Source organism: Musa acuminata, chromosome BXJ1-10 (assembly GCF_036884655.1).
Source record: "Musa acuminata AAA Group cultivar baxijiao chromosome BXJ1-10, Cavendish_Baxijiao_AAA, whole genome shotgun sequence".
Classification (NCBI taxonomy): Eukaryota; Viridiplantae; Streptophyta; class Magnoliopsida; order Zingiberales; family Musaceae; genus Musa; species Musa acuminata.
This window is the reverse complement of record NC_088336.1, coordinates 15,550,409-15,611,356: the sequence shown is the minus strand read 5'-3', so window position 1 is coordinate 15,611,356 and position 60,948 is coordinate 15,550,409. Positions and strand designations below refer to the sequence as shown.

General features: G+C 43.5%; 3 protein-coding genes and 2 non-coding genes across 12 annotated transcripts; 2 read left to right on the top strand and 3 right to left on the bottom strand.

Moving 5' to 3' along the window:
• The first annotated feature begins 7,029 nt into the window (after nt 1-7,029).
• LOC103999658 (uncharacterized) lies at nt 7,030-15,040 on the top strand. Of its 2 annotated transcripts, none has more exons than XM_009421467.3 (12): nt 7,030-7,181; nt 7,314-7,403; nt 7,617-7,739; nt 7,829-7,993; nt 8,077-8,163; nt 8,309-8,433; nt 9,951-10,523; nt 10,631-10,756; nt 10,873-11,118; nt 11,209-11,280; nt 11,369-11,569; nt 14,074-15,040. In XM_009421467.3, exons 1-12 carry the CDS (start codon nt 7,161-7,163, stop codon nt 14,786-14,788), a joined length of 2,544 nt encoding a protein of 847 aa, XP_009419742.2. In that variant the 5' UTR covers nt 7,030-7,160; the 3' UTR covers nt 14,789-15,040. The 2 variants fall into 2 exon arrangements, with proteins under 2 accessions (XP_009419742.2, XP_064941938.1); XM_065085866.1 differs by having other exon boundaries at nt 14,105-14,305.
• A 436-nt stretch (nt 15,041-15,476) lies between these two features.
• On the bottom strand, nt 15,477-15,636 carry LOC135596318 (U1 spliceosomal RNA). Its single transcript, XR_010480937.1, has one exon. It is a non-coding gene; the product is annotated as a U1 spliceosomal RNA (small nuclear RNA).
• A 521-nt stretch (nt 15,637-16,157) lies between these two features.
• LOC135596329 (U1 spliceosomal RNA) lies at nt 16,158-16,317 on the bottom strand. Its single transcript, XR_010480948.1, has one exon. It is a non-coding gene; the product is annotated as a U1 spliceosomal RNA (small nuclear RNA).
• A 29,263-nt stretch (nt 16,318-45,580) lies between these two features.
• On the top strand, nt 45,581-47,129 carry LOC135595227 (L-type lectin-domain containing receptor kinase S.4-like). The gene has a single exon (XM_065085861.1). It carries the CDS (start codon nt 45,851-45,853, stop codon nt 46,901-46,903), a length of 1,053 nt encoding a protein of 350 aa, XP_064941933.1. The 5' UTR covers nt 45,581-45,850; the 3' UTR covers nt 46,904-47,129.
• Nucleotides 47,130-47,243: 114 nt separating this feature from the next.
• On the bottom strand, nt 47,244-52,698 carry LOC135595228 (reticulon-like protein B12). 7 transcript variants are annotated; one of them, XM_065085863.1, is made up of 4 exons: nt 49,857-51,984; nt 49,229-49,436; nt 47,965-48,176; nt 47,244-47,502 (listed from the first exon to the last, which is right to left on the bottom strand). In XM_065085863.1, the coding sequence occupies exons 1-4, from the start codon at nt 49,939-49,941 to the stop codon at nt 47,315-47,317; spliced, it is 693 nt and encodes a 230-aa protein (XP_064941935.1). In that variant the 5' UTR covers nt 49,942-51,984; the 3' UTR covers nt 47,244-47,314. The 7 variants fall into 7 exon arrangements, 4 of the variants coding, with proteins under 4 accessions (XP_064941935.1, XP_064941936.1, XP_064941937.1 ...); XM_065085864.1 differs by having other exon boundaries at nt 49,229-49,409; nt 49,857-51,983; XM_065085865.1 differs by lacking the exon at nt 49,857-51,984 and adding an exon at nt 49,615-49,837 and having other exon boundaries at nt 49,229-49,425.
• Between the last annotated feature and the right edge of the window lie 8,250 nt (nt 52,699-60,948).

Here is a 60,948-nt window from a genome sequence, read left to right as displayed (position 1 = left end):
TAAATTTTGTCAACTTTGCTAGATGGGCAAGTTAGCATGTTTTGCTTCTTGAGATAGGCAAGATAGCACTTTTGTAATTTTTGTTTTTATCTTGAATTGTGCAAGCTAGCTAGTTTGCCTCTTTTCATGATGTCCATGCTAGAAATTCTTGCTCCCCCTTTGTCATTGTCAAAAAGAAGGGAAGTCCCTTATATCAATTTTCAGATTATGACAAAGGTAAGTATCAATCTTATTTATGCATCATTATATATTCAAATTAAAACATACATAATTTCAAAAACCTTATTTTTCATGCACAATACCGAAAAATAAATCAATCATCATTAATGGGCATATCATACATGATACTCAAATATTAAAATTTTTAAACATTTATCAACATGTTGATCATGATACCAAACATTCATCATTTAAAGCATTCATGATACATATCATATGCAATACATCATGTACATCATTGTCATAAGTATTGCATGCATCATTTCAAATTCATGAATATTTAATCATTGCATGCATCATACCAAATCATAAAATATAAAATCATCATTTATTTTACATCATGATGGTACCAAATTTGTCAAATTACATCCTACCATGCATGATCGAAACTTCTTATTTGTATACATCAAAACAAATTAATGAATATTTCATATATTCATATCATCACATAAGGAATATCAAGAAGAATTTTAGGTGATGAGATGTATTTCATACATTCAAAGAATTTCACATAACAAAATTCAAGTCATAAGCCTTAAAAGATGTCATGAGAGAACATATAAACAATCTTGATTTATAAAATGAATACTCAAGTTATAATTTTGAAAAATCAAAAGAAACCTTGATTCATTTTTAACAAATCTCCTCTTAAATAAATAACATAAAGAGTTCTTAGGAGATCATGAAAAAGATAGAATTCATTCAATCTTGTAAGAGAACAAGATATTAATTTATGCATATAAAATCTTGATTTAAGCATAAGAAATCTCAATTTACAAATTTCAAAAAATCAAGATAAAGCTCATTTAAATCATCAAATCAAGATCAATTTAAAGAGATTCACAAAAGTAATACAGATAGATTCATTAATTTCCCTTTTTAAAAAATCAATAAAGTCAAAAAAATAAATTTTTCAAGAAGAAACCTTTCCACTTTTTAGTTGTTTTAATTCAAGTGGTTTATTTCATACATACATGTTCTTTTCTTTTATGCTAAATAAAAATATGCATCAACGTTTAGGATCGAAAAATGAATTTCGTCATAAAACCATCAAGATCAATATATTCTCAAAAATGAATTGTTAGGATCAAGAAAATTCGAAAATGAAATTTAACACTTTCATGTATTCGGATATGGTTTTGCAATAGATTTTCAAATTCAATCATGAAGATAAAACATGCTCATGATCATGGAAATTTTTGTATCTAAAACACATAATTTTCAACATGTTATTAAGGCATGTAATAGTGTAAAATCATTATGGCAATTAAGTGATTTGATCATTTAATCAAGAAAGTCCGAAAAATAATCTTAACAAGTTCATGCATTCGGGCACATTTTTACCATATGTTTTTCAAATACACTTATGAAAATAACATATGCTTATGATCATGTATAACTTAAAATCTCATGCATAAAATTGTCAATCATGGTATCAAAATATTTAATATTACATCATTATGCATTTCTTCAAATCAAACATGATTTTATTTAATCAAAATCGAGAAATAACAATGGAAATCAATGTGATACACATTATTACTTCTTAACCACATATAGTATGATTTCATATTTTCAATCAAAATCATTTTATTTGTTTATCATAAAATATGTATTTTTCATGATTATTTTCAAAACTACTGGTCATAATTTTTGCATTTTCATTTTTTTTAAACATGTAATTTTCAAGAAAATTAATTCTATACCAAAAAAAGAAAATGCATTATGGAAAACATCAAGTAATTTCAAAATAAATTAAGGGGGTTGAGTTACTTACCTTGTAGTCGAAGCTCGTCAAAGCCCAATTTGTCGTTTCACCTTTGGAAGTTTTTGATTCATCCTTGGTTGCCTTCCTCTTCTTTGGCCTCTTCCTCCATTCAAGTTCATTGTTTATTTTAGATTTTTGTTTAATAAACTTATTAAGATTTAATGTTCGAAGTTCAAGTTCATCATTGTCCTCATCACTTGAGTCATCGCTCAAGTGGTATTCATTTGTCCGGAGTTCCAAATCCTTCCTGTTCTTTGGAAGGTGATTTTGTTCATTATGTTCATCATGTGCATTGTGCACCATTTCATCTATCATCAACGAACCAATTAGTTCTTCAAGTGAAAAAATATTTAAATATTTTGTTTCTTGTATTGTGGTTATTTTAGGATCCCAATAAGTGTAGTACAATTAGTTCAATATTTAAACAACCATTTCATATATCATTCGAGTTTTCCAATAAGTGTAGTCCAATCCGTTAAACAACGGTGGACAAACAACCGATAAACCCTCTTGAAAGTCATGAAGAGCCATTTCTCTTGGGTGTAAATCCGAAATGAGAAATACCAGGCTCTAATACCAATTGTTAGGATCAAGAGCACTAAGAGGGGGGGGGGATGAATTAGTGCAGCGGAAAACTTTTGACGATTAAAACTGCGTTCGTACGTTAAAATCCGATTCCGACGTAAAAGTCGTTTCGTGCAGATAATAACTTTGAAAGCTTACAGAAACGTATTAGAAGTAAAGCAAGGAAGGCAGTTTGCAGTTAAGATAGAAATCAAAATGTAAGCGTAAACTGAAATATGATGTTCGTACGATAAAACCGATTTCCATCTTAATGCCGATTTAGAAAATACTTAACTATGAAACATGTTCGTAAATGAGCATAAGACAGTAAGCTAGTGAGGAGGTTTGTAGTAAAGATAAGATGCTCAAAGTAAATGCAAACCAAGATTTAGAGTGGTTTGGTCAATCTTGACCTACATCCACTTTTGGCTTCCTCCACCAACGAGGTCACCGACGTCCACTAGAGGCCTTCCTTCAATAGGCGAAGGCCAACCACCCTTTTACAGTTTCACTCCTTTTAACGGGCTTAGAAGACAACACTTACAAACTTTTCTCTCCTCTCTTGAAAGATCAAAACTTGGAAGAAAAGAGGGAGGAGAACTTCTAGACTTTACAACACTTTTGAGCTCTAAAATCACAGAGTAAGATCAAGCTTTCGGTGCCCTTTCATACAGGAAAGGGTGGGGTATATATAGGCCCCAAACTAGTTTGAAATTGGAGCTCAAAAATATCTTTTCTCGGATTTTCGGGGTCCTGGCGGTACCACCTCTTGACTGGGGTGGTACAACCGCCTAGCAGCTTGGAGACTGAGCCTCTAGGCGGTGCCACCGCTTGACAAGGGCGGTTGCACTGCCTAGTCTCGCTTGGAGACTAAGCCCAAGCGGTGCCACCGCCTGCCTGGGGAGGTTGCACCACCCAGCATTCCTAGGAGACCTTCTCCTGAGCGGTGCCACCGCCGACCCTGGCGGTGCCACCGCCTGGTAGAAATTCTGGTCTGAATGGGTTGATCCATTCAGCCCAATTTGGGTCTGTCAAGGGCCCAATTGCCCCCAGATTAAGTTAATAGGATCACCTCCCATTCCTAACTTAATCTACATGCTAACTACGACATTTCTTAAGACATTTACTACAACTTGCTCCGGTGCGTCAATAGCTTCTTTCGGCGAGCTTCCGACGAACTTCCGGCGAACATCCGACGAACCTTCAGCGATGCTCTGGCGGACTTCTGGCAAACTCCTGGACTTGCGATGATCCACTTAGCGAGTTCCGACGAGCTTCTTTGGCAAGCTCCTAGACTTCTCGGATTTGTTCCCGCAGAACCTCCGACGACCGTCTGGACTTCCGTCGAACTCTCGAACTCCCAATGTGATCATAGTCTTGACTCCAGCACAACTTCTGCTACATGTCTTACTTCCATCCTAGTTAATCCTGCACTTGTAAAACAAAACTTCTATCGAGACAATTAATCCTAAGCAATTAAGCAAGTTGTCCGACATGTCATTGGTCCCTCGATGCTTCGTCCGATTATTTGGCGCATCGTCCTCTCCTGCGGCCTATTGCCCAATCGACCAGTTGACTCCGCAACTCCAATATCCTTGGCACAATACCCGCTCTTCTTGGCCCGATGCCCAAGTCCACGGCCCGAAGCCTTCTGTCGATACGTCGACCGATCCAGCGGCCCGACGTCCAATCTTCTAACATGTTCCTCCGGCACAACATGATTTTTTCTGTTTTAATTGTCTCATTATGATCGAAGCATCTTGTGTCACTCAAAACACAGATTAAATCATAAACATATATCAAGTGGTTTTATCATCAAAATACGAGATTCAACACATCTCTTTGAATTAATTGAGACCCCAAAAGCTTTTATTCTCCCACCTCATCTCAATACACAAGTGATCTATATCTTATCCTATAAAGAGCTTCAAATGATGCCATCTATATACTAGAGTGATGATTATTTAGAGTAGCTCTCAATTAACTTGAAACCCTAGTTCAATCATTCCAATTGAACTTGATTTAACTAGAAACTAATTGAATCAATCTCTAATCCTTATTTAATTAGTTTGGAACCACCCTATATTATTATAATTTAGATTAGATTACGTTCAATTTAAGTTAAATAGACTTGAGTAAGTCAATCAATTTGGAATCATGAATTGATATAAATTAATCAAATATGGTTTAATTCAATCAATGTTTGGGTTCAAATCTAACTAGATAATAGTAGGCTAGGTTGGGTCAATCCATGTACTAGTCATCTGCACTGTACATGACTATGTATGCACCATACTATGCTAGGCTAACCTATGGCCCATGGACTAGTCATGTGCATCGCACGTGACTATCCGTATTGGGTTGGGCTAAGCTAGCTTGTAGGCTAGGGTTTGACTTGGGGGTTGAGCCTGACCTATTGATTAGGCCTAGCTTGTGGGCTATGATTTGACCTATAAGTTAGGCTTAACCTGTTGTATGGGTTTAGTTTGGCTTAGCCTATGAGCTATTTCAATCTAAATCCTAATCAATTTCTTCAATTTCAAATTGTAACATAATAAAATTATTATCAAGCATAGATATTTATTGACCAAGTCATTAAAAATTAATAACATACTAAAATGTAAGACTAAAAGATAAACTACAATACGAGAAAATAGTATTCTTAATTCAAATATAAAAATAAGATATCATGTATTCAATACATATAACATGAATAATAAAAAATAAAAACCCTAAAATGGATCAAAAAATATTTTAAAAATTTTAGATAACTTATTTTAATCTAACAATATAATTTTAACACTTAAAGGATTAAAAAATATTTTTGAACTACTTATAACATATTTTAATCCAGATAAGTTTAAAAGATAAACTATAATATGATGAAATAGCATTCTTAATTTAAATATAAAAAAATCAGGTATCATGTATTCAACATATATGACATGAATATTTTTAATATTTTCTAATCCAAAAATAAAAACTTTAAAAAGGGATCAAAGAATATCTTAAAAATTTTAGATAACTTATTTTAATTTAACAATAAAATTTTGACATATAAAGGATTAAGAAATATTTTTGAATTATTTATAATATATTTTAATCTTAAAAATAAAATTTAAAAATAGATTTTTCAAGAAAGATAGAAAATCTACCTCTACTCAATAGGATATAAGTCTTCGTCCTTTTATTTCTAGGTTTGATGAAGATCAATAGGATATAAGTCTTCGTCCTTCCATTTCTAAGTTTAATGAGGAATGAATGATAGGAATCCCTCCCTTTAAATAAGAGGAGGTTAGCCCTTTATTTAAGAAATTTTTTAATTTATATATTTATTTAATATTAATTTTCGTTTAATATACTAATAAATATAATAATATTATATTTAGAAATATTTTATAATTATTTCTTAGATTACAGAAATAAAAAGTAAAATTTAAATGAAAATTTTATAATAACTAATTTTAATTAGAAATGGATAAAACTGTGTAGTCTAACAATTTAGACGAATGAGAAATTGATAGGTCTACCAAACGAAATAGTAGGACACAGAGCTAGCGCAAGGAAAGCACGACGATGCCGCCGAGGTCCTTCTCATGCCGGTGCCCGTGCTTCGTAAAGGAGCATCGAGCTAGGTTCTACATCATGCGCGCTGCTGCATCACCATGCTCGTCTGCTGGCGAGACAACCCTTGACATGTAGGAGAAGAAGACGCAAAACCATATGCATACGCCTTGATAGTTCTCTCAACATCGAAAGGATGAAAGGGAAGAATAAGTCAAAACTGGGTATACTGTTTTTTCTCTTATACTAAGAGGGATGTATGAGCTGTGAGCTCAACATAGGGGAGGAGCATAGAAAGACTTTGTTCTTCACAGGCTACTGTTTCCTCTGTTTTGGTTGAATTGACTGGTAGATTCTATCTACCGATGGAGGAGACAAAGAATGAGAAAGCAAGAAATGGCCGTTTGTATATTGAGTTACTGCATTTCATTAATATTGTTCATTCATTTCATGCATTCAATGGACACATTACTTGAACGTATAAAAGGGAGTTATTCTTATCTTAGGTGGGAATATTTACCGAGGAACCAAACAACGTGAAGAGCGTCCTCTGTGACAGGAAAAGATGCGTCCACGATCCCGATAGAACTGTTCGTACTTGTCTCTTCCGTTGGTTACGAGTGTGTGGACATGGAGGCTCACTTTCTCTGATTGTGGTCTATCATCTGAAACGCAAGGAGCCAGTAGATGATGGATTGACGGCCATGATCTGGTGGGACCAGCGGTTTGTTACACCCGTGATATCTCTACGCCTCTCTATAACGGGGCCGTTATATGGAACTCGCAGTCAACAGTTATAATAACTAGGCTTCATGGGCCTCACCCGTTTCAGGAACGCTGGCCCGTTCATATCCTTCGCTCCAACGCCGCGGTCTCCTATTAAGTGCGACTCGCGTGCGGCTCGGTTCGATGCGTCGGGTCTTTGGGGCGAAACCAAAACCAATCCTCGCGTCATAGCAGCGTTTCGAGTTCGGGGGGGTTTCGGTGCTCCTCATTTCTCACTCACCCTCTTCCTCCGCGTTTGAAACCCTAGAGGAAGAGGAAGATGTCGGGCGGCTTCTTTCGGGTAAGCGAAACCCTCTTTTCATCCGATATCTCCCTTTCGATTTCGAATCTTCTGTCGAACTCTTCCTGCTGCGGTTTGTCGTGGCCGAGGGGATCGGTTAGGGTTCTAATGGCTCCCCGATGCTGACTTCAGGGCACCTCAGCGGAGCAGGATACCCGCTTCTCCAACAAGCAGGCGAAGCTGCTCAAGACTCAAAAGTTCGCTCCCGTGCTCGATCACCCGGTGAGTTGCTCATCAGATCGACCTGTAATTCGAATTGTGTTTGGAGTTTCATTTCTCTTCAAGTCTGGGGTGTAGATCGGAAGATTTCTAGACAAACTCTGTCCGTTAGTTTAATGCATTATTGAATAGAATCTGGAGTGTCTTAGATTCTGTAACTTGAGAAGTTTCTTTCTCTAGTTCACCGCTTACAAGATTGAATCTTATTCTGATCAGGTGGATGTTACAAAGGTAAAGATGGACGTGATCAGGCCATGGATTGCAACTAGGGCTACTGAGCTACTTGGTTTCGAGGATGAAGTTCTCATCAACTTTGTTTATGGACTCCTCGATGGCAAGGCATGCTGTTTCGACTGTCTATGCTTTTGGTAGACCGTGGTTACATAGACCACTCAGTACTGAATGTACTATTCCAAGTTTTTATGCAGGTGGACGGGAAACAGATTCAGATCCAGCTTACAGGATTCCTGGAAAAAAATACAGGGAAGTTCATGAAGGAGCTTTGGGGACTTCTCCTCAGTGCACAAAATAATGCCAGCGGTGTTCCGCAGCAGTTCTTGGATGCCAAAGAAGAGGAATTGAAAAAGAGAATGGTTCCTTTGAATTTTATTACTTCTGTGGTACTGTTGCATTGTTCTTGTTAACTCTGTGTTCTAATGCATTGTTTGTGTTGCAGGCGGAGAGTGAAAGAATCACTCAGGAAATACAGAAGAGAAAGGAGAAAGAGGGAAGAGAGTTCGAGCAAGAGAAGCAGAAGAGGATGGTATTTAACTTTTCTGATCCAGAGTTTTTTCTTTGATACATTTAAGATTTTTTTTAAAAAGTTAACTCATGGTTGTCTCTCTATGCCATTCAGAGCTTGTGCGATTATTTGGGTTCATATACTTCTTTACCTCAAACTACTGTAGGACGCTGAGGCCGGCATTACTGCTGTATCTGGCTCGAGTTTAAAACATTCACTGCCAAAGGATTCCAGAGTTCAGTCTGAGGAGAGAGATATGGAGACAAAGCAGAGTCCAAGATTAAAAAGACGGTTAGTATCAACATGCTCACCACATTTATTACTACCAGACCTGTCCTTTGCAGTTTGTAAATTTTCATACATGCCAAATGTTATTTGTATTAGGGCTTAATTTCTTACTCTGTTGATATTGCAACTTGACGAAGGGAATCAAGACCGACTTTACTTGACTTTCATTTCTTGAAATGTGTAAGCTAGTTGACTCATTCTGTATACCATAGGATTTTTTCTTTTACTCTGAGAAAACTACATAATCCACTGTTAGGATAACATTTTGAAGTGAGACAGAAGGAAAACCAAGTATAAACTGGATGTGGAATTCACTGTCTCGGTTGACATGGGTCTCCTTTTAGAAAGTGTGTTGTTTGTTTTTATATGCAAGACTTGATGATGTTTCCTTGAGGACAGGAATGTTCCAAATAATCTTACTATAGCATGTAGGGGTTGCAACCATTGATTGTGGCACATGCTTGTTTTTCACTGGTGTCGTGAGGTAAAGATCGGTCTACTGTTTGTTATTCCCCAGAGATAGGAATGGACTTATCTCTTGTTATATATTTCAAATATTTTAGTAATATTGGAGGAGTAATATTTACTTGCAATCTTTTGATGTTGTGAGCTTGATTGTGTTATAAGCTAAGTTTTTTCTTCTTGTTCCCTTTAGGCTTTACATTTCTCTACACTTGAATCATAATTCTCGTATTTGGTTGCTATTTTTTATTTGTTCAATTTGTGATCATTTAACTTAGGTATTATCACCTATTTTAATAGGATAAATATGATCTTTCTTCAGAAGGATTTCTTCACCAAACAGGTCGTTCAGCAAATCAGCTTCTGTGTCTTCTCTTTTGTGATTTTCTACAGAAATTTTATTCTATTTGAGATCCGATAGTATACTGGTTCACTTTATCACTAACTTCAAGTACTATTAAATAATGATATATTTAATTCCATAATGTTGTTGGGTAACTTGGATTTATGTTTAGCTTATTGGAGGTGAGCATAGTTTCTGAGTAATTCAATCCTAATTAGCTTAAATTTGGAAATCATCTTAGTTCCTGTTTGTCATACATTTCCTGAAATTATTTCTTAATCAATGAAACAATATTTGAGTATCATTATTCAAGTATTTGAAATTATTTCTTAATCAATGCAACAGTTACTTTATTTACTATCCCCGGTTTGGCAGCTACAGTCCTTGATGCTATGACAATGACTCTGCTACTAATATAGAAGCTTAGGTTCTTTATCATGCTCTCTGTTATGAATATCATTAAAACCATCAATAATATATGTTTGTCTTTTTTTGTGGACAACCAATGCTATTTGTTGAACCAGATATTTGGCACTGCCTTTGTCAAATTCATATATCAATTATACAACAGCCTTCTGCTGCATGGTTACTTCCATTATCTGGACATATTTGTTTCCTATATCTTCGAGTTCACTCTTATTTCCATGATCAACTTTTTTTTATGCTGTTGCTTGGGTAATGAAAACAGAGCTCTTTTACATGTTTCATTTACCAGAGAAGGACGATCAAGAAGTCGATCTCTTTCATCTCATTCCCAAGGGCATTCACTTTCTCCTAGTAGAAGGTATCATTCTCCACATAGGCGTGCCATGTCATCTGAAAGGCAGTATAAGTCTCCAGCTAGAAGGTCGATTTCTCCCCGTCATACATATTCCCCACGGAGCAACTGGTCACCTTCAAGGCGCAGATCACCGAGACGAAGATCACCGTCACCCATCCGACGAAAATCTCCTTATGGACGAAGATCTCCATTGTTGCGCTGTAGGTCTCCTCCCTCACGCCATAGGTCCCCAGTTCAAAACCGCAGGAGATCGCCTTCCCCTTCACGCCATCGGAGATTGCCTTCCCCATCACGCCATCGGAGATCGCCTTCCCCATCACGCCAACGGAGACCACCTGCTGCACGCCGTGTGTCTCCTATCAGGCGTAGGTCTTTATCTCCTGCAAGAGATAAGGCCGTGTCTCCTTGGAGATCACCTCGAAACCGGTTTCAACAGCAAAAGAGGTCTCTGCATTCACCTGGAAATTATGGTGGAGATTCTCAAGTGTCTCTGCGGGCAAGAAAGAGGTGTTGACACAGAAAATTGTACCTGTTTTAAATTAACTGATTATTGCAAATGTTATTGCTAACATTGCACTTTGTATATCTTGTCTCATGTGCTGATACATGTGCAGGAGTAGCAGTCCTCACAGGAGTATTAGCCCATCTTATCCAGCTCATAGAGGTTCAAGTAGGGAAACAGATACCAGAAGTAATGGTTATGACTCCAAAAGGCGTCGGGATAAATATTCACCCAAGAGGTGGTTCTTAAGGCTGTATCCTGTTTCCCAGTTGTCTATAGATTGACATCTTAATGGAAAGTGTGCCATACAAATATTGCAGTACAGACATTCTTATCATAACTTCTTTTACTCAGGGCTCGTGAGAAGAGATCACCAGTTCATCACACCTTGCATAGAGAGGTGGTTGATCATTCGGACTTCAAGGGCAACATCTTGGATCCCCTTCCACACATTTTAACAGTTTCTTCTAGGTCTTCCAGTCCAGATTCCAGGGATCAGAATGACATCCACAGCAAAGATTATGATGTACCATCAGAGAACTCTTCAGAGCAGTCAGATTCCCCTAGCCATTTGAGAAAAAGTCCAACAAGAAGAAATAGGTACATGCCTATGTAGTATTTTTTGTCATTGCTCCTACCTTTGAGGTTTATCAGTTTATCATAGAGATTGGTCACCAAATGATCTTGCAGGCTGTCTGAAAAACGATTGCCTAACAACATCCAAGAAATAAATGACAACAATGAAGAGTCTTATGTTGTCAGGTTAAGTTTATTCTTTTGGCTTCTTTGGTTTTGAATTATACTTGAATCTCATGTCAGTCCTGTTATCTATCCACATTCTAATTTTCAGGGAGGATGCATACTGTAGAACTGATTCCTCATCCAAGAAAGGTAGAGATTCAGCAGCTGATATGAAGAAGAAAAGGTTTCATGCCAAAAAATTCAGCCAAGAAGAGTTTTCTAATAACGGGTTAGAAGTTGATCACTCTCCAAGCAACCAAGATCGTCATTCTAACATGGGCATAAAAAATAAGGAAACTGAATGTAAAAGGTGAATAACATTCTCCTTTTGCTTTTCTCTTCTCTTGTTTCATTCTTTCCTGTTCTCAAGCACACGTCCCCATGTCCCCTTATGGTTCCTCCCAGATACTCAGCAATTTTTTTTTTAATTTCAATAGGGAATTAATAGGTCAGCAAGCATTTATGATTATCAAGTTTTTAAAAGCATACCTAAATATGTTAGTACAGTCTAACAAAAATCATTATTGGTGTTAAAACTGAGACAGAATAGAACTAATAACACAATTTGCATTAGTCCCTAAAATCAGTAATCTATAATTAGTAACAGACTGGTGAACAAAAACAAATTGAAGATGATCTTGACCATCAAATTGAGACTACTGAATGAAGTCAGAAAACTAGGTATAAGGATAGTTTATGCAAAAATTTTGGGGTAAGAAAATAAGATTTTGGGGCTTCTGGGACTTACAGCTTTGTTGTTATTGTTGTTGTTGTAGTAGTATAAAATAAGATGATTAAGCTGATAGATGAATAAAGTGGGGTGGCAAGTGAAAAAGAAAAGCAAGAGACATTTAAGTTAAACTGATGGGTTATAGAGTAGATCTAGAGCAAGACGGCAATCTGACCTTCAAGAGGAAAAAGAAGAGATGAGAGTTAAAGCAGTCCTCTACCAAGTTCAATTTCAGTCTCTCTGAGCATTGGCTCACTGTTTCTGATTTGAATTCAATGTCCCTAATTAACATTCATCATACGAACTCTGAATATATTAGTATCTTTTAATAGACTGTTTAATGTAGCTGACAACAATGGTTGAAGTTTTTTATTCCATCCAAATCAATCTATTCACTTAAAAGGCCGAGCTTGGCTGAGGCAGATCAATTATTGAATGGATCACCTTGTATTAACTAGGACTGTTATTCTCAATCAAAAATCATCCTGCTTGGTTGATTAATACCATCCAAATTGATCACAGTGCAGGAGGGAAAAAAAAAAGCCAAGTAGCATCACCTCTTTTGGGGAAACTTACCTCTTTGATTTTCATTTTGGTGACCAAGTACTCTTTTGAGTATAAGCCATGCATCTCAACCTAATTATTTATCCATGTCATACTTTGACATTTATATGTTTGACTATATTGCTCATAATAATTAGTATTTGTGCTTTGACGTTAATATTTATTCATGTCATGTCCACAGATTATGTTTTATTCACAGCATGTGCATGCACATGTTACCATTAATATACTTTGTAGTGGCCTTTCATTATTTTTTTATTTTCGAATTAGCTTTCAATTGAAATGCCATCCAGCCTATCTATTCCAGTACTAATTATATATCAATGACCAACCAGAAATATATTTCAATCTTGTGAGCCTTTGTAACTTCCTATCCTTGTTGGCTTATACAAGTTTCATTCTAATGCTCATACTCTTCTGAAAATTTTTGGTACCTATAGGAGTCGTCTCATGTGAGAATCTCTTAACTAAAAATTGGCTAATTTTGTTCTGTATAGGCTTTGACTGTGTACCGATTCCCTTAAAGATACACTATTCTTGTTCCAGAATATAGTGTTGGCAGGCACCCACAACTACCACATAAACAAACAATAGATTGACTGTTGGCCAAAATGAAAGAAGGGTGGGTGACAGAATAACTTTTTGTGGACAATGAAGAATGATGAAATTTATGTTATTTTATTAATTTTGACTTAGATCTTAATTCATTGTTTGCTTTATGAACTAGAATGTTGGGTGGTTTTCAAGAAATTACTGTCATCGAAATGAGGATATAAGGTGGATGTGCTTGGTTAGAAAGAAACTATATAAGAAATTTAGCATCTGAAGCATTTGTGGATATACTAGTCCAGGCTAAATTGAAGGAAATTGTTTAAATTTGTTCGGTTATATTCAAAGGACAAATGCACTGGCTAAACAAGAAGAGATGTGAAGGAAAAGCTAAAAAAATTCGTTGGAAATACTGAGAGAAAATTTGATTTGTGATGCTGCCTTCAACAAAGCTCAATGGCCCTGGACTAGTTTTCGTTGATCCTTGACCTGGATCAGCCATTCCGGTTGACTCAATGGCAATCTCGCTTTCAAGTTTTCTTAATTTTTAGTTGAATTCGAGTAGTTTGGGTATGGATACTGGCCTTAACAAAGCTCAGAGTGGGAAAAGATTCATAAAGCCAACCCCATGGAATTGACATTACCGCCAGCACTGCTAACATTATTGTTGGCCAAGTTTGAGCATTAGTGTGGATCACCATTCAGTTTTTGGTGTATAACTCTCAGAAGCAATTCTTTTTCTATAGATTTGCATACACCTAATAATCATTCTGTTCTGGGATTAGTTAAAGCTCCTAACGAAGTTAAATGTCTTCCACAGTTCTGTGGCTTGGACCAAATCCTGGTTTTGAAAGATAATGTTTTTTTTTTCTTTCTTTTTAAGCTTTCTGTGCAAGGAATACTTAAATCACCATGCATTATCTTGCCTAATAGCTATGTGGATGTGTTACTATCATGTCTTTTCTTGCCAGTTATACTGAATATGGTCCTGAAAGGGTACAGGGTGAAAAACATTCTATGGAAGTTTCCTATGATAGACAACACTCAACTAAGATAACCGTGCAAGTTGCATCTGCTTCAGTAGTTTCTAATGAGCTGGTTTTAAAAAGCTCCCGTGCGGATCTTTCTGTATCAGATGCTGAAAAAAGGGCTAAATCAAGAAGCGATGCATACAGAGAATCGCATTATGAAACAGAATCTGTTAAAAAATCTGAGAGAAAAATGGATACAAGCAGTCAAGCACACAGCAATCATTCGGATTCTGACGAGACTAATACACATAAATATAGGAGTACCAAAAAAAGGCATAAAAAGTCTGATAGGCATAGAAGGGAAGATGAGGCTTCTGAGCCTGATTCTCATACTGAAGATAAGGAAGCCAAGAGAAGAAGGAAGGATGAGAAAAGATTACGCAAAGAGGAAAGGCGTCGAAAGCGTGAAGATAAACACCGGAAAAGATCAGAACGCCATGCTGAGAAGCTAAAAGTGAAGTCAATCGATACTGTGACACCCCCTCCAGATTTTGAGAAATATGATAATGGTAAATCAGATGGTGAAGCTTCAATTAAAACGACTTCTCGTTTGGCTGTTGCAGAAGGAACAGAATCCGAGGAAAAAAGGCTTGAGATTGAGCTCCGAGAGAAGGCCCTTGAATCTCTTAGAGCGAAGAAGGGCATTGGGCATTAAGTTGTCACACCATAGGGATATCAACTTTCCTCCATATCCTGCTCTTTTGTTGAAATATTGTTTTATTTGTAATAGACATTCGATATAAGGACTAAGCACATCTTGCATCGCAAACTGTTTGATGTAGTCATGTTTACTCTGGCAGCCAAAGTGCATAAACGAGGATTATGTTAACAAGCCTTTTCTTGGTGCTAATGGGGGCACGCATGACTACTATATTATTCTTGCAATGTATTCCTTTTTTATAGGACAGCAAGTGATTTCTGCCAATTGATAGATGATACATGTCTTTCAGGATTTTATGTATGCAAGTTCCTTTTAGTTGAAATTTGCTACGTTATAGCTTGTAATAAATGGGCCTCAAGCATGATCGCTGCTGCTAAGGAGACTTATGATTAGCTGCTGTCGCGCTCCCGTAGTTGGGGATTTGTCGGGATTTTGGTAGATCCAGCAGCCACGTTAAGGACCCACTGATAACACTCAAACCAGGTCAACTAGATGCACACCCATGGTTGGGCAAATATAAGATACAGCAAGCATTTATCACCTATATATAGACGTTCTTTGGCAGTTTGATTATTGTTCCGTTCCGTAGAAGAGAATGGAGAAGCATTGCCTGCCATAAGATAAAACCATGGCCTTTTAAACATACTTGGATTTATAGAAGAAAAACTTGGTTAGACTTTGGTAGGGGCCGCGCGAACGCGTACCCCCGCTGCCACAAATTACGACGTCCACTCTCCCACTTGGGGAGATGGTAGACCAGCGCCCCTCCCTAGTGCAATGGAGGTCGCGGGCCCAGGCCATGGGCCTTGTTGATCGCCCATCGACCCCGTCCAGGTAAGTATGGAGAAAAGGACGACGAAGACTCTGTTTTAAGCGCCTCTTGCGCCTTACGTCTTCGTGTCCCAATCGATGTGGGACTAATCGTCCCTGTTTCCGTAAAGGCAGTGAGTTATTACGAGATTCTTTGTGATGGAATGTTTTTAGTTGTCATTGCTCGATACAGTCCAAATCCCTCGAACGGAAAAGTTGAGAGCCACGGCCTGACGATAGAAGCCATACTGCACCATCCTATGCAGTCCGAGCAAGAGAAGCAGCAGCAAAATAGCAGAGCGGAACACTAGAGAGCCACAGACATGGCTTCGGACGCTTTAATCCCCCCCAGGTAATCAACTACCGGTTCCTTTCCCCGTTTCTCACCCTTCAGAAATGCAAGCTTACCTCGGAGCTCCAAGCACCATGCATACATAGCCTGAAAGCAGCGATATTGGCCGCTCTAGAAAGAAACATCTCCTGATATTAATTAACATTAATAAGTTAATAAAGTGGCTAATTATCATAAAAAAAAACTTAAATTCAATTTAGATAGGGGCCGCGCGAACGCGTTCCCCCGCTGCCACAAATTACGACGTCCACTCTCCCACTTGGGGAGATGGTAGACCAGCGGCCCTCCCACGTGCAATGGAGGTCGCGGGCCCAGGCCACAGGCCTTTTTGATCGCCCGACGACCCCGTCCAGGTAAGTATGGTGAAATGTTCGGCCAAGCTCTCTCTTAAGCGCCTCTCAAACCTCTCCGGCTCCGAGAATCCACGATGTGGGACAATGAAATGAAATGTCGCGAGAGGAAAGGAGTATCAAAACTGGAACAACACCAACGAACGTAAGTCCGTTGCTATTAGGAGATATCGATATTTTACGGTGGGTGATCAATACAATTTCCTTCGTGCAAGCTAGTTAGTTGATTGAAACAACAATTTGCATGCGTAGATACATCTGATCTCTGTCGTCGTTGGACTTTTCGTTGTGAATTCTGTGCTTACAGTTATATGTTCTCAACTATAAATAAGGGTTCTAAGAGCAAGGCATAAGTCTCCCAACTTTCTGAATCCTTACTTATAGTCTCAAATATTTATAAATTTGAATATCGAAGAAATTTTATCGAGCACACCTTAATATGGGTTTATTAATGATCTAAAGAATTGAACCATCTAAATTTGTACTAAGATTCTCCATATTAGATTTTCAACCTCCAAATATAAACTTTGATATTTAATGTTGCAAACCCACTTCCATGGTGTGGTGATAATATTTTGAAAACAAGTTATATTAGATTAGCCCCAATCCGATCAAAGTCGACACCAAAAAAAAAAGAGTAATTGATTACTTATATTTTAAAACAAATCTAACTCGAATTAACCCTATGACTAAATTTTGTACTATCAAAAAATTAAGTAATATATTATTTATATTTCAGAACTAAATTCTATACAAATCAAAACCTATATAATCTGTTATTTATATTTTAGAATGAGATCCAACTCGGATTAACCCAAACCGACCAAATTCGATACTAACCATAACTAATAAATTTATTAAGAGATTACTATTTACAATCATATTTTTATTATTTATAGCCTCATGTTAAAATTTTTGAATATTTATAAGTTAACCACAGTAAGTAAACATATATGCCATCAATTTAGAACTCAATTCTAATGAGATCTTTTCACTCCTTTCATATCATCCCCTCCCTTTTTTTTTTTTTTCCCTTTTCTCTTTCTTCTTCTTCTTCTCCCTGTCGAATGAGGTTGGTGATGCGGTCTGCACCCGTTTAAGCCGTGATCTTGGTACGTTACGGCTTGGTTCAGGGGCCCGGATGCCGAAGATCGCGGGTAGAGCCTCTTGATGCCTTTTGGGTGAGCGCTCGCAGCAACCCGATCCGAATGTGGTCCACCGAGTCGGTTAGCTGCAATCCCCTGGCAATGTGGTCGTCGTGTACCTGCACAAAGGTCGGGCCGTCTCTTGGGCCCGACCCCTCCGACGGTCTAATTAGTGGACGAGAAGAGGCTTTTTTCTGGAGAGAGTCCCCTTGACCATTAGGCCCTGGACTCTTTTATAGTTTGGGTCTGATGTTACCTGATGTTCCTGTTTGTCAGAACGGGGTCGTGTCTCTGGCTGGATTTGACATTGCCATTAGGGTGGCGTGTCGGATCACCCTGTCGCAGGGTATGGGCGGCATCGATCGTCGCCCTCTGCATTTGGGTGAACGTGCTGGGTATGGGCGAGGGAGTCGCTAGCTGAGGGGGGTGACGTTGGAGACGTCGAGTCGACATTAATGCCCGTTCACTCGGACAGGGTGCGGCCCACGCGCGGAGGGTGTCGTGGCATGTCGCGTCGCCATCACTCTTTGAGGGGAGTCCCTTCTATTGTCCCGCCCTGGGGTGGCTGGCGTCATGGTCCATGTCCCCGTTGACTTTTATGGTGATTCCCCTATCACTTCCCCCCCCCCCCCCCCCCCCCCCCCCCAGGCGGAGGTTTGCGGCATTGGTCTTTAGAATTTCGCGGACGGAGGGGTCGCGGGTCGGGAACGTAGATGGAGCGACTCGGGACGTCGGGGTTGACGAGTCGTAGGTCGGAAACTGAGTAGGAGCGACTCGGAATGACTGGATCGAGGGGTCGCGGGTCGGAACCTGAACTGGAACGACTCGAAATGACTGGGTTGACGAGTCGCAGGTCGGAACCTGAGTAGGAGCGACTCGGAATGACTGGATCGTCGAGTCGCGGGTCGGAACCTGAACTGGAACGACTCGAAATGACTGGGTTGACGAGTCGCAGGTCGGAACCTGAACTGGAACGACTCGAAACGATTGGGTTGACGAGTCGCAGGTCGGAACCTGAACTGGAACGACTCGAAACGACTGGGTTGACGAGTCGCAGGTCGGAACATGAACTGGAAAAACTCGAAACGACTGGGTTGACGAGTCGCAGGTCGGAACCTGAACTGGAACGACTCGAAACGACTGGGTTGACGAGTCGCAGGTCGGAACCTGAACTGGAAAAACTCGAAACGACTGGGTTGACGAGTCGTAGGTCGGAACCTGAACTGGAACGACTCGAAACGACTGGGTTGACGAGTCGCAGGTCGGAACCTGAACTGGAACGACTTGAAACGACTGGGTTGACGAGTCGCAGGTCGGAACCTGAACTGGAACGAGCGTCGTGTTCTGGGGCACAGGTCTCTCGTGTACATGGGAGTTGCTACTTTGCTGTCTTCCGCAGGCAGGAAGGTGGGCGCCATAAATTGTGGCGATGGGATGCGCGGCGCTGCGCGCCACGTGGCGCTCCGAGGGAGTGTGGCGCGGCTCCTGGGAATCAGGTTCCCTTGGGCGGGCTCTTCGAAATCGGCGGACGCGGGATTCTGAGGCGGCCTGCTGGCCTCGAGGGCCGTGACTTGCCTTTTCTTCCTCGGGAAGCTCAAACGTCGTCCGCGACTCATTATACATAAGCTTTCCCCTGAGAAGCTTTCCTGCCATTGCTTGCCTGCCGTTGTTCTGTCCGGCCGCTGTCGCTTCCCGTTTGCTCTTTCTCGACTCAGGCCTTTCTCGTCACCTTGAGGTTAGGATGTCTTCGTCTTCCTCCTCTCTTCTTTCAACCTCTACCTCCTCTTCCGAGCGCCCCGGAGTCAGGCACTCGTCTCCGGGGGGCGTCCCCTTAGAAGTGGGAGGGAGTTCCGCCCTGCTTGAGAAGTTCAAGCAGTGGCATAACGTGGACTCGGTGGTGACGGAGGAGTTCCTAGGGGAGCTCCGGGCTCGCTACTGGATCCCAGAGGGTTATACTCTGTCCGCCCCCCGTCCGGGCCAGCGCCCGTATGACCAATTTTCGCAGGGGTTTGGTCTGACGGCGGGCGCCCTCGAGGCGGGGTTACGTTTTTCGCTTCATCCCATGATTGAGAACTGTCTCCGTAAGTGGGGTATATCGCCATCTCAGATGGCGCCAAATTCGTGGCGCTATCTGGTCGTCTTCCTTGGAGAGTGTCGGGCGGCCGGGATAGAACCGTCCAGGGATCTATTTCTGGCTTGCTTTCGACTGTGTCGGGGTCGGGGCGGCTACTACCTAGCCGCGCGTAGCGGGTTTAAGATCGGCGGGGCCCCTTCCAACAATAAAGGTTGGAAGAGCCGCTTCTTCTTTGTCAGCTGCAGTCGGGGATGGGGCTTCAGCACCGGGTGGACCTCCCGCTCTGTCGACAACGTCCTCCCGTTGCTTTCTGGCAGGGAGTCGGGGGATGTGGATCGCCTGAGGGGCATTCTGTCTTCTTCTCGGGCAATCGAAGAGATGACCGAGGAGTGGCTGGCCACCGCAGGGCTGAGCCCGGCTGCCGGGGGTATGGTGTTTCTTATGCTGTGTATAACCATTCGTCTCGGGACATCTGACCGACCGGGTTTTTTCTTGCAGAGATGGTGGATCTTCAATCTGTGAAGAAGGCGTCTCAGGGACGATCCCGGGTGGCCGCGCCCCAGGGCGGCGACGGTTCGGGAGTCGTTGAATACCTCGAGGTTGTCTACCTGCATCTCCAAGGCGAGGCGTAGGCCATGTAGTAGCGCCTCGTACTCGGCTTCGTTGTTGGTGGCTTGGAATTGCAGTCGGACGGACCTTTCGTAGGTTTCTCCAGTGGGGCTTTTAAGGATGAGGCCGACTCCGGCCGCACCGGTGATGGCGGAGCCGTCAACATGCAGGGTCCACGCACGGTCGACATCCTTGCGCCCCTCTGCACAATCCTCGGGCGTTAGTTCAGAGATGAAATCGGCCAGTACCTGGGCTTTGGTGGCGTTTCGCGGAGAGTATTGGATGTCGAACTCGCTGAGCTCGACCGACCATCGTAACATTCGACCCGACAGGTCGAACTTGGATAGGATTTTCTGCAGCGGTTGGTCGGTGATGACTTTGATTGTGTGGGACTGGAAGTATGGGCGTAGCTTTCGCGCTGTCTTCACCAACGCCAGAGCCAGCCTTTCGATGGGGGGGTACCGCGCCTCGGCCCCGGCAAGGACGTGGCTGACGTAATAGATGGGCTGCTGCTTCGGCGGTGCTTCTCGGACCAGCACCGAGCTAACTGCCCGTGCTGACGCCGCCAAGTAAAGGCCGAGGGTTTCTCCTGGCTCAGGGGAAGCGAGTCGGGGCAGGCGGGTAAGGTACGCCTTCAGGTCTTCAAAAGCTTCCTCGCACTCGGGTGTCCAGGTGAAGTTGTTGACTTGTTGCAGAGCCTGGAAGAAAGGCAGGCATCGGTCGCCCGACCTGGATATGAATCTACTTTTCCGGGTTGGCGTCTATTCCCCTCTGGTGGATGACGAAGCCGAGGAATCTTCCCGAGCTGACCCCGAAGACGCACTTTGCGGGGTTCAAACGCATATGGAATCGCCTGAGGGTCTGAAAAGTCTCCGCCAAGTCGGCCAGGTGCGCCTCCGCGGTTTTGCTTTTTACGATCATGTCGTCCACATATATTTCCATGTTCCTGCCAATCTGGCGTCTGAAAAGCTTGTCGACCATCCTCTGGTAGGTTGCCCCAACGTTCTTTAAGTCGAACGGCATCACCTTGTAGCAATATATTCCTCTATCGGTGATGAAAGCGGTATTCTCTTGGTCCGCTGGCGCCATGCGGATTTGGTTGTAGCCCGAGTATGCGTCCAAGAAGGTAAGGAGTTCGTAGCCCGAGGTGGCGTCGACTAGCTGATCTATTCTCGGGAGCGGGTAGTAGTCTTTGGGACACGCCCGGTTGAGATTGGTGTAGTCAACACACATCCGCCAGCTTCCATTAGGTTTTTTAACGAGGACTACATTTGACAACCACTGGGGGTACTTCACTTCGGAAATGAATCCGGCCTCTGTCAATCGATCGACCTCTTCGCTGATCGCCTTCTGCCGGTCGGGGGCGAACCTGCGTGGTCTTTGCTTTATTGGCCTGGCCTCGGGATTGATGTTAAGTTGGTGTTCGGCTACCGTCTGATCGATCCCTGGCATTTCCTTGGGGGACCATGCGAGAATACATCGGCGTTTGCCTTCAGGAATTCGACGAGTTGGAGCTGGTTTTCTTCGAGCTGGGCTGCGCCGATTTTCACAGTCTGACCGGGCCGGTCTCCCTTTATTGGCACCTCGGTAAGCTGCTCGGGTGGTTCAAGGTGTGTTGACGTGGCGGCCTCTTCTCGAGGGTCTGGGATATGGGGGCATGCCCTCTTCATTCGGGAGACCGCGGTGAGGTAACACCTTCTTGACTCACCTGGGTCGCTTCGTGACTCCCCGACCCCCGCCGAGGTGGGAAACTTAATGGCTCGGTGGTAGGTTGAGACTACTGCTTTTAGCTTGTTGAGCGTTGGGCGTCCGAGGATGACGTTGTAGGCCGAGGGCAGGTTGACCACCATGAACGTAGTCATTATTGTCTTGGTCCTTGGCTCCTCCCCAATAGAGACAGGGAGTGTGGTGGTGCCAAGCGGGGAGATTGAGTCTCCGGTGAACCCCGTGAGTGCCGAGCTCATGGGAATGAGGTCTTCGGTGGGCAGGCCGAGCCTTTTGAAGGCGTCGAGGTATAGGATGTCAGCGGAGCTCCCAGTGTCGACCATTACCCGCTTTACCCGAGCGTTGGCGATCTGGATGGAAATTACCAGAGCGTCGTCATGATGGGACCTTTCCCCCTCCTCGGCCCCAAAAGAGATTTCGGGTTCTAGTTCGGGTCGGGGGCGCTTCTCGACCGGGCTCCTGGCATAGGATTTCCTTGCGCTTGAGCTGCTGCCGCCTGCCGCCGGTCCACCGATGATGACATCGACCTGCCTTTCCACGGGCATCCGGGGACGCGGGGTTGCTTCCCGGGGTTCTTTTAGATAACGGCCGAGGTACCCTCTTCTGATCAGCTCCTCAATCTGGTTCTGGAGGTCGTGACAGTCTTCTGTGTCATGGCCGTGGTCTCGGTGGAACCTTTCTCCCTGATCTGGAGGAAGATCTCGGTACGAGGTGTGTTGAGCGGGAGGGGCGGAGGCCTCGGGAGCCGCTGCTCGGGGTGGTCGAGCCTCCGACGGGGTTGCGGGTCGACCGACGAGGTGGCGGCCCGGGGTTGCTCGGTTCGCGATTTCTTCCCGACCGGGCGTCTTCCTGCTGCCAACGCTTCGCCGGCGACGTATTGGTTGGCCCGGTGGAGCATCTCAGGGACAGTGGCGGGCGGCTTCTCGATTAGTAACCAGAAGAACCTCGAGGGTTTCAGCCCCGTCAGGAACGCCTGCATGATCAGAGAGGGGTGAGTGTCCGAATACCCGCGGACCTCCGCGGCGAAGCGTGTTACAAACTGTGCGAGCGTTTCTTCTTCGTGCTGCGACAATGCCAGCAGGGCGACTATGGAAGGCCGAGGCCGCGCGCTGGTAAGGAAGTTTTGTTCGAACTCTTTGGCGAACTGGTCAAAAGATGCGATCGAGGATTGTCGCAGCCGGCTGAACCACGCGCGTGCTGGTCCTCTGAAGACGGTCGGGAATGTACGGCACATTAGCGCGTCGGACGTGCCATAAAGGGCCATCTGAGTTCTGAACGCGGCAACATGCTCCGCTGGGTCGGAGCCGCCGTCGTATGTTTCTAGGGCCGGTACCCTAAAGTTGGGGGGGACAGGTTTTTCTTGTATTTCCTGAACGAAAGGGGATCCCCCCGAGGTGCCCTCGTTTAATTCGTCCCGCGACCTTTGGAGCTCGCGTCGGAACTCGTCCAGGCGGCGATTGACCTGGGAGAATTGTACCTTAATGAAGCTGTCCGTCGAGTCGGACGATACGGTGTCAGGCTCGGGGCGACGTCGTGCGACTCGAGAGGGTGCAGGAGAAACATGTGCGGGCGAACCCTCGTGGTGGACGGCCCCGTCTCGGGTTTCACCGGTTGCATCTTGTCCCGTGCTCGGCCTTAGATGAGCTGGGTCGGCGGAGGCGTCTGTCAGTCGCCTGATCTCGGGAATGAGCGGGACAACAGTCTGCATTATCTCCATCATTCCCTGCACTTGTTTAACGAGGGCGAGAAACGCCTCGGGCAGTACGGCCGGGGGGTCGACCGTGGATAATGGGGGTGGCATCCCTAAGTCATTGAACAGGCGCCAATAACGATCTGGCGTTGACGTCAGCATTTCTCCTTCTCCGTGGGTGACGGGTCCAAGAGGGTCGGCGTGAGGATCGTTCGACATTCGGGGCCCTCCATCTAGCGCCATTCTGATGCGGTCTGCACCCGTTTAAGCCGTGATCTCGGTACGTTACGGCTTGGTTCAGGGGCCCGAATGCCGAAGATCGCGGGTAGAGCCTCTTGATGCCTTTTGGGTGAGCGCTCGCAGCAACCCGATCCGAATGTGGTCCACCGAGTCGGTTAGCTGCAATCCCCTGGCAATGTGGTCATCGTGTACCTGCACAAAGGTTGGGCCGTCTCTTGGGCCCGACCCCTCCGACGGTCTAATTAGTGAACGAGAAGGGGCTTTTTTCTGGAGAGAGTCCCCTTGACCATTAGGCCCTGGACTCTTTTATAGTTTGGGTCTGATGTTACCTGATGTTCCTGTTTGTCAGAACGGGGTCGTGTCTCTGGCTGGATTTGACATTGCCATTAGGGTGGCGTGTCGGATCACCCTGTCGTAGGGTATGGGCGGCATCGATCGTCGCCCTCTGCATTTGGGTGAACGTGCTGGGTATGGGCGAGGGAGTCGCTGGCTGAGGGGGATGACGTTGGAGACGTCGAGTCGACATTAATGCCCGTTCACTCGGACAGGGTGCGGCCCACGCGCGGAGGGTGTCGTGGCATGTCGCGTCGCCATCACTCTCTGAGGGGAGTCCCTTCTATTGTCCCGCCCTGGGGTGGCTGGCGTCATGGTCCATGTCCCCGTTGACTTTTATGGTGATTCCCCTATCAGTTGGCACCAACGACATTCGTAATTGACAGAGCTGATGGCTACGACATTGCCGGTGATGACGATGGATGGGGGAGCATCAGGGGCAAGGAGCATGGGCTAGGGGTGACGAGCGATGGGGAGAGTCTGCAAGTTGCGTAGGCAAGCAAATTGGGTTGTAGCATTTAATGGTAGGGAGTGATGGGGGTAGGCTGAGGGTGGTAATCAGCAATAGCGAGCGGTGGGAAGAGTTAATGGCAATAGGGTGCTAGGCTACGAGGAAGGAAAAAAAAAAAAAACAGAAGGATAAAAGGTAAGGGGTTATGAATAGTAAAATATTAGTTTATTAATTTTAAGAGATTATGAATAGTAAAAAAATGAGCTCTAAATAATAAGTTCAATTTATTATTAGACAATTTATCAAAAAATCTTATAGTGATTGATAGGGCGTATTTTGGCTCTATGTGAACCACCAGACTGACCCGACACCATATGCCTCAGAAGCGCAGGGTGCACATCACGTCAAGCTCTAACAATGCGACTATGCGGCCTGACCACATTAAGAGCTGGGGGCGGTGTCGTCTGATGCCGCTCAAGCACCCCCGAAGACGCCATCTCGTCAGAGAGGTTGTTCCGCCCCCAGAGTTAACGGCCATGCCGGACCAAGGCCCGACCAATTCCCGCATGTAGGTATAAATACCCCCGACTTGATCCAGAAAAAGGGGTGAGGGAAAAAGGGAATAAAAATGAATCTAACTTGCTCGTCGGAGGGGCCAAAGTTGGGACACACCCGACGAAGGCCTTTTTGTAGGGAGCTGGTCGTCACCAAGTCGCGCTTGCCTTCACCCCGAAGTCATCTCCTAATACGTAGAGCAGAGCGACTGTGGCTCAGATCCAACCGGCGCTAGTCTCGTCTCTCGTTCCAAAGAGGAGCCCGTGTGGTGAGGAAGGTCGCCATCTATCCTGGGGATGAGTGGACACCTCTTCCCGCAAACAGAGCTGGGGTCGGTAGACCTTGGAAAGACAACCCTCGCATTCCCCTCAGAAGTTCCTAATGTTGGCACGTGTGCCTAACCGTGCTGACTCATCAGTCACCGTACTTTTGTTTCTCAACAGATTGGCTCTAGAAGGAGGGCCATGTCGCAGGAACAGCTAGCGGGAACGCACCCCGGGAGGGAGCTCCCGACCGACCTCCCTTCCGTCGAGCCAGAAGGACAAGCCCTCTCCGCCCCTGCGAACGAAAGGATTCCGGCTTCAATGCCTGATCGTTACTAGTGCCTGTTCAACGACCCGGGACTGTCGCCTCTAGGGCTCGCCCCGGGGGGCCCGGCCGTGATGCCCGAGGCGTTCCTTAGCCTAACCAAGCAAGTACAGACCATGGCAGGCATAATGCACACACTCGCCTCGATTATTCCCCAAATCGGGCGGCCTCCGACGCCCCCGACCGATCCGGCCCGGCAGCCCCCGAGTGGGGAACAACTCGGGGTTGGGGGAGCCTCTAGGCAGGCAATAGACCCGAGGGGTCCTCTCGAGCAAAACACGCTCGCACCCTGCCAAGCCACCTCATCTCATCTGGAGCCCGACATTATATCATCTGACTCGATGGAGGACTCATTCAGAGCCTAGTTGTCCCGGGTCAATCAGCGCTTGGATGCATCCCAGCGTAAGCTTCGGAGATCGCGTAGTGAGCCCAGCGAGGGCACTTCGGGTGGGTCCGCCTTTACCCAGGAAGTGCAGGACAAGCCGGTACCCCTTAACTTCAGGTTCCTGACATTGGAAACATACGATGGAGGCTCCGATCCCATGGAGCATGTCTTTGTATTTTGGGCCCAAATGGCCTTTTACGATGCCTCCGATGCGTTGATGTGCCGAGCATTTCCGACCACTCTACGCGGCCCGGCACGGACTTGGTTCAGCCAGTTGCGCCAAGCTTCAGTCTCGTCCTTCAGCCAGCTGGCTCAGGAATTTGAGCAAAGTTTCCTCTCCAGCACGCAGCCCAGGCCCTCCATAGCCACTTTGCTCGCACTATCTCAGTGCGAGGACGAGTTGCTCTCTCAGTTCGTGGCACGGTTCGCCACCAAGATTCGAGGTTTTCCGGATGCTCACCCTTCTCTAATCTTGTAGGCCTTTCTGATGGGCCTCAAACCTTCAAGGTTCTTCTGGTCACTGATCGAGAAGCCGCCAATGGCCATTTCTGAGATGCTTCAATGCGCCAACCAGTATGTTGCTGCCGAGGCTTTGGTGGTAGGGTGGCGCGTGGAAGGCAAGAAGCCAAGGATGGAGTTGTCTTGAGGAACGACCTCGGTAGTCCCGACGCCTCCCCATCAAGGGCCCAACCGACAAGAGCTGCTGCTCCCAAGTCCACCACCTCTCCCCCTAAACGCATCTCGTATCGAGATCTTCCTCCAGATTAAAGAGACAGGCCTCTTACAGCAGCCTTGCCCTATGAAGGCCGCCCGCAGAGACCAATCTAAATACCATAGGTTCCACCGGGACCACGGCCACGACACGGAGGACTGCCATGACCTCCGAAACCAGATAGAAGCACTAATCCGGAGAGGCCACCTCGGATGCTATCTCAAGTCCCGGGAGACGACTCCGCGCCCAAGAGGGCCCCCCGAGAGATAGATCGACGTCATCTCTAGCGGGCCGATAACCGGCGGCACTAGCACGGCAGCAAGAAAGGCCTACGCATGCAGCACGATGGAGAAGCATCCCCGGCCTGAGCACAAGCCTATAATTACCTTTAGAGCTGGAGAGGTCGAGCGCTCCCACCATGACAACGCTTTGGTGATCTCCATCCAAATCGCCAACGCCCGAGTCAAGAGGGTGATGGTTGATACGGGGAGTGTTGGGAAATCATTGGGGGCGACATCATATGCGCAGCGGAAGAACAAGAAAACAAAAATCCTCGATTCCTAAAAAGATGTTCGTCGTCGTGCGAAGATTGGTGCGCAAAAATCCGCAAAACATAAAACTGCGTATAGAGATTGTGTTACCTAGGGAGATCGTATATCCCTGTTTCCTTGCAGATCCTTAGGAGAGGGTGAATGAGGTCAAGCGTCCTCCTCTCTAGCGGTGATCCACACAGCAGGGTTGCGACGACGCTCCTCAAAACTCCAGGCCTACTCTGAGGTGGAGAGGGAGAGGAGAATAGGAAAGGCAAGCAAAGACTCTAGCCTATGAGGCTGTGAATCCCTCCTATTTATATTGATCCCGTGTCAAACCCTAATGGGTCCTTCCCTAGTGGGTATTGGATCTGCATCCAATAAGACAAGGGCTCCGTCGGATATCTCATATCCGAACCTCTACTCATCGCAATGCCTACCATATGTGTGTGACCCTCTAGGCCCAATATCGAGCTGGCCGTGAGTCATACCTATCAGAACTCCTTCTGACTGAGTGAATTATTATCTCTGTAATAATTCACTTGACTCATCGACTACGGACGTACTAGGCCACTACGCCGTAGTCCCCAAACGATACAGGGGAATCCAATCCATTGGACCTATCTGTCCTCAGTTACCATGTACCTATAGTCCCTCATCCATCTAATATCCCAGAGACCGTATATCGAGCATGGTGCTGTCAGACCCATACGGTTTCTACTCGAGTCTTGCTCTAATCGGATTCTCCCGGAGAACTCTTTCTCTCTCAACCCGAATGACCCTGGCCAGGGATTTGTCTGAGCAAGAACACATAGGATATTCCTCTCATGACGCCGAGAGTGGATGATCCTCTATTGACACTCAATAGCCCTCGTAAGGTCGACTACCACTCCCAATGACCAGCTGTACTAGATCTGGGGACAACCAAACCTATAAGTCTGGTATCAAAGAGTGGAGCACTCATACAGGACATCCTTGGTGTCTCAAGTCTAAGGACCAGATACACTACTAGGACTACGGAATCGCTGTCTGACAATAAGGCATCATCAACCATCCAGCATTCCGTAAGCGGATCAATCAGTGAACTCATTCTCCAATGAGCACCTGTACTCTATCCCTAGTGTCCCTACACGAGCAGCTATGAGACCAACTGCATCCATCATATGGACGGGTATACAGCACACCAGTCTATCCGGTTATCACGATGTCCCTCTCGAGTAACCTATGACCGGGATTATTTAGGATATGTGTTTAAAGGTGAATCGATCTCATTATCGTGATCTCATCACGATCCGATTCCCATTGCACAAATCCAAGGACATCACAATATATGTATGCATTTATGCAATAGTTATAAAGTGATATACGCCAAAATATAATAAGCAAAAAGATTATGTATCAAGTCACACGTGCCATCACTCACGTGATTGGCTTGCTGGGCACCTATGACTAGCAGGGAGTTCCGCCGACGTCCTCTACTTCGATGCCTTTGGGAGGCTTGGTTTGACCTAGGAAAATCTTACCCCTGTGACATCAGCTCTTACAGGGTTCACCAGAGATTCCATCTCCCTGCTCGGAACCACAGTGCTCCCCATCACCCTCGGGGAGGAACCGAGGATGAAAACAGTAATGACCACCTTCATTGTAGTCGACCTACCATCGGCCTACAATGTCATCCTCGGTCGCCCGACCCTCAATAGGATTCAGGCGGTGGTCTCTACCTATCACAGAACCATCAAGTTCCCAACCTCGGTAGGGATTGGGGAGGCTTGGAGCGACCCAAGGGAGTCGAGGTGATGCTACCTCATTGCAGTCTCGCCCAACCCCGGTTCCCGACCCTCGTGAGGCACTTGTACCACAAATGACGTTGGAGCCCCTAGAGCTGCTTATCGAGGTGCCCTTGAAGCGGGGCAGACCCGACCAGATCGTTAGAGTCGGGGCTGTGCTCCCCGAGGCGGATCGGCTCCACCTTGTCGATTTCCTAAGGGAGAACACTGACCTATTTGCGTGGTCCCCCGAAGAGATGCCTAGGATCGACTCGGAGGTGCAACACCGGCTCAACGTCGACCCTGGGGCGCGATCAGTAATGCAAAAGCTTCGAAGGTTCACCCCCGACCAACAGAGGGTGATTCGAGACGAGGTCGATCACCTTATAAAGGCCGGGTTCATCACCAAGATTAAGTACCCCCGATGGTTATCTAATATAGTCCTTGTTAGAAAGCCTAATGGAAGTTGGAGAATGTGTATTGATTATACCGATCTCAATCGAGCATGCCCCAAGGACTGCTATCCGCTCCCTAGGATAGACCAGTTGGACGACGCCACTGCTGGTCATGAACGCCTTAAGTTCTTGGACGTTTTCTCCAACTACAACCAAATCCAGATGACGACCCAAGATCGGGAAGATACTACCTTCGTCACCAACCAAGGGGCGTACTATTACAAAGTAATGCCTTTTGGCCTAAAGAACACCGGTGCGACCTACCAAAGGATGGTCGACAAGCTTTTCAAACACCAGCTCGGGAGAAATATGAAGGTATACATAGATGACATGATTGTAAAAAGCAAGGTCACAGGGACACATTTGGCCGACCTGGCGAAAACATTCTAAACCCTCATATAGTTCAACTTGCGTCTAAACCCAACAAAGTGCGTCTTCGGGGTCAGCTCGAGGAAGTTCCTCGGCTTCATCATTCACCGACGGGGAATTGACACCAACCGAGAGAAAGTTTGTGCCATTACTGAGATGCACTCCCCCCGCTCGGCAAAAGAAGTGCAGTGACTTACCGGGAGGCTGGCAGCACTCAGCAGGTTCGTATCGTGTTCGGGCGATAAGAGCCTCCCTTTTTTCCGAGTTCTTCGACAGGCCGACAGCTTCACTTGGACCCCGGAATGCGAGGAGGCCTTCAAAAAGTTGAAGAAATGCCTCGTCCACCTGCCTCGACTCACCTCGCCTGAACCAGGCGAGACCCTCGGCCTCTACCTAGCGGCCTCGCCACAAGCCGTCAGTTCAGTGCTAGTTCGGGAGGTACCACCGACGCAATAGTCGATGCATTACATTAGCCACATCCTCAGAGGGCCCAAAATACGCTACCCCCACGATCGAGGTTAGCTCTTGCCCTGGTCTTGACGGCCTGAAAGTTGCGGCCCTACTTCCAAATTCATACAATCAGAGTAGTCACTGACCAACCGTTGCGGCAGACCCTATCCAACTTCGACACATCGGGTCGCATGCTGCGGTGGTCGGTCGAGCTCAGTGAATTCAACATCCAGTACTCCCCCAGGTCCGCCATGAAAGCTCAGGTGCTGGCCAATTTCATTTCCGAGCTGACGCTTGAGGACCAAGCCGTAGGGCGGCAAAGTGGCCGGGGCACGTGGATGTTGCACGTAGATGGCTCTTCCACTTCTGAGGGAGCCAGGGTCGGTTTCATCCTTAGAGGTCGGTCGAGATAAACCTATGAAAGATCTCTCCAATTAAAGTTCTGGGCCACCAACAACGAAGCTAAGTACGAGGCGCTACTCCACGGTCTGCGTCTCACTCTGGAGTTACATGTGGGCGACCTTGAAGTCTTCAGTGACTCCCAACTAGTAACAGGGCACATCAACGGGAGCTGCGAAGCCCGAGACCCCACGATGATAGTCATCGTCCAACCGCTACGGCAGACCCTATCCAACTTCGACACATCGGGTCGCATGCTGCGGTGGTCGGTCAAGCTCAACGAATTCGACATCCAGTACTCCCCTAGGACCGCTGTTAAAGCTCATGTGCTGGCCGATTTCATTTTCGAGTTGATGCCCGAGGACCAGGCCATAGGGCGGCAAAGTGGCCGGGGCACGTGGACGTTGCACGTAGATGGCTCTTCCACTTCTGAGGGAGCCGGGGTTGGTTTCGTCCTCAGAGGTCGGTCGGGAGAAACCTATGAAAGATCTCTCCAATTAAAGTTTCGGGCCACCTACAACGAAGCTGAGTATGAGGTGCTACTTCACGGTCTGCGTCTCGCTCTGGAGTTACATGTGGGCAACCTTGAAGTCTTCAGTGACTCCCAACTAGTAACAGGGCACATCAACGAGAGTTGCAAAACCCGAGACCCCACGATGATATCATACCTAATGGAGGTAAAGCAGCTTGCCCGCTGTTTCGACTACTTTTCAATCACCATAATACCTTGGGTACAAAACAAGTGGGCCGACATGCTGGCCAAATCAGCCTCCACCCGCACCCCTGAGTCGGTCCCGACCATACCGACTCACGAGGTTGCCGAAATAAATCTACCCCCGAATTGGATAGAAGAGATCCTCCGCTACAAGGCAGGTGGGAAAGATCCCAACGATCTCGCGGCTGCAAGACAGTTGAGGCGAGCTCAAGCATGGTACTACGTCATCGGTGGAAGATTGTACCGAAGGGCATTCTCTCAACCCCTCCTACGCTGCCTCGCGCCGTCGGAGGCTGAAGCCATCCTCGTCGAGCTCCACAAGGGAATATGTGGGGAGCATGTTGGGGGGCGGACCTTGGCCTTTAAGACCCTTCCGTAGGGGTACTACTAGCCGACCATATGCTAGAACGCCATGACGTACGCACGACAGTGCCTGTAGTGTCAGCGGCATGCCCGACTGCCACACCAACCGACGGTCCCCTTGACCCCCATGGATGTGGCTTGGCCCTTCGCCCAATAGGGGCTCGATCTCCTCGGGCCTTTTCCTCATTGTCGAGGTCAACTACTTCACGAAGTGGGTCGAGGCCGAACCCTTAGCCTCCATCACTGAGAGGCACGTTCAGAACTTCACATGGAGGAACATCATCACCCGGTTCGGGATCCCAAGGGCTATCGTCGCCGACAACGGGAACCAATTCAACAACAGTAAGTTCAAGGCATACTGCTAGTCCTACGGGATTCAGTTGAAGTTCAGCTTGGTCGCACACCCACAGACCAACGGTCAAACCGAGGTGATGAACCGAGCAATAATTGAAGGCCTCAAGAAGAGAATCTCAGGTGCGCGTGGGGCCTGGGTGGACGAGCTCCCCAACATCTTATGGGCGAATAGTAAAATATTATTTTATTAATTTTAAGAGATTAGGAATAGTAAAAAATGAGCTCTAAATAATAAGCTCAATTTATTATTAGACAATTTACCAAAAAATCCTATAGTGATTGATAGGGCACATTTTGGCCCTATGTGAACCACCGACAGACACTGCAGATCGACCCGACACTGTACGCCTCAGAAGCGCGGGGTGCACGCCATATCAAGCTCCAACGGTGCGATTGTGCGGCCTAACCACCCCAAGAGCTGGGGGCGGTGCCGTATGCTGTTAGGGCAGTGTAGTCTGACGCTGCTCAAGCACTCCCGATGACGCCATCTTGTCAGATAGGTTGTTCCGCCCCTAGAGTTAACGGCCATGCCGGACCAGGGCCTGACCAATTCCCGCATGCAGGTATAAATACCCCCGACCTGATCCAGAAAAAGGGGGGAGGGAAAAAGGGAATAAAAATGAATCTAACTTGCTCATCGGAGGGGCCAAAGTCGGGACACACTCGACGAGAGCCTTTTTGCAGGGAGGTGGTCGTCACCAAGCTGCAGGCGCCTTCACCCCGAAGTCGTCTCCCAATACGCAGAGTAGGGCGACCCAGTGGCTCGGATCCGACCGGCACCAATCTCATCTCTTGTTCCAAAGTGGAGCTTGTGTGGTGAGGAAGGTCTCCATCTATCCTGGGGACGAGCAGACACATCTTCCCGCAAACGGAGCTCGGGGTCGACGGACGTTGGAAGGACAACCCTCGCATTCCCCCCAAAAGTTCCTGACATCGGCACGTGGGCCTAACCGTGCTGACTCATCAGTCACAGTACTTGTGCTTCTCAATAGTGATGAACTTTTAATAAATGACACACACATATTTGATTTTTACCAAAAGATATCCTTTTTTTTCAAAAGTTTTGATAATATCCAAGCCCAACATGTCAATGGGTGGTTCGATCTAATCAAGTTGTATCATTCTAGTGGCAAGTAGATTCAGTTAGATCGAGTTCGATCAAATCGCTTATATTCAAGTTACACTCAAATCTCTTATATTCAAGTTACACTCAAGTTATAATCTAGTTATACTCATTCACATAATCTATTAAAAATATATTATTTTTATATAAACTTCTTTTAAATTCATTATAAAAAAAAGATTACTTGGGAAAATACCCTCAGATTTTGATGATAAAATTGATCTAATCTACATTTTTAGTAATGCATGACTAACTTTGATCTTGAAAAATAAACTAAATAAAGTAAAAAAAAATCAGACGTTGGGCCGGAGTGAATATATTAGAAGATTGGACGTCGATCGAAGGATCGGTTGACGTGCCGGCAGAAGGACTTCGTGCCGTGAGTTCGGGCATCGGGCCGAAGGGTCGAATATTGCACCAAGGAGATCAGAAGTTATGGGAGGTCAACATGTCGATTGAGTAATACGTCGAAGGAGAGGATGATGCGCTAAAGGATCGAACGAAGCACTGGATGAACCAATGACATGCCAAACAACATAAAATTCTAATATTGTAATTGGTTGTCTTAATTGGTCATAATTGAGTTGGTTTTAGGCATAACCATGCCAACTCAATTAAGGGCCCATTGGGCCTAAGTTTGGACTATTTTGGGTCAAGTAAAAGGCTCATTCGGTCACCAAAGGTTAGGTGAAACACCTATGAGCTGGAAAAGTCAAGAGCACATTTTTTCAGGCTATCAGGTAGTGGTATTGCTAGTTAGTGTAGTGGTACCACCCAAACATAATCTCCCAGACTATGTTAGGCGGTGGAATCGCCGGACTGAGCAGTGGTACTACTAATGTCAGTGTGTCAAGCGATGGTATTGCTACACCGCCCAATACAAGTGGTGGTACCGTCAGTATCTCGAAAACCCGGGGATTTAAATTTTGACTCCAATTTTTGAAGCCATTTGGGGTATAGAAATACCCCACAAATTCCTACTTATGCATAGTAAGAAATTAGAATAAAAACTCTATTCTTCTAATGTTGTAATCTTTTAAAGTGTAGAGTCCCTCCTCCTAGAGCTTAGTGAAAGTCCTAAGAGAGGTGTGTGAGGGAACACTTGTAAAAGATGGGTGTAAAGGTTATCTCCTAAACCTGTGAAAAGGAGAAAAGAGTTATAAGGGTAGTGTTGGGTCCAGCCCATATGTGGGCTTGGACATATTGGGCAGTTTGAGCCCAAATGAAAGAAATTAAAAAGAGGAGAGAGAAGGTGAGGAAAATAGTACAGTGAAAGCGTGCAGCGTGCGACGTGCAGAGAAAAGAGGAAAGAGAAATAGAGAGAGAAAGTAAGGTTTCTGAGTTTTCTGTTTGACGATCGGTGGCCAAACGTTGTCAGTTTTGGCCCAAATTTTATGTGGAGAATCCTTACAGCAAACTCTACAATCCTAACGGTGTTGATCTGCAGTTTACCCTCTCTAAGGTACTTTCCTACAATATCTACTTTGTGAGACTTAGAATTCTCTTACGAGGAGATCCATCCTATATGATGAAGATATGCTATTCTTGAGCCAAGATCTATGTTCTTGATGTTATTCTGATCCTCTAGTTATTCTAGAGAAGACATACCGTAAACTTGTTATCATTATTATTGATAGTGGAAGTTTGAGGTAGACTACGGTCCCGTGGTTTTTCCCACATTGGGTTTTCCACGTTAAAAAGATTTGGTCACACTATGTGATTGATTTTGCTCTATTATTTATGCTGTGCTGGTTGATATTTTCATTTGGATATCAAGTTGGTATTTTGATGAGGAACCTATTTTAATACACAAAGAGGGAAAGAATTATTCCGCTTTAACATGTTTCTTCCCAACAAGTGGTATCAGAGCATCAGGTTGGTTGGTGCTAGTTTTTCTTGTGTGATTGAAATGGAGTCTGATGGTATGATTAAATTGAACTCATCAAATTATTCTACTTGGAGGCGTATGATAGAAGATTTGCTATATTGCAAAGATTTGTATAAGCCTATCAAGGTTAAAGATAAACCTTCTACTATGGACGATGAAGAATGAGAAGTTCAACATAGAAAAGCTATTGCCTATATTAGAAGATGGATGAATATAAACTTGCATGAGCATATTTCTGATGAAACCAGAGCTGATGTTATTTGGCAAAGGTTAGAAAACCTCTTTGCGAAAAAGACAGTGGGAAATAGAATTTCTCTCCTTAGAAGGCTTGTAAATTTGAAGTATAAAGATGGTGGTAACATTGTTGAGCACATAAGCCTATTTCAGAGTCTTGCAAACAAGTTGGTTGCTATGAAAATGAATATAGATGATGAAATGCAGGGATTGTTACTTCTCAGCTCTTTACCAGAAAGTTGGGAAACATATGTGGTGACTATTTGCAACTCCACGCCAGAGGGAACTCTAACTATTGATATGGTTAAAGACAGTTTGCTAAATGAGATGCCAGAAGGAAAGAACAGGGTGAATCTTCTTCTGGGCCATTTGTTACTGAAAAACAAGAAAGACGTAGAAGAAGTCATAGCAGAAATCCACATGGTTATAGAGGAAGATCCAAGTCTAGAAGAGATATCAAATGTTTTCACTGTAATAGGCCAGGTCACATGAAGAAAGAGTGTAGATTTTGGAAGCGAGGACAGAATGAAATGAAGAAAAATGAGAAAGTGACCAATATAGTTGCTGGTGAAGGTAATATCACTATTGTTTGTGATGAAGGTTGTGTTTGTCTTGTAGCTCAGGACAGTAACTGAGTAATTGACTCTGGTGCTTCATTTCATGTTACTTCTTATGGTGATTTCTTTAGATCTTACACTACTGGTGATTTTGGTAATGTCAGAATGGGAAACAGTGGTACATCTAAGATTGTGGGTATTGGAGATATTTGCTTGGAGACCAGTATTGGGAGCAAATTGATACTCAAAGATGTAAGGCATGTTCCAGATATTCGTCTTAACTTGATATCTACAGGTAGACTTGATGATGAAGGTTTTGCACATTATTTTGGTGAAAGCAAATGTAAACTCACTAAAGGTTCTCTGATTGTGGCAAAAGGAAAGAAGATTAACTCTTTTTATGTCATGGAAGCTAAGCTACACAAAGGAGAGATTAATGCAATTCAAAAAGGTGAAAGTATAGATCTTTGGCATAAGAGGCTTGGACATATCAGCGAGAAGGGACTTCAAACTCTTGCTAGAAAGCAGTTCTTACCAGAGTTACAAGGTACATCTCTTAAATCTTGTGATCATTGCTTAGTTGGAAAAACACATAGAGTTGCATTTCAGACATATCCATCATCTAGAAGATCATATGTTATTGATTTAGTTCATACTGATGTTTGTACTATGCAAACTAGAACTCTTGGAGGTGCTCTTTATTTTGTTACTTTTATTAATGACCATTCTAGAAAAGTGTAAGCTTTTGCTTTGAAATCTAAAGACTAGGTATTCGATGTTTTCAAGGAGTTTCATGTCAGTGTTCTCGATGTTTTCAAGGAGTTTCATGTCAGTGTAGAAAGAGAAACTGGCAGAAAACTAAAGTGTATTCGATCAGATAATGGTGGCGAGTACAGAGGTCCTTTTGAGAATTATTACAGATTTCATGGTATCAGGCTTAAGAAAATAGTTCCTAAAACTCCTCAACAGAACGGTGTGGCAGAAAGGATGAACAGAACCATTGAAGAAAGGATTAGGTGTATGCTTTCCCACGCCAAGTTACCAAAGTCATTTTGGGGGGAGGCAATGAGAACTATAGTTGATCTGATAAATCTTTCTCCATCAGTTCCTCTGCAAGGTGATGTTCCAGAGAGAGTATGGAGAGGAAAATATATATCTTATAATCATTTAAGAGTCTTTGAGTGTAAAGCATTTGTTCATATTTCTAAAGATGAGAGGTCCAAGCTTGATAGTAAAGCAAAAGCATGTATCTTCTTGGGATATGGTCATGAAGAGTTTGGGTATAGATTATAGGATCCAGTGAACAAGAAGATTATTAGAAGCAGAGATGTTGTGTTTCTTGAAGACCAATTGTTTGATGATGGTGATAATATTGAGAAGCCAGAAACCTCTGTTTATATTCCTTGGAGTGTGGGTCCAGTTCCTTCACCTGTAGTTCATGATGATCATGGGGGAGATGAACAAGAAGATCATGGTGAGAATGTAAGTGATGATACACCTACAGTTGATGATGCTGAACCAACTGAACAGCTACCTCCACCACCAGTTGAGATTCCATTGAGAAGATCCACTAGAGAGCGACAACCCTCTACCAGATATCCTCCACATGAGTATGTTATGCTTATTGACGGGAGAGAGCTAGAAACTTACCAAGAAGCTATTCTACATGAGAATAAGAATGAGTGGGTTAAAGCCATGCAAGAAGAGATGAGATCCCTGCTTGAGAACCACACCTATGACTTGGTAAAGTTGCCTAAAGAGAAGAAAGCTCTTAAGAATAAGTGGGTTTATAAATTGAAGACTGAAAGCAATAGCTCACAACAGAGATACAAAGCACGACTAGTTGTGAAAGGATTCAGTTAGAAGAAAGGTATTGACTTTGAAGAAATATTTTCTCCGGTTGTAAAAATGTCCTCTATCCGAGTTGTTCTTAGTTTGACTGCCCGCTTGAATTTAGAAGTTGAGCAACTTTATGTAAAAACAACATTTCTTCATGGTGACTTAGAAGAAGAAATTTACATGGAGCAACCAAAAGGTTTCAAAGTCAAGGGAAAAGAAAATCTGGTATGTAAGCTTAAGAAAAGCTTATATGGACTCAAACAGGCACCTAGACAATGGTATAAGAAGTTTGATTCCTTTATGATGAGCCAATGGTATGATAGAACCACATATGATCATTGTGTGTTTATGAAAAAATTTTCAAATGATGATTTTATTATTTTACTGCTATATGTTGATGATATGCTGATTGTTGGCCATGATGTTAGAAAAATTGAAAAGCTTAAAAGAGAGCTAAGTAAGTCTTTTGCCATGAAAGACTTGGGATCGGTGAAACAAATACTTGGCATGAAGATTCTTCGTGATAGGAAGAAAAAGAAGATTTGGCTATCTCAGGAGACTTACATTGAAAAGGTTCTTGAAAGATTCAACATGAGTAAAGCCAAAGCAGTTTGTTCCCCACTTGCAGGTCATTTCAAGCTTAGTTCGAAACAATGTCCTACAAGTGAGAAAGAAAAAGAAGAAATGTCCAAAGTGCCTTACTCATCTGCAGTAGGCAGTTTGATGTATGCTATGGTTTGTACTAGGCTAGATATAGCTCATGTAGTTGGAGTTGTCAGCCGATTTCTCTCTAATCCTGGAAAGGAACATTGGGCAGTAGTGAAATGAATATTAAGATATCTAAGAGGTACTTCCAGGTTATGTTTATGTTTTGGTAATGATGAACCTGTGTTAGAAGGTTACACAAATGCAGACATGGCAGGTGATACTGATTCCAGGAAGTCCACTTCGGGATTCTTGATGACATTTGCAGGAGGAGCAGTCTCTTGGCAGTCTAAGTTACAGAAGTGTGTTGCTCTATCAACCACAGAAGCAGAATACATAGCAGTTACTAAAGCCTGCAAGGAAGCTTTATGGATGAAAAAGTTTCTACAGGAATTGGGCTTGAAATAGGAAGGATATACTGTTTACTGTGACAGTCAGAGTGTCATTCACCTCTCCAAGAATTCAACATACCATTCTAGATCCAAGCATATTGATGTGAGATATCACTGGATTCGTGATGTGCTTGAGATGAAAGAATTACAGTTGGAAAAAGTGCATACTAATGAGAATGGATCAGATATGTTGACAAAGTCTTTGCCTAAGGAGAAGCTTGAAGCATGTAGGCAAAGAGCGGGCTTGGTACAGCCCACCATATGAGCTGGAGGGGGAGAATTGTTGGGTCCAGCCCATATGTGGGCTTGGACATATTGGGCAGTTTGAGCCCAAATGAAAGAAATTAAAAAGAGGAGAGAGAAGGTGAGGAAAATAGTACAGTGAAAGCGTATAGCGTGCGACGGCGTGCAGAGAAAAGAGGAGAGAGAAATAGAGAGAGAAAGTAAGGTTTCTGAGTTTTCTGTTTGACGATCGGTGGCCAAACGTTGTTAGTTTTGGCCCAAATTTTATGTGTAGAATCCTTGCAGCAAACTCTACAATCCTAACGGTGTTGATCTGCAGTTTACCCTCTCTAAGGTACTTTCCTACGATATCCACTTTGTGAGACCTAGAATTCTCTTACGAGGAGATCCATCCTACATGATGAAGATATGCTATTCTTGAGCCAAGATCTATGTTCTTGATGTTATTCTGATCCTCTAGTTATTCTAGAGAATACATACCGTAAACTCGTTATCATTATTATTGATAGTGGAAGTTTGAGGTGGACTACGGTCCCGTGGTTTTTCCTACATTGGGTTTTCCACGTTAAAAAGATTCGGTCACACTGTGTAATTGATTTTTGCTCTATTGTTTATGCTATGCTGGTTGATATTTTCATTTGGATATCAAGTTGGTATTTTGATGAGGAACCTATTTTAATACACAAAGAGGGAAAGAATTATTCCGCTTTAACAGGTTTCTTCCCAATAAGTAGTTGATCTTCACCCGTTAGAAAGAAGATCGATAGTGAAAGACGGTGGCCTCGAATGAAGAGGAATCAGGAGTGAACGTAGGTCGGGATGACCGAACTACTATAAAATCTGATTTGCATTTACTTTATGCTTTTTATTTACATTGTAAATTGATTTCTTACTTTCCTATGCTCATTACACTTTCGTACATTTTTAAGTTAAACATCTTTCTGATACAAGTTTTATCGAACGAAATTTTTGAATCATCGAAAGTTTTATGAAAGTACTAATTCACCACTCCTCTTAGTATCGATTTCGGTCCTAACAGTTAGTATCAAAGTCACGTTTCTCTTCATTGTTTAACATCTAAGAGAGATGACTTTTTTCGATAATATAGAGGGTCACTTTATCACTCGTCCTCCTATGTTCAATGGGATGGATTACATTTATTGGAAAACTCGAATGAGAGTTTTCTTACTTTCTATGGATTTGAATTTATGAAATATTATTGAAAGTAGTTTTCAAAAGTCTTCTAATCCAATGAAAGAATGGAATGATTTGGAGAAGAAAACTTTTTCTTTGAATGCTAAAGCGATGAACGCTTTGTTTTGTGCTCTAGATAAAAATGAATTTAATATAGTTTCTATATGCAAAACTACACATGATATTTGACATATATTCGAAATCATACATGAAGGCACAAGTAGAGTTAAAGAGTCTAAAGTCAATTTTTTTATCTATAGTTTTAAATTATTTCAAATGAAACCAAGTGAAACTATTGTTAATATGTATACCCGTTTTACAGATATCATCAATAGTTTAAAAGCTCTTGATAAATATTTTTCTAATCTTGAACTTATAAACAAGATTCTAAAATCTCTTCCAAAAAGTTGAGATCCAAAAGTAACAATAATACAAGCAAATGACCTAAACAATTTTTCACTTGAAGAACTTATCGGGTCTTTAATGACCTATGAAATGACTTGTATTGAATATGATGAATATAAGAACTACCTTCTAAAGAATAAGAAGGATTTAGTACTTCGAACAATAGAAGACCACTCGAGCGAAAGCTCAAGTGATGATAACATAGAACTTTTGACAAAAAAATTAAAAAATTCATGAAAAAGATTAATTACAAACGAACTTAAAAATGACAGAACAACTAGCTATCAATTGAAAAAGTTGCCAAAGAAGAAGAAAGCATTCGAGGCGACATGGGACGAATTGAGTATATCTAAAGAGGAGGATCAAACTAACAAAAGTGATATGCGAACTATGCCTTAATGGCTCTCAACGATGAGATAAGTGGCTCAAACAAATCTTATTTACCTTATGATGAATTGCTTAATGCTTTTCATGATTTGTTTGATGAATATAATTTAGTTGGTAAAAAATATAAATTATTAAAAAATAACCATATTTTCTTTCTAATGAATTTGAAATTTTAAAAAATGAGTATGATAAATGCTTGTTAACCTCTTGTATTAAGTGTGAAGAATTAGATTCATTTAAGAAAAAAAATATAGTATTACAATAAACGTTAGAAAATTTTAAAATTGTTAGAAAATCTTTAAACATCATTCTTACCAATAATAGTGTAGAAAAAAAGGAATCGACCTTGTGAGTAATTACACTTAACAAAAGCCAACTACATTTATTAAAGGACCCACATTACATATTATCCCTAAGGTTAAGTATAGTTTTTGTGATAGACATAATCATTTTACATATAAATGTCCATTCAAAAAGTATAATCCACATAAATTAGTTTGAATCCCTAAATGAACCATAAATGACCTTATACCAAAAATCAAGATAGATAGATCTAACCATGAGGGACCCAAAGTCAAATAAGTACGTAAAAGAAACTCACCTTTCTTGTAGACATCTTTATAATCGAATGCTATGAGCAAAAATAAAATTTTGATAGTTGATACTCAAGGCTTATGACCGAAGATCCAACACACTTCACAAAGCTCACTAGTCGAAACAATAAAGAAAAGAGTATTAGAATTAGAATTATTGGTAACTAATCCTTTGATTGAAGATACTTCATTGTTTAATTTGTTATACAAGGGTATGCTTGTATTTGTAATGATTTTTGTGATGATTTTTTATTTTTTGATTTTAAATGATAATGCATGTTTTTGTTTGGTATAAAAGATAAAGACGTGCTTATATGAAATAAATCACATAAATTGATACACATTAAAAAAGGGAATGCATTATTCTTGAAAATGTCTCTATCCCTAAAATCTTAGTGAGTTTTTAATAAGAAATTAATAAATCTATTTATGTCATTTTGAATCTTTTGAAAGTTATTTTGATGATTTGATGATTTAAATGAGTTTTACCTATATCTTGATTTCTCCGAATTCATGACTTAATGTTTCTTTTGAAGATCTTTTGCTATTTGATATCCTAAGATTTCTTTTTAATTATTTAAGATGAGATTTATCAAAATGTATCATGTCTTTTGGTATTCACATGATCTTTGATATTATCTTTCATGATATGATTTTCATTATATATAATTCATTTATATTTATGGTTGTAAATCTTATATTATGAGTATGAAAAAAAAATATATATACTATTGTATTCTTCTCTTCTCTTTGACGATAACAAAGAGGGAGAAAAATCTTACTAGCTTGATGATGAAAAAAAAAAAAAATATACTATTGTAAAACTTTTGATTCTCGGATTTTGATGATGGAGTGTTTATGAATTGCAACTAACAATAATTTTTTCTTTACTAATCAGTGGTGTGCCATTTACTTCTTGGAGTAGGCTTGAATAGTTGACGACCATGACTCATCTCATCTCATCTATGAGATGTTAAATTCTCTCATAGGGCAATGTTGGTCTTATAATTTTGTGCTAGTTCTGTACCACAACATCCTTCATGTTCTCGTCACCATATTAAAGTGATTTACATATTTTGTTATTAAATATCTGGCTGGAATTGTGTCCATGTTTTTTTCTTTTTTTGTTTCTTATGTTGCATATGTTATATGTTTGATTAAATTATCTAATGAACTGATTTCATTGGGCAAAGGATGAGAATGACTAAACATTGCTGTGATTGTCTGAGAAATTTCCTGACATGTTGGTGCATTAAGTTGGTAAACCATGCCTTTACTTCCATTGATCAACATAATCCTCAGTTTGCTAAGCCAAGCTCAGGATCAAATTTACGAATATTTAGGTTTTAGTTTGATATATTATTGTGCATATACTTGCACTTCCTCATTAGCCTTACGAGTGCCCTTTTACATTTTCACAGCAAGGCAGTCTGTTGTTTGTTGTTTTTAAAAATACTCAACATGGTGAGTATTTTTAAAAACAACATTTGTTCATCGTCTCTTTTCTCGCTTTTGCACTAAAAACACACTCTGTGTTGGAAATCAGCACAACATTTGTTCTTGTTCTCGTAATGAAAGAAGAGTGAGAACAAATGTATGATCTTTATGCATTCCAGAGTTGTCATTAGAAAGAAAGGCTACCGTCAAAGATTAAGATCAAGAAACTAGAAAAGATTAAAAATCCACGGGCAATCTTTAGCAGGATCTCAAACCCTAGGAAATAGATTTACGCGGATCGGAGGAGTTCACCTTGGTTGATCACCGGTTTCCACTACGCAATCTTGATCCACGCCATCAAAGCAACAACGGAAATCAGGAGAACCGACGAGAGGAGAACGACGTGTAATGGGGTTAGGGTTTTGATCTGCGCTAGCACCGCAAGATCAAAGGGAAGGGAAAAAAAGGAAGAGATCACTGGTAGAGATAGATCAGGGTGAAAGGTGAAAGAGGGTTAAGGTTTGGGGATGGACGGTGGTCGGTGACGGTGTCGAGATCGTTGATCTTGATCTACGCCATCAAAGAAACAACACCGATCATGAAAAGGGGAACGGAAATCGTAACAACCATCAAGAAGAGAACGACGTGGAAATAGGGTCATGGTTTTGATCTGCGCCAACATCGCAGAAGAAAGAAGTCGCCAGTAAAGATCGAAACAGGGTGAAAAGAGGGTTAGGGGTTCTAAGAGATCGACCTGGAAGGGTACGGCTGAGCCGGCAGGCAATCTGCCGACAGTCAGCGGCCTCGAACTCGACCTTTGCCACCTCCGCCATGGCTCTTGCTGGGCTCCGATGTCCCTGAGGAGAAGAGATGACGAAGTCCCTTTATAAGGAGCGAGGGGCGAGGAAGATCCTCTTTGTGGAACTAGCCACGTGTCCATCACATATTTCATAGGGCATCTCTATGTATAACATTTCATATGGCACCGACACGATGAATCAATAGAGATGTTACGTACAATTTAGAAATTAATCCATACAATTATTTTGGTGGCATAAGTGTTCATAATTAAAATTGATTTGGAAACATTAATCCATACGATCACTCGGATTTGCTCTCCCTCGATTGACCTTCGTGGATATCAGACTTTATCGTCCATGTAGACAGCACATCAAGAAGCGGGTGTTATGATGGTTATAGATTGTCTTATCGGTTGTCAAAGTATAAAAGTCGACCCTCGGATCGAACCTTTTTTTCAAAAAAATCTTTTACACTTTTATACAACTAGAAGAAGCTAACTTGAACATCGAAAGGGTTGGGTTGAGAAACTACCCTTGATGTTAACCTTTGTAAAGGATCCATCGAGAAGACCATAACTTATCTTGCCCCAACCTCGAGACTATTTTAGATACATATAGGCCCTTCAAAGACCACCTTGACACTACAATAATCGTTTTACAAGATTGTCACAAGGGGTCTTTAGACGATCTCATGCCTTTAGATGAAGATCGAGTCATGTCAACTTCTAATCAATGACATTCAGACAATAACAAAATTCATAAAGGAGTTATGCCATTTGATACATTTATTTTGTACCTAAGTCTCATTGGCCAATCCAAAGTAATTGGGCGAATATAGCTTGTTATTGTTATATTAGTAGTTGTAGTAGGAGTAGATTAGTTTATTATACTTTTCAATTATCATGAATAGTAGTATATTAAAATATAAAAAATGAAATATGAAAATCTAAATTACTTTGGAGTTTTTAAGAAGTCCTAATATTAATTAGAATGCCAATTAAAAATAAAACGAAGGTTGATTAATATTAAATGTTTGACATCACAAAAGTAAATACAAGATCCAATAGCTTCACATCATGGAAGATGCAAGGTTGATTTACTGAATATAAATCATAAAATGTTCATTTTTCAGTATGGAACACATCAATTTTTCTAAATGACATATTTTAAATACGGTCACTTTCATTCAAGGATAAAATTAAAATTTAGCAGAAATTAGGAGCTCTAGAATAATTTTTGAACAAGAAACTCTCACTGATAAAAAAAATGAAAATTGACTTTTCAGTAATATTTTACTACGTGAATTTATAATAATTGAAAGAGGGGGGAGGGAAAAAGGGGAGAGCAAACGCTTCTGGGACCCCTTCACGCTTTACCCGCGGACCCACCCGCTCGTACGTGCATTTATTGGCGTGAGGCCGCACAGGGCTCGGTTGTGGGACCCACGAGGGAAAAGGAATTACTTAACGAGATTTTACATCCGTCCGTCCATCTCTGCGACTGAGGAATCGGACGGACAGCGTTCAATCATCGTCGTCGCCTCCTTAAATGCCGCCCTCCCCTCTTATTTTTCTACCTCCGAAGTGGGTGAGGACGACTGAGGAGGGAGTCTTTGCTGCAGGAGAGAGAGAGCGTGTCAGTGAGATTCTTCTTGGGCTCCGTCCGGTCTCGCACGCCATTAATGCTCCCATTCTTCCGCTTCTCCCCTTCCTGCGAAGCCCAAACCCTAATCCTATTCCGCTCGCAGATCCACCGCTGCAGCGCTGCTCTGCCGAAAGCTCGAGTCCGACATCAAGAACGCGATAGAGGACGACCGGCCCGGACTGGGGTTCTCGTGCCATGGTAAGCTGCCGGATTTTTGTGATGGCAATGTCGCCGCCGTCTTCCACCTTCACCGTCGTCGTCGTCGTCCTTCTCTTCGGTGTATTCTTGTCCGGTGGAAGATGCGAAGTACCTAATAAGGCCAACGACTTCTGCTTCTCTTTCGACGGATCGGAGAAAAATCGGAGCTTTGACTCGGAATTCACCCTCTACGGCGACGCCCAGATGAGTGGCTCGGCGGTCAGGATCACGCGGCCGGCGAACTCGAGCTCGGGGCGGATCGCGCACCGGAAAGCCATCAGATTCTTGGGGACCAAGCCTGGGTTTTCTTCCTCCTTCTCCTTCTCCATCTCCCCGGGCGACGGTGGTAGCCTCCTCTCTTTCTTCTTGGAGTCGGTGGAGGGAGATGGGTTTGGGCTGTCGACCAGCCTTGTCGCAGTGAGGTTTGGGACGTCCGGTAATCGAAGTGGAAGCCTCATTGAAATCGATTTCGGCGGAGAAGCTTTCATGACAAGCAGCAATCTTTCTGATGTCGGTCTGCTTCTGAATAGCGGTGAAAAGTTGCGTTCTTGGATCGACTACGACGGGGAATCGAAGAGGATGGAGGTGAGGCTGAGCCAGGCAGGGGATCCGAGGCCGACCGCCAACTGTTCGATCTATTGCTCGATCAATTTGTCCAGCTTGGTGTGGAAGGAGGCAGTGTTTGTGGGCATAAGCTCTTGGAGTGGAAATTCTACTGAGACCAGCAGTCTATACTCGTGGAACTTTACAGTGAAGCGGGGAGATCCATATCTGATGCACTCCGAGCCTCTGAATCCGAATTCGTTCTTGGTGAGGCCTACCGAGAGCCCTCCTTCTGTTCATCGAAGAAAGGCATATGCTTGGGGTGTTCTCATGGCAATGGTGTCTGCTGCTGCGTGTGGTGCAACGCTGGCGTTCTCGGCGATGGTCGTGTGGGCTGCGCTCGTCGCTCGGCGTCCAGTGTCGCCTGTAGAATGCCCCGTGGAGGAGGATGAACATGGAAAGATTGTATCAGCCGGAGAAGAGCGCTTGGAGGGTGGTAAGAAGTGAGTATTGGAAGACGAGAGAGCCTCCTTAATGTTGTTGTATATGTGCGTGTGGGTGTTCCTATGGTACTCGCCGTAACTTTTTATGTTCTGCCACTTGATGGAAACTGTAGCTTTTGCAGCCAACTTCCACAAATGCTATGATTTCCATCAAAGAAATCAACTGTTGTAATTTTATATTTCTGTTTATCCCTGTAATAAATAGAAGAGAAAACTTTGTTGGAACGAAATGCTTTCTGATGGATGATACAGATCACTCAAATCCACTGAAATCCACTGAAATCCTTCCTAAGAATTGCCAAGAAATTGAAAGAACTGCACAAATGTTTCTGATGCTACAGACAGACCACTCCAAAAACTCTTTTCTGATAATGATGATAAAAGGAGGAAAACCGAAAGATGTTCCATGGCATAGTCATACATCAGTAATTAATTTTTTCTTTTCCAAAATCCACTTCTTAGCTTTTATAAAGTATTTGTTAAGACACTCGGTGTATACTGCCTCGTACATCTTCACTTGCATGTGAGCCAACTTCACACATCGGTCCAGGCCGTCTTCATACTTCTCATACAGTGCCGGGACTGTTAGGATGATTGCAATACCTGATAGAGAAATGAAATGTGACCTTAATACCAACCATCAAGCTAATAATCTTCTCAGAAGAAATTCACCATCATTTTTTTTGTGAAATTTGTATACTCGAACACACATATCGGCTACATATTTTTACGAGTCATAGTGAATTATGCAAACCAGATAGCCATCACTATACATACATTTTAGTAATGTGAACACCAGTTCTAGAAATTTATGGTTTCATGATCTGATGGATCATTGGAAAACTAAGATCAACTCTCTTATTTCAACATTGCAGCTTCTTAGCGAACAGTGTAAGTTTAGAATTTAAACCTAAAACCACCCAAAACACAACCCTTTCTGACGGGCATTCCTATATTGTTTCACAGCTCAAATTCAGAAATGTGAACAACCAAAGATTAGAATAGGTAATTCTCTTAGAACATTCATATGGTATGGTATATAAATCTAATAGCATGAGCACTTACTTGTGTAACCCAAAGTGAGCATATCAGTCAACCCACCAACCATGGAGATCAGCCATAGGCACAGAGCTACTGTATAGAAAAGTTTTGGGTCCTTTCCCTGTACAATATCATTGAAAGCAGATAGGACCTTGTTCACATGGAATCGGAACAAAACTGCAGCTTCATATATCATTTCTTCTGAGAGGTGCATCTCTGGCATGGGCGGAGGAGGCCTGCGTTCAAGTCAGCAAATAGCTGGAGATTGTTGTAGAAGTGACACAATAAGAATGGATGAGGAATGCAACTAGCAAATCTATATTCATATTAAAATTACTTGTATCTAAGATGACAGGTAAAATACATTCGATTAGCAAACTTGTCTAAACTTTAAAAAGGAGAACATACACTGTATTCCACCCAGACATACATAGAGGGTAAAGAAAAAGAAGAAAAAAAATTGTACAGGCCATTGCACTTGTTTCTTTATCAGCATTTTTTCCATTAAATATTATAGATTAGGGTAGCTATAAATTATGTAAATAATATTTAACAGAAGAGTATTTCACCAAGCACTTTAAGAGACAAATGCATTTATTCTTTCAATTCAGCCCACATATTAAGTATCTCTGAGGAAAATGAAGAAAACTATACCTTAAATTGGACTGGTCTCTGGTTATTTTTACTGCAGTTATATCCTCTCCTCCAACAAGTAAGGAAATCATAAATGAGATTGAGTTCCTTCTTCAGCACATAAAAAAGAATCACCAGGAATTTGGATCAGAATGCCAAAATTGGTTATTGCACACACAAAGTTATTGGTTGAAATTCCCACTTTGCTTCACTATCTATCTCCAAAATACTATAAAATCATCGGTTTCCTCTTCCTTACTTTTTAGTTCTCCAGTTGAAATGCCTTGCCGAGTTGCTACACTGTTTTCAAGTTCCCCAAGAATGTCCTGGCGGAGGAACAATTTGTTCATCAAATTTATGCCCTTCTAAGGTCCAATCTTCTAGCAGGACCACAAACGACGCCCACTGACAGTCATTTAATGGTTTCACAAATTCTCATTCTACGATGCCAGTCTATATTAGATGAATTGGTTATAGAACAGAACATAGTAGTTAGATCTCTGTCTCAGAATTTAGATCATGCAAAAAAAAAAGATTGATAGATTGCTAATTTCTGCTTTTTATCAAGACAACATTTTTCTAATTTTAAGAGGTTGGAGGAACATAATGGAGCTAGTTAAATAAAGATGCAAACAGTCCAAAGATAGCAGTTTACCTGTTAAGGACTTCTGCAGCCTTTGCCCACAGAAAGAGGATGGAAATCAGCAGCAGCAGAACGTTTGAAACAAGAGACAATAGCGTATATCCCACCACTTCAAAAACCAGCCAAGAAGCCAGTGCACCAAGCAGTATCGCTATCGTTACATTCTTTCTCCTCCAAAGGATCACATCCGCAACTGTCAAACACAGTTCCTGTAAATCCACTAATCATGACACATGGATTATCAATCAGGCAGCAGCTGCCCAATCTAATTCCACCCCTAAATTCTGATCGAGCATCCGCGCAAAATCCAAATCGAAGTACAATAAGCAGGAATAGGATCAAAAAGGTCAATTACTGATATTAAATGGAGACCGACAAACGGGTGCTGCATCAGACACCTTATAATTACGCTTAGGGTTCCGATCGATTCCCACAGAAGAACGAAGAAGGTACGATTGCCCCATACAGTGTACAGTAACGCCGGATCCATTCAAGATAAACCAAATCAGTGTCGGATTTCTACGAGAGAAAGCATGTACAAGCAGAATGTCGACACACAAGTTCGATGATCGGGATGTCAAAACCGAACCGATCGACGAAGATGAAGAATCTAATATCCCAGGAGCAAAATGGGACTTACGGATTCCACCGCCGAGGATCTCGTGAAGCGATCGTTGCAGCTCCGGAGAGGATCCTGCCACCGGTTGATCTTGGACGGAGATCATGGTGAAGAGAAATAAGCTGCCGCTCCTCCTTTCTTCTTCGGACAGCGAGAGAGGGGAAAGGGGGGTGGGTGGAAAAAGGAGAAGGCGCAGCGAGGAATGGGACACCAGCCTAAAAGGCCAGTCCTCCCGCCCCCATCGCCGCTGCAGCTACTTATTCTTCGTCTTCTTCCTCTTTTACCCTTAGTTAAAGCCACGCTCGTTCGCGTAATGCAAAGCCAATAACACATATGATGAGGGTTTGTTGGGTATATAACAGATTGGCTACGTGGTAAACAAATGTTATCCTAAAAAAGGGTCGTGTGCAGTGCCACCCTTTTCAAGCTTGTATGCTATTATGCATTTAAGTCTGCAATGTTTCTCATACTAAAACATTTTTATGTTGAATACCGGCAATCAAACAATAATATCAAAGTGAATACCGATTGCTGGTAACTTTCGCATCGTGGAAACAAGTAAAACAAACCCTCCAAAAATCTAGAGTGATAAATCGATAGCAAAACCAAAAGCCAAACGAGATGATACATCATCATCATCATGTGCCATGAAAGGATTTCTCCTAATTATGAGTAACCATGCAAAGAAGCAGTTGAATCAATAGAACATCTGGAAGACATTTATGGCACAATTTTTGACTCACAAATTATTACGTTGAGAAACTTGGACAAACAAGAGCAATATTATTATTAGGGAATGAAGTATCTGGAGAAATTATGCAGAACACGACTGATTGATACTGAAAGGCTCAGAAACAACACCACTACACATTTATACAAAACAAGGGCAGAAATCAAGTTAAGAGTCAGGCAAGGATTATTTGCAGGCAGGTCTCATGAAATGAGGAGTATTGCTTTCAATACTGCATTTACCGGGCAATTGCAACTGTACATGAATTACTAACTTTGTCAAGAGAACACCAATCAAAAGAACATCTGAGTCTTGTATTTCACAATTTGGCTGGCACATTACATCAAGAAATTTGGACAAACTAAAGACATTTACCCATACAGCACAAGCAATTTAAATCACATTTGTACTGGGGCATAAAGTATCAGAATAAATAATGCAGAAAACAACTGATACCGGATGACTCAGAAACAATACCGCATCACATTTATACAAAACGAAGGCAGCAATGAAAGTAAGAGTCAGACGCTACTAGTCTCCTACAAGAATTAGCAAAAGTCTACTGCCGAAGAGAATCACTTCTGATGATATATATTTACATGTACTTGAAACTATACATTAATCACTTACTAAGTTTGTCGATTTGTCATATACTAAGAAGCTACTTTTCAGGTAACTTCTTCACCCAAGGATTCCTGAAGTAAACATAGATAAAAGAATCCTCTTCAATAAAAGAAAATTTGAGAATGATATCCTGTAGCTTGATGCTATGCAGCCAAACATAAACAAGGAAGATAAACTCATGAAGTTATTACAAGTTACTTTCTTCTTATCGAAACCGCAAATGGTGCTTCTCATCTGTCCCACCAAAATAGTGTTATAAATGTCATTCATCATTGGAGCAACCCTTGATCGATAACATTGTTACTAATAACTATGCTGAAAACACAAGTTTCAATAAAAAAAGGGCATGCCCAAGGGCGTACCCGATGCACGAGGCTCTCACCAATGCGGTGTCTGAGGAGGGTCAATGTATACCGCCTTACCTTTAAATATTTAAAGAGGTTGTTTCTGAAAACACAAGTTTCAATTCGGAACTAAATCATAAGAACTATTGGTATATGCCACACCAACACCAGAAAAGAATAAGAACTAAATTATAAGAACTGAGATCGATTTGCCTTGCTGGCCAGGCAAAAAGGGAGTCCCACAAGAGATTGAACAGAATTGTGCCATGGATGCCGATAACTCCATGTCTCGTTACTTGTCGACACTGCTATCATATTCCTAGTAGGAGCATAATAGCTTTAGAAGATGGCCTCCTCAAACAACATATCACCAAGTACATCAAGCTAATCAAAAGCTTGAAGAACGATCATCTCCAAGTTGAGTCATCTTGATCCTCTAAGACAGCCACAATGACCTTAATCCAACACCAATGTCGAAGTAATTGCAAGCAGACAATCCCATAGCAGCAGCAGTGGCAGGAACAAGAGAATACTAATAGTAAGATTCAGACTTTAGATAGACTATAATTCGTTCATCAACATCATCAGGTAGGTGTATGCCAATCATACAAGGGAAATTAATAAGACGGTGCCGGCGACAAATTGAGCTAGGGTTTGATGGATAATTTACCAACGACGAGGGCAGGTGGGTCGGATGGAGGATCCGATCGACCAATCGACGCAGAAGAAGATCAGAAGGCGTGGAGCACGGGTCTCTTGCCGAGGCGCTTGATCTCCCGATTCATCTGGCCAGTGAGCATGAGGGCGAACATCTTGAGGTCGCAGAGGAGGGACCAGAGCGGGTGGCGGAAGGTGGCGGGGGAATTGCCCTCGACGAAGAAGTGGCTGCACCAGGCGGGGCCGTAGCCGAGGATGGGGGCGAGGAGGAGGAAGGGCCAGCGGGCGAGGACGAGGGCGAGGAGGAGGGAGAGGAGGGCGGAGAGGGTGCCGGCGAAGTGCCAGCGCCGCGTGGTGGGCTTCGAGTGCTGGCTCACGTAGACGGGCCAGAACTCCTCCAGGCTCCGGCAGTTCATGTCTTCGCCTTCTCTTGGAGCGTCCGAGGGCGAGGAAGAAGCCAATCCATGATCGGCTAATGGGAACGGAGGGGTAAACTCGTAGATTTACCCCCTTTGACCTTGACTTTGACCTTAACGAGGAGACATGGATATTTTACTAATGAAAATAATTTTTAGAACATTAAGAAAAAATATATTAGACTGTCCATATTGAAATATTAAATTAAACTATAATTATGTAAGGGATTGGATTAAGTTTTTTAGTAGAGATAAAAAAACTTGTTTAACTTAAAGTCGAACACTTTGTTTGACCTCTCTAAAAATAAGGATTAATATAATATATTATGCAGTTAAGAGAGAGAAATTAAGAGAGATTAACATGAAATCGAGAGATGCTGAGGTATATAGAATTTAAGATATTGAGATAATGTAAGTGATTAATATAAATAATTCTTTCGGTTGTGAGTTTCCTATATTATCCTTTTTTTTAATTATCTGCCCAAGTCCACCGTATTTTTCCGTGAGGTTATGCCTGTCATTTTACCATACAGTTTGTCAGGCTTTTCGGACCTCTGAGTTGACTGATCCTTGATTGGTTGGAGGCTGGGGGTTGCCGGAAGAGGAGATGGGAGTTCAGGTCACAGGGACGTGCTTGCAGTGGCCGCAGCTGCCGCTCACCAACTCCCAAACTCCCTCCCAGACTGCCTTCGCTGCCTTGGTTTCAACTACCGGGTGCTGCAAGAGGAGCCATGGCTGCGATCGCGTCCTCGCCTCGCCCTTCCTCGGCGCCAGAACTGCCATGCTATTTGAGAGCTCCACCGCTGGATATTGGCGGAGGGAGGGAAAGGCCAAACGTTGACCAAGCCGTGCGCCGGTCGTTCGACGCCAGCTGATAAGTTTGAATTGTAATGATAAAAGCACACATTAAATGGGTGAATACAATGTCATGTCTTATTTATATACGATGGAATAGAAGATTTTCTTTAATTATCATATTTTCTTGTGTAATTAAAGAAATTTTAATTACTATTATGCCTCCCGTAAGATTGAACTTCTGTCAAGGATGTCGATCTTGAACTGATGTAATAAAAATCGTTTACGGACAAGAGACTTCGTTAGTGAATTTGCTAGTTGATCAGTTGTATACACGTGAGAAACACATAGTTGATGTATGACAACTTGATTTCATACAAAGTAAAAGTCGATGACAATGTGTTTCATGCATAGTGAAACACTAGATTGACATATAGGTAGGTAGCTTTAATATTATTATAATATATTATAGGAGAAAAGGTAGAGTTGACGTTGAGTTCCTTGAGCATATTTATGATCAAATCCAAAGATAACATTGCAGATCCACTAACAAAGGCCAAACGTTGACCAAGCCATGCGCCGATCGTTCGACACCAACTTATAAGTTTGAATTGTAATGATAAAAGCACACATTAAATGGGTGAATACAATGTCATGTCTTATTTATATACGAGGGAATAGAGGATTTCCTTTAATTATCAGATTTTCTTGTGTAATTAAAGAAATTTTAATTGTTATCATGCCCTCGTAAGATTGAACTTCTGTCAAGGATGCTGATCTTGAACCGATGCAATAAAAATCGTTTATGGACGAGATACTTCGTTAGTAAGTTTGCTAGTTGATCAGTTGTATGCACGTGAGAAACACATAGTTGATGTCTGACAACTTGATTTTGCACGAAGTGAAAGTCGATGATAATGTATTTCATGCATAAGTGAAACACTAGATTGGCATATAGGTAGATAGCTTTAATATTATCATAATATATTATAGGAGAAAAGGTAGAGTTGACGTTGAGTTCCTTGAGCATATTTATGACCCAATCCAAAGATAACATTGCAGATCCACTAACAAATGCCCCTTATCAGATGTTGGCAATGGGTTTTTATCATAGTGCTTAGGGGTCGGTTGTACACGGCCTTCGCATGGCGATCGACTCTCCTAGCGGAGAGTGTACCTTCAGACGTTCATCGCCCGGGATATGAGGAGCTTCCCGGAGTGGTCCTTGTTGCAGCGATGCTGGTTGGTGCAGCCCCAAACAACCATTATCTTGGATTTCTGGTGGCACATATGATGTGACGCTGCGTTTGCCTCCCAAGGCTCCGCACTTGGGCTGACGTGTCGGGGGTCATGTCCTCGTGGTAGAATCCATAATATGCCTTATCACTTCTCTCCCAACCCAACCCCACCCCCACCCCACCCCCCCCCCCAAAAAGTCGTGCCCTAGGGTCCTTATGAGGAGCTAAGGGCACAATTGGGTCGTTGAAGCGGCGGTCGAGTATCAACTGGCTGAGTCATGTGACTCGGGCACTAGATGGACTGGTTGGACGAGTCGTTGTTCATGCGACTGCTGGCCGAGTCATTTGACTCGGGCAAAGACTGATCCTATTAGCCGAGCAACTCAACTCGGGCACTGGATGGACTGGTTGGACGAGGCGTTGCTCGTGCAACTACTGGCCGAGTTGTATGACTTGGGCAAAGACTGATCCGACTAGCCGAGCAACTCAACTCGGGCACTAGATGGGCTGGTAGGATGAGGCGTTGCTCGTGCGACTATTAGCCGAGTTGTACGACTTGGGCAAAGACTGATCATGTTGGTCGAGCAACTCAACTCGGACACTGGATGGACTGGTTGGACGACGTGTTGCTCGTGCGACTACTGGCCGAGTTGTACGACTCGGGCAAAGACTGATCCTGTTGGCTGAGTGGTTCCTTGCCAACTTAGAGGGAAGTTATTCGTGATTCATCGCATCATATGTTTTTGGCAGGAAATTTCTAGTGGTTTACGGGTTTTTGGCAAGAACTTGGAGAATTTGGGGAATATGGGGAGTTACGCCAGATTTGATGTTGACATTACTTCTCACCTCGGGGAGTCCAAACGTCAACTTATGGCAGCGGGTTTCCTCTTTATAAACCCTTTCCCGTGTACTACGGTGGCATTGTTCAGTTGTCATTTTTCTGCTCACGCCTGAGATTGTTGCTCCTTACCTTGAGGTCAAGATGTCTTCATCTTCCTCCTTTTTAGGTCAGTTGGTTCCCAAGATCAGCGACTCAGGTTTCGATAGTTCTAGGATAGAAGTGGTCAATTCCTCGTCTGGCGGCTTGCCCTCGGTGGATTCGAAGGCCTTCGCGGCCCTTCAAGTGATGAGGTCGTGGCACGACGTTGATTTGGGGTGACTGAGGAACTCTTAGGTCTGATTTGGGATCATTACAGTATCCCAAAGAATTATGGGCTTCATGCTTCGCATCCCAGTCAACTTCCTTACGACCCATTTCCCAACGGGTTCGGGCTAACCACATATGCTCTTGAGGTGGGGTTGCGGTTCCCCTTACACCCGGTTATCGAAAAATGCCTCCACTAGTGGGGGATCTCACCATCCCAGATGGCGCCGAACTCTTGGCATTACCTAGTGGCTTTCCTCAAGGAGTGTTGGGGGGCGGGGATCGAGCTAACTCGAACACTTTTCTTAGCCTGTTTTTGCTTGTGCAAGAGGCGAGGCGGGTATTACTTAACCCCCTGATGTGGCTTTAAGATTAGCAGGGCACCCTCCAACAACAAGGGGTTGGAAAACTCATCACCTTCTTTTGAGCTGTAGTCGGGGGTGGGGGTTTTGCATTGGATGGACTTCTTGAGCCATCAACAACGTTCCCCTGTTTCTTTCCCACAAAGAGACCAAGCACGTGAAGCGATTAAGAGAGATCATGTCTTCCTCTCAGGCAATCAAGGGAATGACCAAGGAGTGGCTGGTCAAAGCGGGACTAAGCCTAGCCCCTAGGGGTATTGTCAGATTTATGCCCGAAGTGCTTCCTTCATTTTTGGCATATCTTACTAACCGACCTTCGTTCACAGAAATGGTGAACCTCAAGTCTTTGAAGGGGATGCCCCACACTTTAACTGTGGCACAACTGACTCGGGAATGCGAAGGGTCCGGCCTCAGGGTCCCTTTGAAGAAGAGCACATCGGCGTGTGAGTCGAAATCACCTAGGGAGCCGGAGGCGAGTCGGCCGAAGAAGAAGGCCAAGGTCGGCACCCAGAAGGTATCCGAGGGCATGGTGCCCTGTGAAGTAGCAGCCCGGGGAATGTGTGAGTCAGGTGGCGTCTCCCAAGGCGAGGGTTCGGCGTGCATGCGGGAGAGAGGGCATGTCGGATCCCCCCATGAAGGTCGCTCAGGAAAGTCAATGGTGTGCCCGAAGTCGATGCGGGACTTGTGTCGCATCCGGGCTTGCTCCAAGGGGGAGCCTTTCCAAGCCCTCAGAATGGCCGACCTCGTAGAGGAGTCGGGGGCCCCTTATAGCATGAGAAGGCTGACTCTCAAGGCTAAGAGTAGGATTTGGTCTGATAGGTCGGCGGCCCAAGAGTTCTCATGATGGGTGCTCCATCCGATGCTAGCAAAGCAGCTGTATTGTTTGCCCTTCATGGTGCTGATGCAGTGGCGACAGTGGTGGTTGCTGGCTGGGCAACAGCGGAGCTAGTGGTGGTCCCTCGGTCGGGAAGCAGGGGTGGCTACGACTTCTTCTTCTTCTTCTTCTTCTCTCTTTTTTTTTTTTTTTTCTTTTTTCCGAAGATGAAGATAACTGCAGCAAGGGGGCAGCGATGGTGGTGGTGGCTATTGGCTGGGCAGTAGCGACGGTGGTGGAGAAGGGGCGACGGTGGTCACTGTTGGGAAATCATTGGGGGCGACATCATATGCGCAGCGGAAGAACAAGAAAACAAAAATCCCCGATTCCCAAAAAGATGTTCGTCGTCGTGCGAAGATTGGTGCGCAAAAATCCGCAAAACACAAAAACTGCGTATAGAGATTGTGTTACCTAGGGAGATCGTATATCCCTGTTTCCTTGCAGATCCTTAGGAGAGGGTGAAGGAGGTCAAGCGTCCTCCTCTCTAGCGGTGATCCACACAGCAGGGTTGCGACGACGCTCCTCAAAACTCCAGGCCTACTTTGAGGTGGAGAGGGAGAGGAGAATAGGAAAGGCAAGCAAAGACTCTAGCCTATGAGGCTGTGAATCCCTCCTATTTATAGAGATCCCGTGTCAAACCCTAATGGGTCCTTCCCTAGTGGGTATTGAATCTGCATCCAATAAGACAAGGGCTCCGTCGGATATCTCATATCCGAACCTCTACTCATCGCAATGCCTACCATATGTGTGTGACCCTCTAGGCCCAATATCGAGCTGGCCGTGAGTCATACCTGTCAGAACTCCTTCTGACTGAGTGAATTATTATCTCTGCAATAATTCACTTGACTCATCGACTACGGACGTACTAGGCCACTACGCCGTAGTCCCCAGACGATACAGGGGAATCCAATCCATTGGACCTGTCTGTCCTCAGTTACCATGTACCTATAGTCTCTCATCCATCTAATATCCCAGAGACCGTATATCGAGCATGGTGTTGTCAGACCCATACGGTTTCTACTCGAGTCTCGCTCTAATCGGATTCTCCCAGAGAACTCTTTCTCTCTCAACCCGAATGACCCTGGCCAGAGATTTGTCTGAGCAAGAACACATAGGATATTCCTCTCATGACGCCGAGAGTGGATGATCTTTTATTGACACTCAATAGCCCTCGTAAGGTCGACTACCACTCCCAATGACCAACTGTACTAGATCTGGGGACAGCCAAACCTATAAGTCTGGTATCAAAGAGTGGAGCACTCATACAGGACATCCTTGGTGTCTCAAGTCTAAGGACCAGATACACCACTAGGACTACGGAATCGCTGTCTGACAATAAGGCATCATCAACCATCCAGCATTCCGTAAGCGGATCAATCAGTGAACTCATTCTCCAATGAGTACTTGTACTGTATCCCTAGTGTCCCTACACGAGCAGCTATAAGACCAGCTGCATCCATCATATGGACGGGTATACAACACACCAGTCTATCCGGTTATCACGATGTCCCTCTCGAGTAACCTATGACCGGGATTATTTAGGATATGTGTTTAAAGGTGAATCGATCTCATTATCGTGATCTCATCATGATCTGATTCCCATTGTACAAATCCAAGGACATCACAATATGTATATGCATTTATGCAATAGTTATAAAGTGATATACGCCAAAATATAATAAGCAAAAAGATTCTGTATCAAGTCACACGTGCCATCACTCACGTGATTGGCTTGTTGGGCACCTATGACTAGCAATCTCCCACTTGACCTAAAGCCAATCACCTATGTGTCTGATCCCCATCAGACCCCTGTAACGCTCAAAGATAAGATGAGACAACGGCTTTGTCAGTGGATCTGCAATGTTATCTTCGGATGGAACTCTTTCCATTACTACATCTCCTCGGGTTACGATCTCTCTTATAAGCTGGAACCTCCTCAGAACACTTCTGATGAGACCCGGGTTCCCTTATTTGAGTAATCACCCCATAGTTATCGCAATATAAGGAAGTCGACTTGTCGCTATCTGTATCGACTCCCAAATCTGTGATGAACTTCTTCACCCAGACTCCCTCCTTTGCTGCATCCGATGCAGTAATGTACTCCGCCTCTGTGGTCGAGTCAGAAGTGGTATCTTGCTTGGAACTCTTCCAGCACACTGCTCCTCCATTCAAGGTGTACACATACCCTAAATTCGACTTGCTATCATCGACATCAGACTGAAAACTTGAGTCAGTGTAGCCTTCAACCTTAAGGCTATTACCTCCATATACTAGTAAAAGATCCTTAGTCCTTCTCAAGTACTTAAGGATACACTTTACTGCTTTCCAGTGCTCCAAGCCTAGATCCGCCTAATACCTGCTCGTGACACTCAGAGCATGCGCTATATCAGGCCTAGTACATAGCATGGCATACATGATAGACCCTATTGCTGAGGCATAAGGTATCATATTCATGTTTGCCCTTTGGAATTTTCCATGCCAAACCTTTTGACAATGGTTTCTATGTACCTGGACTGGGACAAGCCAAGCATCCTTTTGGATCTATCTCTATAGATTCTAATCCCTACGATATAGGATGCTTCCCCTAAGTCCTTCATGGAGAAGTGTCTAGATAACCAAGCCTTTACTGTGGATAGCATTCCTACGTCATTCACGATAATGAGGATGTCATCTATATATAACACCAAAAAGGTGATAGTGCTCCCACTTACCTTTCTGTATACACAAGGCTCATCTTCATTCTTAACGAAGTCATAAGATCTGATTGCCTCATCAAATCTTATGTTCCAACTTCGGGAAGCTTGCTTTAGTCCATAAATGGATCTAAGCAACCTACACACCTTATCTGGGCAGTTCTTGGACATGAATCCCTCAGGTTGCATCATATACACCTCCTCCTCGAGGTTCCCATTGAGGAATGCAGTTTTCACATCCATCTGTCAGATCTCATAATCATAGTGTGCTGCAATAGCCAATAGAATTCTGATGGATTTTAGCATTGCTACGGGTGAGAAGGTTTCGTCGTAGTCAACACCTTGCTTTTGACGATACCCCTTAGCCACTAGCCTTGTTTTATAGGTCTCTACCTTTCCATCTACTCCGATCTTTTTCTTAAAGATCCACTTGCAACCGTTGGGTACAATACCTTCGGGCGCATCAACTAGGTTCCAAACCTTATTGGAGTACATAGAATCCATCTCAGAATTATGGCTTCTTACCACTTCCCGGAGTCTATACTCATAATAGTCTCCTTGTAGGTCTGAGGATCAATATCCTCAACATCCTCTCCTCTAATATGTCCCACATATCTCTCAGGAGGATGAGATACTCTATCAGACCTGCGTAAAGTTGAAAATTGTGTATTAGGTACCTAAACAAACTTGGGCTGTAGAGTGGTGCTTGAGCTTGGTTCTCCAACCTCGCTCAATTCTATCATTCTCCCACTGTCTCCGCCAAGAATGTGTTCCTTCTCAAGGAACACTGCTCTCTTAGCTACAAAGACCTTTTGATCCTCGAGATGATAGAAATAATACCCATAAGTTTCCTTGGGGTGTCCCACAAATTTGCATCGCTCTGTCCTTGATTCTAACTTATCGGGGTTGTGTCTTTTAATGTGGGCAAGGCAGCCCCAAATCTTAACAACCTTAAGATCAGCCTTCTTCCCTTTCCATATCTCATATGGTGTAGACACTACCGACTTAGTTGGAACTCTGTTCAGAAGGTAAGCTGCGGTTTCTAGGGCATATCCCCAGAATGAGATGGGTAGGTCAGCGAAACTCATCATGGATCGTACCATATCTAATAATGTACGATTTCTCCTTTCAGAGATACCATTGAGCTGAGGTGTATAAGGAGGTGTACATTGGGATAATATCCCATGATCCTTGAGGAACTGAGTAAACTCTGTACTTAAGTACTCACCTCCTCGA

Coding starts and splice junctions, on each gene's coding strand:
- LOC103999658 (XM_009421467.3), top strand. CDS start 7,161: ATGTCGGGCGGCTTCTTTCGG. Junction 7,740..7,828: donor ATGGACTCCTCGATGGCAAG/GCATGCTGTTTC, acceptor GTTTTTATGCAG/GTGGACGGGAAACAGATTCA. Junction 11,281..11,368: donor GAAGAGTCTTATGTTGTCAG/GTTAAGTTTATT, acceptor TCTAATTTTCAG/GGAGGATGCATACTGTAGAA.
- LOC135595227 (XM_065085861.1), top strand. CDS start 45,851: ATGGTAAGCTGCCGGATTTTTGTGATGGCAATGTCGCCGCCGTCTTCC.
- LOC135595228 (XM_065085863.1), bottom strand. CDS start 49,941: ATGATCTCCGTCCAAGATCAACCGGTGGCAGGATCCTCTCCGGAGCTG. Junction 49,437..49,856: donor GATCCTCGGCGGTGGAATCC/GTAAGTCCCATT, acceptor TGTCATGATTAG/TGGATTTACAGGAACTGTGT. Junction 48,177..49,228: donor GCTGCAGAAGTCCTTAACAG/GTAAACTGCTAT, acceptor ACTTGAACGCAG/GCCTCCTCCGCCCATGCCAG.